The sequence below is a fragment of the Mustela erminea genome, chromosome 18 (assembly GCF_009829155.1).
Source record: "Mustela erminea isolate mMusErm1 chromosome 18, mMusErm1.Pri, whole genome shotgun sequence".
Taxonomy (NCBI): Eukaryota; Metazoa; Chordata; class Mammalia; order Carnivora; family Mustelidae; genus Mustela; species Mustela erminea.
Genome location: NC_045631.1, coordinates 36,441,121 through 36,509,068, shown reverse-complemented (window position 1 = coordinate 36,509,068; position 67,948 = coordinate 36,441,121). Strand labels below are relative to the sequence as shown.

The 67,948-nt window shown below is 55.0% G+C and overlaps 2 protein-coding genes and 1 long non-coding RNA gene across 6 annotated transcripts; 1 reads left to right on the top strand and 2 right to left on the bottom strand.

Annotated features, from left to right (window-relative positions):
• The first annotated feature begins 7,906 nt into the window (after positions 1-7,906).
• SGCA (sarcoglycan alpha) lies at positions 7,907-18,337 on the top strand. 2 transcript variants are annotated; one of them, XM_032321836.1, is made up of 10 exons: positions 7,907-8,307; positions 9,382-9,501; positions 9,603-9,757; positions 9,919-9,991; positions 10,350-10,548; positions 10,949-11,111; positions 12,222-12,430; positions 12,632-12,658; positions 17,691-17,883; positions 18,145-18,337. In XM_032321836.1, exons 1-9 carry the CDS (start codon positions 8,274-8,276, stop codon positions 17,869-17,871), a joined length of 1,161 nt encoding a protein of 386 aa, XP_032177727.1. In that variant the 5' UTR covers positions 7,907-8,273; the 3' UTR covers positions 17,872-17,883; positions 18,145-18,337. The 2 variants fall into 2 exon arrangements, with proteins under 2 accessions (XP_032177727.1, XP_032177728.1); XM_032321837.1 differs by lacking the exon at positions 9,603-9,757 and having other exon boundaries at positions 7,908-8,307.
• Positions 18,338-20,077: 1,740 nt separating this feature from the next.
• Positions 20,078-23,098, bottom strand: LOC116578009. Its single transcript, XR_004280693.1, has 3 exons — positions 22,757-23,098; positions 21,992-22,147; positions 20,078-21,859 (listed from the first exon to the last, which is right to left on the bottom strand). It is a non-coding gene; the product is annotated as an uncharacterized LOC116578009 (long non-coding RNA).
• A 3,515-nt stretch (positions 23,099-26,613) lies between these two features.
• COL1A1 (collagen type I alpha 1 chain) lies at positions 26,614-42,895 on the bottom strand. Of its 3 annotated transcripts, XM_032320704.1 has the most exons (51): positions 42,664-42,895; positions 40,942-41,136; positions 40,814-40,848; positions 40,671-40,706; positions 40,465-40,566; positions 39,351-39,422; positions 39,037-39,081; positions 38,818-38,871; positions 38,560-38,613; positions 37,996-38,049; positions 37,822-37,875; positions 37,517-37,570; positions 37,379-37,423; positions 37,207-37,260; positions 37,048-37,092; positions 36,827-36,880; positions 36,457-36,555; positions 36,323-36,367; positions 36,127-36,225; positions 35,941-35,994; positions 35,694-35,801; positions 35,561-35,614; positions 35,188-35,286; positions 34,966-35,019; positions 34,781-34,879; positions 34,118-34,171; positions 33,879-33,932; positions 33,721-33,774; positions 33,566-33,619; positions 33,088-33,132; positions 32,897-32,995; positions 32,511-32,618; positions 31,985-32,092; positions 31,743-31,796; positions 31,517-31,570; positions 31,177-31,284; positions 31,037-31,090; positions 30,855-30,908; positions 30,538-30,699; positions 30,344-30,451; positions 30,119-30,226; positions 29,958-30,011; positions 29,749-29,856; positions 29,331-29,384; positions 29,109-29,216; positions 28,747-28,800; positions 28,350-28,457; positions 27,972-28,254; positions 27,667-27,857; positions 27,120-27,362; positions 26,614-27,001 (listed from the first exon to the last, which is right to left on the bottom strand). In XM_032320704.1, exons 1-51 carry the CDS (start codon positions 42,752-42,754, stop codon positions 26,855-26,857), a joined length of 4,383 nt encoding a protein of 1,460 aa, XP_032176595.1. In that variant the 5' UTR covers positions 42,755-42,895; the 3' UTR covers positions 26,614-26,854. The 3 variants fall into 3 exon arrangements, with proteins under 3 accessions (XP_032176595.1, XP_032176596.1, XP_032176597.1); XM_032320705.1 differs by lacking the exons at positions 30,344-30,451; positions 30,538-30,699; XM_032320706.1 differs by lacking the exons at positions 35,561-35,614; positions 35,694-35,801; positions 35,941-35,994; ... (5 more) ...; positions 37,207-37,260; positions 37,379-37,423.
• Positions 42,896-67,948: the final 25,053 nt, after the last annotated feature.

Here is a 67,948-nt window from a genome sequence, read left to right as displayed (position 1 = left end):
GGTGCCCCAGGATGCACCTTTTATAGTCCATAATTTATTATTATTATTTAAAGATTGTATTTCTTATTTATGAGAGAGAGAGAGAGCACTTGCATGTGAGCAGGGGGAGGGGCAGAGGGACAAGCAGATTCCCCCCCTGAGCGGGGAGCCCCACAAAGTGAAGGCTTCTATCCCAGAACCCTGAGATCACGACCAGAGCTGAAATCAGACACTTAACTGACTGAGCCATCCGGGTGCCACCATTATTATTATTATTTTTAACTGTAAAATACGTAAAATAACACAAAATTTGCTCTTTTAACCATTTTCGGTGTCCAGTAGCGCAAAGTACATTCCCATTGCTGTGCCACCATCACCACCATCCATCTCCAGAACTTTCTCATCTTCCCAACTGAAACTCCATGCCCGTTAAACACCGACTCTCCACGTCTTCCTCCCCTCAGCCCCTGGCAACCTCCATCCTACTTCCTGCATCCATGAATATGACAACTCTTGGTACCTCATGCAAGGAGAATCACATAGCATTTGTTCCTTTGTGCCTGGCTTATTTCGCTTAGCATAATAACCTCAAGATTGATCCAAGTTCTAGCATCAGCATTCCCTTCCTTCATAAGTCTAGCCCATAATTTGATGTTTTCCCTATGCACTGAAATATTGCAAAACGAGCAGACAGTAATACTTTCTGTGTTTTTAATATGTACAAAACAACCACCTTACTTGCCTCGTTTTTTTTCCATTCAGTGTGTTTTTCCCAATAGAGTCACACTGGTGATACCTGTGACTTTGATTCCTTCACTTTAACTTGTGTTTGGTATTTCATTGTGGAGCTAAGCCACCGTTCATTTATCGGTTCCTCCACTGAAGGGCACTGGGCGTGTTGCTGCGTTCTGCCGTCATAAATGGGGCAGTGGTGAGCACCCTTGTACAGGCGTGAAGCCACTGGAGAACAGACACCTCAGAGCAGGGAGACAGGCTTGTGGGCAGGCACACTTTCTACTTGGCTAGCTCTGTCTGACCACTCTCTCCAGCGACAGCTCCCCTTTATGCTCTTGCTACCAGCCTTGTACAGGGCATCCTGTCTGGCCACATCCTTGCCCACATCTGCTCTTGTGAGACTATCTATCTATCTATCTTGATTGATAGTGAACCATCTATCGATCTATCTATCTTTCTTTCTATCTTTTAAAAATTTTATTTATTTATTTGATAGAGGCAGCGAGAGAGGGAACACAAGCAGGGTGGTGGGAGAGGGAGAAGCAGACTCCCCGCTGAGCAGGGAGCTGGATGCGGGACTCGATTCCAGGACCTTGGGACCATGACCCGAGCCCAAAGCAGATGCTTAACGACTGAGCTGAGCCACTCAGGCGCCCCTCTGGCTTGATACGAATTATAGAAACCCCAACTAGATGTGGTTTAAGCAAAAAAGGAATTTTATGATCTCACATAACAAGAAGTCTTAGGGTTGGTTAAATTCAGAATCTCAGCTCTGACCATCAAGAACCAGGTTCTTCCCATCTTTCCACAAAATCCTCCTCATTGTGTTGGCTTGCATATTAGACCAGTCCCCTCAATTGTCCACAGTGGTGGCCTCCCCTCAGTTTTCTTGTGCAGAAAATGTCCAGAGGTAGAAGAAAGGGGACATTTTCTTCCCAGTGTATCTTTCCCAGAGGCCCCAGAGCAGATCTCCCTTCTAGTCTCCGGTCTCCATATGTGTCCATACTTAAACCAATCACTGAGCAGAGGAACTGAATTATTGTACTATATTTAGACCAATCGCCATTCACCCAATGCAGCTAACCCAGCCTCCCCAAAAGCCTAGACTCTGGATTCCTGAATCAGACCAAGGTTCCATTATCATGGAAGAAGGAAAGGAATGCTATTTAGGGTGGCACGCAAAAGGTCTGGGCTTTCCTTGATTTGTAGGAGTTCTTTATATATCTTGGATACTAACCTTTTAGTTGTTTATCTTTAATTCTAATTTTTTTTTAGTACAGTTGCACACGCTACATTGTTTTCAGGTCCTTTTGTCTGTTTCACATGCGCTGACATGGTCACCCAGGCTGTTGCTTGTCTTGTAACTTTGTTTATAATTTCATACCAGAAAGCTTTTTCTTTTCTTTTCCCTTTTTATGTAATATAGTAAAATCAATCAACCTTTGGTGACTTGCGTCTTGTCTGAGAACTCTTTTCCTATCCTGAGATCGCCTACATTTTCTTCTAAGTATTTTGAAGTTTTGTTTCTTTCACTTTTAGGTCTTTAATCCATCTGGAATTAATATTTATGGATGGTGTGAGGATTTTTCATTCGAAAAGCCGACTGTCACAACACTTTTTATTAGTCTGTTCCCTCTCACTGAGTTGCAATGCAACTGACATCATAAATCACATTTCCCACATAAGCTTGGATCTGGTTCTGGGCACTCTATTCTATTGATCTCTTTGTCTAGCCCGGCACCAATACACATTGTTTTAATTACTATCGCTTCCAAATAGGTCTTGGTATGTGTTAGGGGCTTATTCTTTCTTAAATTGTCTAGCCTTTTCTTGGTCCTTGGCTCTTCTGTATGAATTTTAGAACCGGCTTGCCTAACTCTCTGAAAAATCCTACTGGGATATTCATTGAACTCGCATTGAATCAGAAGATTAATATGGAGAGAATTGTCTTCCTGACATTAAGAATCTCATCCCTAAATTGAATACATCTCTCCACTTACTCCTTTAAAAGCCTATGGTTTTTATAGTTTTACACCTATCGTTTTGCTTCATAAGTATCTGTGAGTTTTTTGGGGGTTCTGTACAATTTTAATTTTAGTGTTAATGATTTATTTTTTAAAAAGATTTTATTTATTTATTTAACAGAGAGAGAGATCACAAGTAGGCAGAGAGGCAGGCAGAGAGAGGAGGAAGCAGGCTCCCCGCTGAGCAGAGAGCCCCATGTGGGGCTCGATCCCAGAACCCTAGGACTCTGAGATCATGACCTGAGCTGAAGGCAGAGGCTTTAACCCACTGAGCCACCCAGGCGCCCCAGTGATTTATTTTTTAAAAGATATTACAGCTTCTACAAAATTCCTGTTAGTGTATAGAAACACTGTTGGAGTTTGTATTTTATTTATATTTGGATATTAACTTTCATCCAACAACCTTGCTGATCTCTCTTAAGAACCCTAATAACATGCCTGTAGAACCTCTTAGATTTTCTATATAAATATTTATACCATCCGCAAAAAATGTCAAAGATTTTTTGTTTCTTTTATTTTCCTAATCCTTCCATCGCTGAGCGGTGGTGGCTTTTAAATCTGACTTCTCCCAGCTCTCGGTCTGTGCGGGTGGCCTGGCCCTGGGCAGCTACAGTCTTGCGCCTTCAGTTCTAAATAAATAAAAGACCCCTTACTCTCTCCAGAGCTTTACAATTTACAAAGCACTTTCGCTTTCACTATCTCATTGATCCTTATTACCCCCACTTTACAGAGCAGGAGTGTCTCTCCTCCTTGTCCAGAGATCTAGCTGGGCAGAACACTGTGCTGTGAGCTCTTTGACAGTCCCTCCCTTTCTCTGTTTCTCCCCTAAGCTACAAAGTTTGGCTAGGGGTGGTGGTGTCTGGTATTCTCAGACTCAGGATTGATGGCTCTGGGCGGTCACAAGGCTCAAGGAACCTCTTTGAGGGCTGAAGGCCAAAGATTTAAAAAAAAAAAAAAAAAGGGAGGAGGAATCTGGGTACATTTAGGTCCTCAGACTCGTGCCCCCAAAGGTCGCGAAGAGTGGAGAAATAGGGACATGTCCTTGGAAGTCGGAGGGTTGATACAAATGATGGGGATGGTGGGAAAAAGGGCAGTGTCCAGTCCCCGCCCCCCCCCCCCCCCCCCCCCCGCAGCTAGGCGGATCGCCTCCCGGCTTGGGAAAACATCCTCTGGACCCGGAAGGGGAGGACGAAGTCAGGCTCCGGGCCGTGGGCTTCCTCCTGCGTCGCCCCCTCTAGCTGCAGTGCTCAGCAAACACTTCTGACGCGCAACCCCAACCCGGGGCGGAGCGCTCCCGCCCCTCAACCCGACTCCCGCCCAGTCCTCGCTCTGCCCCAGTATTGCGCAGGCGCAGGTCCAAGCTGCGGTCGCGAACGCGCCCTCTCGTGGCTAACTGACAGATCGCATCCTTTGTTGAGGCGCTGGGGGGCGGCGAAGAGGAGGGGGAGGAAGGTGGGGGTGGAGTCTGGGAGGCAGATGCGACAATCAGATCACAATGATGAGAATCCCTTTCCTTTGTCCCTCATGACAACATATAATCCCCCGTTGTAGATGCAGATGAAGAAAATATGGTCCTCAGAAATCAAGAGGTTCATAAAGACAGAAGTGGAAGGAGAGAGTTGGGGAGATGAGGCATTCATTCAATCATTCATTCATTCAGAAGATTTTCACTGAGATGGGGAGAGCCAGAGACAAAGGACCAGAGGAATTAAATCGGGACACTGACAAGCGGAGATCCGGCAGAGAGCTGGGGAAACAGGTGTGGAGAGGCATAGACCTGACCCACCTGTCCCCCCAGACGGATGCTCTGACAGGTGAGGGCCACCTCAGGAGCTCAAGAAGGGACAGTCCAAGGACCAGGAGGGGACTCTTGTCACAAAAGACTGAAGCAATCAAATATGCCTAAAGCCATAAATTCATAATTATGCTACTGTTTTTGAAAAGCTAACGGGCTAAGGTTTGAGGGATGCTGGAGAATCAATTCATTATTTCGAAATTGGCAAATATAGGAACAGAATCGAGTATTTGTCCTATCTTTTTCCATAGGAGCTACAACACTCAGTAACCAACTAGTAAGCGAGGCACAGTTTCTGTGTTGAGAATTATTCTAATAAAGGAAGGAGTGATTGGATGTGAGTATCACCATTTGCAGGGTGGGGGGCGGGGGACTGACGGATGAGGCACAGAGCATCACAGTTCCTGTACTTCTGGATGGAAGAAGCAATCCCACCATCTGTGAAGTGGCCTTGCCAAGGAAAATAGAACCTATACCTGATCAGGACTTTGAATCCAAATACAATTTACAGGAAAAAACAATGTGCAGGAAATACAATTTACAGGAAGTACAGAGGTCAGAGAGATGTGTTAAAGAACACCCTAGAGATGCAATCAGCAAAACCCAGACTGGAAAACAGCACAGCAAATGGCCTGGTTCTCTCAAGGAAAAAGAGAGAGAGAGAGAGAGGTTTGGATGGGGAACCTATGGACTTAAAGAGATTTAAAGGAGACACATCAGTCAGTTTCGGTGTGTGTGCTCTATTTGGATCATGATTCAAACAAATACACTGTTAAAAAGAAAAGACATTCATGACAAATTGGAAATCTGAACACTATAGGTCTGATATCAAGGAATTATCATTAACTTTAAGGTATACTAATATACGAAGTATAACAATTGTGATTGTTTAAAGAAGAGTCATTCTATTAAAATAATAAAAATAAAAGAGTCATCATCTTTCAAAAATACATGCTAAAATATTGACAGAGGAAATGAAACAGGAGGGAGAGTTGGGGGAGCACAGGTGACAGGAGATTGGCTATAAGTCGCTGACAGTTGAAGCTGGAGGGTAGATATATGGAGCTTTCATTCTTTTATTCTGTAGACTTTTTTAAAAAAAGATTTTATTTATTTATTTGACAGGCAGAGATCACAAGTAGGCAGAGAGGGAGGCAGAGAGAGAGAGAGGGGGAAACAGGCTCCCTGCCGAGCAGAGAGCCTGATGCGGGGCTTGATCCCAGAACCCTGAGATCATGACCGGAGCCAAAGGCAGAGGCTTTAACCCACTGAGCCACCCAGGCGCCCCTATTCTGTAGACTTTTGTTTAAAGTTTGCAAACTAAGGGGCACCACGATGGCTCAATCAGTTAAGTGTCTGACTCTCCATCTCAGCTCAGGTCTTGATCTCAGGGTCAAGAGTCCAAGGCCCCCACTGGGCTCCACACTCAGTGTAGAGCCTACTTAAAATAAAATAAAATAAAATTTGCAAACTAAGAAGTTTAAGGACCCTGTGACCCCTCTCTCTATGATCAGGCCCCAGGGAACAGAAACGCTGAGAATTCTAGCAGTAGCTTGCAATCCAGACAGCTCTGAGGTCCTCTGGTCGGCCACCGGGGACTTCTGGCTGGCTCCTGGCACAGTCCTTGGTTGGGAGAAGGCGAGAAGGATCCGTAAGGAAACTGACCTCTGGGGCCTGGTGGCACTGCATTCAGACACAGCTACTTCAGGACAGCTGAAGGTGTGAGTGGGGGGCTCCAGAAAAGAGCAGGCGAGGGGCCGCTGAGGGGCTGAGGACTGGGCAGCTGGCCAGACTCCCTCAGAGCCCTCTGTCTGCCTCCAGAACCTTTCTGCCTCATGCCCTCCGTCTCCATGTCTGAGAAGGCAGAGAGGCGCCACGGTGACTCTGGGACAAACCCTGCCCTGTCTGAGAGTCTGAGTGGATGCTGACTGTGGAATCTGGTGGCTCTCCAGGGATGGGTGGGATGGTCAGGCAGGAAGAGAGAAAAAGAGATGAGGACTAAGTAACCTGCACCCTAGTCATTCCAGTTGGCAGGCCAACGCCGTGGCCCTCAGTTCTGACCAGAACTGGTTCCAGGCGTCCCTGTGTGAGGCAATGGGTATGGTGGGGGGAGATGGAGATGCCCAGGAGGGAGACTCCTGCACACACCAGGAATTCTGGACCCAGGAGGCACCCCTGGGTCCCCACCTCCTCCTCAAGACATCTAGGGAGAGTACCCTCTGCTGGCTCTGAGTTCGAAGCCCCCAGAGAGAAGGGCATGCCATCCCCTTCACACCTGGACCCAGATCTTTGACTGAGGCAAGATGGAGGCGGACAGGGTGCCCCCCGCAGCCGGGGCACGAGCCTCAGCTGTTTGGTTGTACGGCCCTGGGGGGTGGGAGGTCATGAAGAGCTGGTGCCTCATTCTTCTTGTCTGAAAATGGGGATGAAAGCCCTCCTGGGAACGGCTGCGGGGATGGAAGGAGTTACAGTCCATCCGTGTATGTGTATCCGTGTATCCAAGCCTGGTGCAGGGCGGCAGGGGGGGGTTAGCCGGCAGTACCCATCCGCGTGCACACTCCCGTGGGGCACGTGTCTGTCCCCACCCCCACCCCAACCCCGTCCACCCCACCCCCGCCAATAGGGGCTGCTCTCTAAGCACGCACTGAGTTCATGAGGTTGTGGCTTCATCACAAGCACACCGAGAGGTGAGCACTGTCGTGCTAGGTTGTAGTTGTGGGAACAGAGCCTAGAGAGGGCAAATGAAGTTTTCCAAGGCCAGGTCTCCAGTGAGGGGTCAAGGTGAGGTTCATGTCCAGTTGGCAGGTCTCCAAGCCTGTGCCGCCTCCTCCACTCCCCCGGCTCTACCTGGCTAGTCCTGTCCAGGACTCTCTCTCTCTCTTCCCAGACTTGGGGTACGTGCTGGGGGTGTCTGCTCTGGGGGTCAGGGCTGGATGAATGGGCACCTTGCTGTTCGGCGTGCTGTCCCCCCCATACCTGCTCATTGCCAGGCCCCATGCCAGGTCCGGGCATACGGAGATAAAAAGATTCTAGTCTCCCCCACCCCCTGCAGTGCTGCACGGGGTGGGGGGGGGGCCCAGCGGGCACCCAGCTGGGCCTAGCAGAGGAAGGCAGCACAGAGTGCCTGCAGGGAGGAGAGGAGGCCTGTGTCGAGTCTTGCCAGGTGCGTGGCCGTTGGCTGGTCTGATGAGGGCAGGAAAGGAACTGCAAGCAGTGGGAACAGCTTGTGCAAAGGACTTAGTGATGGGGGTGGTGGAGGGGGCAGCAGCAGATTGATGCTGGGCAGAAGCCTGGGGTAGAGAGAGAGAGAGAGAGAGAGAGAGTGTGTGTGTGTGTGTGTGTGTGTGTGTGTGGTTGGCAGGGGTGAGAGGCGGGGATTCTGGACCGGATGGCCAGGCCCAGGCAGGGTCTAAAAGCCATCAAGAGCTGGGGCCTCAGGGCAAGGGGAGCCCTTAGTGTTTCCAGGGAGGACTAAGGTTTTCGGATTGGTGGTTTAGAGAATGTTCTCGGGCCACAGGGAGGGGATCCCTGGAGGGATAGTGTCCTAAGAGGAGAGTGTTCAACCTGGATTCAGTGCCTGCTTAGGTGGGGATGGGGAGGGACCCCCTGGCAGAAGCTGGGGCCCGCTGCTCTGGGACACCTCCCCCAGCGGCCCGCCCTCCCACTCTCCCTCCCTCCCTCTCGCCTCCTCCCCTGCTCCTGTCTCTGTCACTCACAGGGGCCGGCAGGCGGGGGCAGTCATGGCAGCCGCTCTAATCTGGATTCTTCTTGCAGGCAAGTTGGGGCGTTCTTCTGGGCGAGGCTCAGGACGAAGGGACGGGATGTCCGAGTGGAAAGAGGTGGAAAGACAGAGGTAGCTCAGGGGAGAGGGGTCTGGGGCCAGGGACCAGAAGGACCTTGGGGTGCTCATGCTGTGTCCAGCAGGAGGTCCAGGGAAGTGGGGCTGGGAGCAGGGCTCTGGGATGTGGGGGGCATGGAGAGCTTCAGAGAGCTCTGAAGGGTTGGGCGTCCTAGGCCGAGGTGGGCCTGACCGCACAGGTCCAGAGTGTAGTTGGCCCTTTAATGGGCTGGCTGGTTGGCCTTCTTTCTAGGCCCAGGCTAAATTTGGCCTTGGGAGGGTGTGGGGGCCCGCTGGGGCAGGTCCTTTCCCTGGGGCTTAAGATCCCTTTTGCTCAGCATTTATTGGCTTCTGCTGTGGGCGCCTTCCCCGCTGTGTGTTAGGGAAGTTGGGAGAGAGTACCAGAATGGCCACCCACCTCCTTCAAAAGTTCCTTCCCTCTCCCCCTCCCCTCCAGCCTTCCAGATGCTCTGCATTCTTTTTTAAAAATTCCTATTTATTTATTTATTTATTTTCTGAGAGCGAGAGCAGGGAGAGTGACAAAGCGCTTGTGGGGCAGTGGGGAGGAGTAGAGCGAGAGGAAGACAGAGCACCCTAAGCGGGCTCGATCTCAAGACCCTGAGACCTGAACTGAAATCAAGGGTCCAACGCTTAACTGACTGAGCCTCCCGAGCGCCCCTGGCACCCACATTCTTCGAGTTCCTTCACAAGTGCCCATAACCCGCATCTACCCCCCACACCCCCACACCCCTCTCAGCCGGACTGCAGCCCCTGCCCAGTGTGACCCCTCAAAGGGAGCCTAAAATGTGGACTGGGGGAGGGAATTCCCATGAACAGGAAGTGACAGAAATGTCTGGGACTTGTCACTGATCCCGGTGTGTGTGGCATAGCTAGGACCCCACCAACGTCCTTTCCTGGGAGCCCCCCGTCTCTTAGGGGCACTGGGAGCTTCTCCCCTGCCCAGGACTAAGGCTGATGTGTGTCTTTGGGGGGATATGGGGTCCCCACAGTTCTCCTGGCAGGGCTGGGGGATGCGGAGGCCCCGCAGACCACCCTGCAGCCTCTTGTGGGCCGCGTCTTCGTGCACACCCTGGACCAGGAAGCCGCCCTGCGTCATCCCGAGCACATGGGTGAGAGGGGCTTGGAGGGCATTGGTGGGCTGGAGAGGCCCGGCCAGGGGCCGGTGAAGGCTCCTGTCACTTCTCCCATCCCCTCTCCTCCCTTCCACCAGATGTCCCCCCCACCACCCCTGTCACCTACCACGCCCACCTCCAGGGACACCCAGACCTGCCCCGGTGGCTCCGCTACACCCAGCGCAGCCCCCGCCAGCCTGGCTTCCTCTACGGCACCCCCACCCCTGAAGATCGTGGGCGCCAGGTCATCGAGGTACCGGCAAGGACCCCAATGGCTGTGCCCCCTGTGGACATCTGTGCATGTTCATTTACATAATTTAGATGCTCTGATTTGAGGGTGTTTCAGTGCCCCCCACGCTTCCTCCCTCGCCCCCTCCCTCAGCCCTCTTTTCATCCTCCACCCCTCTACCCCAGGTCACAGCCTACAATCGGGATAGCTTTGACACCACCCGGCAGAGGCTGGTGCTGCTGATTGGGGATCCAGAAGGTACCGTCAGCCCTGCCGAACCCCTGCCCCACCTCCACCCCGCCAATGCCAGTCTTGCGGGGGGTTCCCTTGGAAGGAGGGATGGGGGTGCGGAGACACTTGGGAGCAGTAGGAGCAGGGGCTCCTGGAAGGGCTCCAGAGCTGTCTTCTCAGCCGTTCTGCCCATGGTCTGTGGGGCCTTGGGGAGTTGCTGAGGTTGTGGGAAGGGCATTTGAGGGCTGTGAAGGATGGGAAGTTAGGGAGGAAGGGAGGAGTCTGAGGGGGCATGACTGAGGAGGAGGGGCATGACGGAGGAGATTGAGTGGGGGAGGGCTGGGGAGGGTCTGTGTGGCTTCAAGTGCCAACCTGGTCTTTGCAGGCCCCCTGCTGCCATACCAAGCTGAGTTCCTCGTGTGCAGCCACGATGTGGAGGAGGTGCTGCCTTCAACGCCTGCCAGTCGCTTCCTCACAGCCTTGGGAGGGCTCTGGGAGCCCGGGGAGCTCCAGCTACTCAACATTACCTCCGCCTTGGACCGTGGGGGCCGCGTCCCCCTTCCTATTGAGGGTCGCAAGGAAGGGTAAGTTGCAACCCAGGAGGACTTCCTGGAGGAGGTAGCGACAGCTGGCCTTCCGGAGGGGTGGTCATGGAGCACCGTCTTGCACCTTCATATACCCGTGTGGATCTCCCAGTTTCACATCACCGTCAGCTTCCCTCCAGCCACACCCCTTCATCTTCTTGCCCTTCCTGGGCCCAAACCCTAATTACATTGAAGTCTAGACTCCCTGATAGCCCACGAGAACATAAAAGACTCAGCTATCAAAAGACATTCCTATGAGTATAAGGCTGCCCAGAAGAATAGGGTGCTCTGTGTGCTCTCGCCATAACCCAGGTCTCAAGGTGGTCCTGCATCCCCAAGTCTCCTGTGTCCAGCCCTCCCCCTGCCCCAAATGCTAACTGTGGCTTCTGTCCGGGCCCAGGGTTTACATCAAGGTGGGCTCTACCTCACCCTTCTCCACTTGCCTGAAGATGGTGGCATCTCCAGACAGCCACGCTCGCTGTGCCCAGGGTCAGCCTCCACTTCTGTCCTGCTATGACACCTTGGCGCCTCACTTCCGCGTTGACTGGTGCAATGTGTCCCTGGTGAGAAGGGACCCTGGGTCCGGAGGTGGGAATGGGGCATGATCCCCATCACAGTCTCCTCTCTAGCCCCGTTTCCACCACATCTCTCTGTTCCTGTTTCTTTCTGTGCTTGCGCGCGCGCGCTGAAGTTCCACCTCACCCCACAAGAGGGCGACAGAGTCCATAATCCAGAAAAGCGATCCTGGGGTCCAGAAGTCTCCTAGGCGCCCAACCCAACCGCTAGAACAATCACTCCAATGGGGCAGTTCCAAAAACCCTTTTCCCACTAGGGGACTCTTTGGGACATCTCTGTCTGCTTCCTTCTAAGGTGTCACCTAGTAAATCTGCCTGCAATAAGAAACAGATAGCTCTACCCCAAGTTTTTTTTTTTTTTTTTAAAGATTTTTATTTATTTATTTGACCGACAGAGATCACAAGTAGGTAGAGAGGCAGGCAGAGTGAGAGAGCGGGGAAGCAGGCTCCCTGCTGAGCAGAGAGCCAGATGTGGGACTTGATCCCAGGACCCTGAGATCATGCGCCGAGCTGAAGGCAGAGGCTTTAACCCAGAGCCACCCAGGCACACCTCTACCCCAAGTTCTAATCCAAAGATACTCACTACAGCTCTTGGGAATACTGAGCACAATTTCTTGGGGTCCGTAGAGACCCTGACTCCCCGGGCTGGGAGCCCCTGGAATACTCTGTTCCTGATAATTGACCCACAGTGAGGCAAGGACTGATCCTCAACAACGTTCCTGAGCACGTGCTGTGTGCTGGGCTCTAGCCAATCAACATGCTTTACACTTGCCTCCACCCCAGAGATAGGGGCCACCATCAGCATTCTGCCTTTCCACATGAGGGAAAGGAGGCACCTGGAGGAAAGTCACCCAGCACAGCCCTTGTCGGAATCAGGATTCAAACCCAGGCAGTCGGGCCCCAGAGATGTGCCTTAACCATTGTACAGACCTGCCTCTCCGCGCCCTTCTCTCCCGGTTCCTAGTCCAAAGCCTGTCCTTTGAGCTCACCCAAGCAGGGGGAGACAGGCAGGAGGAAACCCTGTGGTCGTGCCCCATCCCCCGGGGGTCTCTGTGTCCAGCCGATGGCTCCTCGGTGAGCCCTGGGCTCTCTGAACAGGTGGATAAGTCAGTGCCAGAGCCCGCCGATGAGGTGCCCACCCCAGGTGATGGGATTCTGGAGCATGACCCGTTCTTCTGTCCACCGACTGAGGCCACGGACCGAGACTTCCTCACCGACGCCCTGGTCACCCTCCTGGTGCCCCTGCTGGTGGCTTTGCTGCTCACTGCGTTGCTGGCTTACATCATGTGCTGCCGGCGGGAGGGACAGTGAGTGTGGAGGAGAGAGGGCAGGGAGGGCACTGTGGCTCATCCCCACAGGGCTCCTTGTGGCCGCTGTGCTGCCTGGGGAGCCCTCAGGGAGTGGGGTCCTCAGCCAGGAAGTGGATGGGGACCTCTTGCCTAGCCTGGCACCAGGAGGGGGGGGGTGTTATGGGTAATAGCTAATCCCCCTCCCTTGGCTTTCCACAGGCTGAAGAGAGACCTGGCCACCTCGGAGTGAGTAGGGGAAAGCTGGGGGGCTGGGTGGGAGCACCCCCCTAGACTGCCAAGCTAGACCCCACCCCCAAACCTCCATGAGCAGCACACATTACTCTGGGCTGATGGGGGCCGCACCTGGCCTCTGAGCTCCAGGTCTCGGCTGGCTGGTTGCTGGGCCTGACCTCTCCTGGCCCGGCCTTCTTATTTTCTGGGTTTCCGTGGAGGACTGTAACCTGGGATGGAGCACAGGAGGGGATCCCTGCCAAGTGTGCAGACCTGTGGCCACCCTGGGGGAAAGGGTTCGAGAAGCCACTGAAGAGGCTGTGTTCACACACGCACACACACACGCGCGCACACACATGCACACACGTGCACTTCCCCGAGTCACACAGTAGGTGTGGTTCCAGGCTGGTTTCTGCCACACCATCCGCGTGAGGCTCTTGGGCCCCGGGTTCCTCCACCTGCCAGATGACGGGGTCATTGAACTAGTTAATGTCTGTGGTGCTCCCAATTCCTCCAGCCCTGACCCCAAATCCATCCCACTCTTCGTTCGCACCCCCCGACGGCCTTACCCCCTCCTCTGTCCCCAGCCTCCTTCCACTCTCACTCCCTTGAGCCCCAAAGATTCCAGGAGGCAGGTGTGAAATAAGTTAGGCTCCTTTTATTTCCACTGCACTGAGCCTGTGGCGGGCCTGGCACCCCTGCCTTCTTGCCTCGCCTGCGTCATTAATTGCGGCGGCCTCTGGCCACCCTGCGGCCCTCCTTGTGTAGCCGCTTGTGCCCTCTTTGGGAGCCCATTAGCAACTGGCGCTGCCCAGGCCTGCGCTGCCCAGATCGGCGCTGTCTCTGGCCCCTGAGCTTGAACTTGGAGGCAAACTTCTTGCCCATGCGGAAGGAGCCCGAGGCCCCCTTGCCGGTCACCTGCTTGAGAATGCCCTTGTCCACCAGCCCCTTGAGCACTCGCTTGAAGCGCCAGGCGTTCCGGGTCATGTCGTAGCCCATGGTGGTGACCGCCTTCTTCAGGGTGGCTAGACTCACGCGGTTGTGCATGCCCTTGTCCGCCACCACCCCCAGGATCACCTTGGATATGCTGAGCTTCCGTCGGGTTTTGGGGCTGGCGCGGCGCCCAGTCACATTCTTGCTGGGGGCCCCGGAGGCGCTGGCCTGCCGGCCTACGCCCTGTGGTGGGTTCGAGGCCGCCAAGGGTGCAGATGGGGGTGGCGCCGAAGTGTCTTTCTGCATCTCTCCCTGGGGCGGGTGAAAGGAGCTAGGTGCGAGGGCCTCCAGGGTGACGGCTGGACGTCTCCGCTGGGTTGCTCTTCGGTGGATGAGGCGAGTCTCTGGTCCTGGTTCCCTCAGAGGCTCCTGTGGAGGGCTCCAGCCCCAGCCTCCTCCTGGGTGGCCAGAAGTAAGACCAAGGATGATCACCCACGGCTGGCCTCCGCAGATTTGTGCCTCAGGTGCAGGGGGTGGCAAGGGTTACCTTGGTGGTGACCTCAGGGGGACATTGTGAGGTCACCAGAATCCTGTGAGGGTCACAGTGGTCCCATTGTTCTTTCCTGGGAGGTGCCCAGATAGTGTGGGCATCTGACAAGCCAGGTACCTTGGGAAGGAGGGCGGAGGCCAGGTGGGTGGACGGCGGGGTCACGTGGTGTGTCAAGCACGGGTGCGAGTGTTTAGAAATGTATGCATCAGAACCAGCAGATTTCAGGATGCTCAGAGACCCCAGGTGTTTTTTTTTTTTTAAGATTTTTTTTTTTTTTTTTTTTAATTGAGAGAGAGACTGAGAGTAAGCGGTGGCGGGGAGGGAGGAAGAGAAAAGGACAAGCTGACTCTGCCCTGAGCAGGTAGCTTGACGTGGGGCTCTTTCTCAGGACCCCAAAATCATGACCTGAGCTGAAATCGAGGGTTGGACCCTTAACTGACTGAGGCACCCAGGCGCCCCATGAAACCTCATTTTTAAACCCACCATTTTGATGCCACCATGTCAACCCAGTAGGTTGAGGAGTACGAACATTTTTAGCATCAGAATTATACACACATTTCTGAATCGTTAAGGGAAAATACTTTCCAGAGTGAGCAAACTGTCATGCCTTGCTCTACCCAGGTCAGTTTGATTCCTTGGTCAATTTGATCACAAAGCCATGGAAAAACTCTGCTTTTTTTTTTTTTCTTCCTATTTTCATTTTTATTTGATAGAATTTTTTTCCCATTTGGAATGAGTGATTTTCCATGTCCGTTTTTCAAGGAACATTTTATTCCTCAATTTTTTTGGCCCATGCCAAATTTGATCAATTATACCTTCTGCTATTGTGGAAATTCTCTTCTGACCGGTGATTTCGAGCACGGCCTGTTCTACTGGCTGATTTCTGGAGCTCGGAAGCGCTCAGGAAAATCTGTTTCCTCCATCAATGTTGAATCAATCAGCAGGCTTACCGTGTGCCCTATCAGCCCTTGTTGGTTTGGATTTTGAGTTGATTTATTTCTACAAATTCCTTTTTTTTTTTTTTTTTGCTTGTTCAATGTCTACCATTTTTCAAATTATCCACAACTGTGGCCTGTATCAGAGTTTGCTGGCCAGAAAGTCCCCCTGCCTGACCCTCTTCTGTGGTCTGTGTGTCAAGAGACGGGGCTCCAGAGCTGTGTGTGTTGGAGGTGGCAAGTGTGTGTGTGTGTGTGTGTGTGTGTGTGTGTGTGTGTAGGAATGCCTGCCTATTTGTTCGTCTGCCCAAGTGCTGATGTGGAAGGGCTGTGGGGGAAGGCCGCAGTGGGGCTGGCTTCGGCTCCTGCTCTGGAAAAACATCCCCAGAGCATTTTCCACCTGCGTATGTCGCCAGAGTAATGAGACCCAGATGCTGGGCCCAGGGCGGGGAGGGGGCCCCCTAACTAAGGCCCTTCCCTGGCCAGGGCATTACCTGCCTGGCTGTCTCTGGCCCGAAGCAGCCCCATGCTTCTAGCTTCCTTTCTCCCTCAGCCTCCCCTTGCCTGGGAATGGAAAATTGCGTTTTGGACAACTCTGCTTGCCAAATTCCAGACTCAAGAGCTCATCTTGATCCTCCCCTGGCCTTAGAGGGGGACTCCACCTCCTCCCCGCAACCAGACAGGACTTGGTCCTGCCCCCCTCCCTCCCTACCCCGAGGAGCAGAGCAGGGGCCCATTCAGTCTGAAACTCGAAAGTCTGACCCGGCGTCTAATCTCCCATCCCAAGCTCGACCTGGTGTTGGTGTCCGTTAACTGAGACTCGGACAGGGGTGGGGATCATTGCCCCTCCCTCATTTGATCAGTAAGCCAGAGGCAAGTACGGTAGCTTCCCTCTGCCTGGGGTCCCCACTCCTTTAAGGAAACTTAATTCTTTTTTTTTTTTTTCTAAGACTTTATTTATTTGAGAGAGAGAACACAAGTAGCAGGGGGCAGAGGGAGAAGCAGGCTCCCCGCAGAGCAAGGAGCCCCATGTGGGGGTCCAGCCCAGGTTTGATAGATCATGACTTGAGCCGAAGTCAGACACTTAACTGACTGAGCCACCCAGGCTCCCTTTTTTTTTAGACGTTATTTTGAGAGTTGGTGGGGGTAGGGGCAGAGGGAGAGAAGCAGACTCCTGGCTGAGTGTGGAGCCCCACTCAGGGTTCAATCTCAGGACCTTCAGATCATGAACTTGGTCAAAATCGGTCGAAATCAAGAGTCGGATGCTCAACTGACTGAGCCACGCAGGCGTCCCAAGGAGACTAATTCTTATTGTTTGTAATGAAGAGTCCCTGCTGTTGGTCTCACCTGGGAAAGTATGTCCCAGTTGGACGAGTGTGGGTGGGCTCATGTAAAGGGGCTTGGAAGAACATCCCTTTACTGGAGGCCAAGTACATTAGTGCGCTTCCTATAATAAAACAACACTGATGATAAGGATGGCGGCATCACGTTCCCTGTAAACTTAGCTATCTCTGTGATGCTGACCAAAAGACATCGAAGTGTGTTTCCTGTATTAACTCATTCAGTCTGTACCTGAACTTCATTACAATGGAGGAAACAGTGGCACGAAGTTAAGTGACTTGCATAAGTTCACATAGGCAGTGAGTAGCAGAACTCACACTCAGACCCAAAGCAAATCCCTGTGCTTGGTTTCACTGGGCTACCGTCCTTCTCAGAATGAACGGAAGCTTGCCCCCGGACAGCAGAAAGCAAGCTGTGAGGATCTCAAATGAGAATGCGGCTGAGCTTTCTGAGAAGAAAGAAGAAAGTCTTCTAGAAAGACTAGGGCTCAGGAAGGACTTCCAGACTGCCCTGGGGATTTCAGGCCCACAGAGGGCAGAGCCCAGGGATGGCCTCAGGGAGCTGTGGTCTGGGAGAAAGCAGAGAGCAGATAGTCAGTGTCCCAGAGCCGGTCCTGGGGCCGGGTGGGAGAGGTCCAGGTACAAAGGCCAGGGATGCTACAAGGGAAGAGCCGGAAGAGGAGATCGTGGGGGTCTGGCCAGAAATAGCAGGAGCCGAAGTGGGAGGTGGGAAGAGATGGAGGCGGGACGTTTGCCAGACTCTGAGGGGGATGAGACAGGGAAGACTGGATGGTCAATGGCAGGAGAGAGTATTAGTGGAGGAAACTGCTAGAAGGGACCTAGAGGGTCATGGGAATGAATGTCCAGCAAATGGTGACCTCCTCAAATATGGATCCACTGTGGGTATCATGTCGAGCATCTCGGGAGCTCTTCGCATGCACCAGGTGCTTTTCTAAACATTTCTCTCAATTCCCACCACAGTGCTAGGAAGTAGGTTCTAGTATTATGCCCATTTTACGGTTGAGGACACTGAGGCACAGCGTGGTTCAGCACCTTGCCAGGGACACACAGCTTTGAATCCAGGCTGTCTGCTCCCACAGCCTATGCCTCGGTCACTGGACCCTGAGCCAGCACCAAAGACCCGCCTGTTTGTCCTCCCCCTACGCATGCCAGCAGGTGGAGGGCTACAGCGTGTCTCAGATGCAGGGGCACAGGGAGCCTGCGGGGCGGGGTGGGGGGTATGTGGTTGACACCCAGAGCTGATGACTCTGCCGGCCCTGTGCCCCCAGCATCCAGATGGTCCACCACTGCACCATCCGCGGGAACACAGAGGAGCTGCGGCAGATGGCATCCAGTCGGGAGGTGCCCCGGCCACTGTCCACGCTGCCCATGTTCAACGTGCGCACCGGCGAGCGGCTGCCTCCGCAAGTGGACAGCGCCCAGGTGCCCCTCATCCTGGACCAGCACTGAGGGCGTAGCCAGGTGGGCCCGGTGGGGCCACGCCAGCCTCATTTCTGGGGACAAGGTGGCTTCTGACTCGCGGCTGGGGTAGATAGTGGTGGGCAGGGAAGTCAAGGGACGGGGCACACAGCCTTGCCTGCTCCTCTGAAGGAGCTGGGGGTGTGGGGGTTGCTCAGCAGGTCCAGGGCTATGCCCCCCAGGGCCCAGCACTTGGGGTTGGAGGGCTGGCTGGGGAGGCAGGAGCCCCATCACAGTCCCTCAGCCCTCCCTCTGCTGTTCCAGTTCCAGACCCAGCCTCCTCCTCCTCCTCTCCCCACATGCATGGAGCCGCGGACCCACAGCCACATCCTTCCTGGGGATTCCGGCTCCTGGCCTGAGGGCCCCCCAGGCTTGGAACAAGCAGAGAAATGGCGGCGGGGGAGATGAGGGTGTCTGGGGTCAGGATCCCCCGAATAAATAGTTGCTGCTCTCCTCACCTGTGGCTGCCGGCTCCTCCTCCTCAGCAGCCTCCCACCAGCCCTTGCTTCCTCAGTTTCCCTTTCTGCTCCGGGAGCTCTCAGAGTCAGCTAGGGGCTACCAGCCTGCCCTTCAGACTCTTGGCATTTTGCTGTTTTCTCATCTTCTCTGGAAGAAAGACGGAAGGATCTGATCTGTGGCCCAGGTCTTAGTCCTTGGACAGAACCTGATTGCGGGTATTACTGGGTCATCAGCCCCACTTTACAGAGGAGGAAACCAAGGCCCAGGGAGAGAAGGCAACTTACCCAAGGTCACCGAGCAAGCAAGGGGCAGAGTTTGGATTAGAATTTAGTATGTCCACCTCCGCGCTGCCTTCTGGAGGGCTGAAGGGTTCTGGAAGCAAGAGGTCCAGGTTCTTATCTGTCTGGACCCCCTAGAGGAAGAGTCCCTTTGTAACTCATGCTGCAAGGAAGCCTATCCTGTATATGGAGAGAGCGGTTGGGATACGGGACCCTGAATGCTTGAGCTCAATGACCCAGTGGGCTTCTCCAGGGTCTGGGCAGAAGTCACGGGACATGGCGTGACCTGGCGCCCTTGTTGAGCGGAGTGTCACCAGCCTGGCCCTGGAGAGCTCAGTTGGCGAGGACGAACCCCCAGCTGCTTTCTCCCAGATGGCTGGGCCCCCGCCCACTGCCGCCCTGAACCACACCTGGTCTCATGTCTGACCACTGCCTTGGGAGGCCAAGCCAGAGATCAGGCCCAAGAGGGGACCCAGATAAAGGAAGGGTGGCAGAGGAGCAGGGACTTATGGCTTCCGTCTCAGGCCCCTGGATCTGGGTGGCAGCTCCCAAGAAAATCCAAACATCCTCCATGGTGACCTTGAAATCCCTTTTTGAGTTTGACCCACTAGGCCTGGGATCCACCCACTGCCCTGGGATATGGGTGGATCCCTCTCCCTTCCCCCAGGGGGCAGTGGGTGTTGGGGGTGCCGTGCATGGCCCCAGGCTTGGGGCTGATGAGGAGGGCCAACACCATGGTGGTGCCTCCAGGGCCAAGGTCCCCTGAGGATGGCTAAGTTTCTGAATACTGTGTCCAGGTGTTCCAAAAGGTACTGGCAAGGGGGTGGTGAGTGCCTCCTGGGACCCCTCCCCTTTCTCTCATTCCCCCGAATCCCCACCTTCCAGTATGTCCGGAATCCATCCACTTCTCATGGCTTCCACTCGGATCCTGGTGCAGCCCCAGGATCTCGCCTCTGGGCCCCTGCAACAGCCTCCCTGTGGAGCCCCGTCCCTTCTGCCCCTTCAGCCTCAACTCCAGCAGGAGCCAGGCCCACCCTTTCAGAAGAAAGATCAGGGCATCACATCCCCCAGCTTTTGATTCTCCAACGCCTTCTGGTCACACTGAGAGTAAGATCCGTGCTCTTGACCGGGCGTGCTGGCTCTGCCCAACCCTCTGAGCTCATGTCTACCCTTCACACGGCACTGCAGACATTCTGCCTCATAGCCCACTCCTGCTTCTGGGCCTTTGCCCCTGCCCTTCCCTCTGCTGGGATCCCCCACCCTCTCCCCGGTCATCCACACAACTCCCCCCTCACTGCCGTTTTGGTCTCTGTCCAAGAGGCAGCTCTCAGCGAGCCCACACCAGCCCCCTCCTTCCAGGGCCCCTGCACCCTCTTCATGCCCTGTTCCAGCCTGGCTTCCTACCCTAGATAGAAGCTCCAAAAGGGCAGGGTTCTAGAGACCCCTCTGTGGAGGGGTGCTCAGGAAAGATGTCCTGAAGGGGTGCCCAGGTCTGGGTGTGCTCAGAACTCTTAAGGAAGCTGTTCCTCTTCTCTGGGCCATGGGCGTAGGCAAGGCCAATGCTAGTGCTTCTACCATTACATTCACATTGCCCTGCCTGCTGGGCATCCCATACCCCCTAGTTAGTTAGTTAGTTAGTTGTCCCATAAGCATCTGTGGAGGCGGGCAGAGGCTCAGTGCTGGCACAGGGCAGGTGCTCGGTAGACGTTTTGGACTGAGTGCCTGTTGGGGTGGCCACCCCCCACCCACATGGGGCCTCTAACGGGACTGTGTCTCTGTTTCTTCATTTCCTCTTTTGCCTCGAGGCCCCTCATCTGGCCGAAACCTGGAGACCTGGAGTTGCACGGAGTCGGCCTGTGCTGGAGGCTCTGAGCCACCAGCCTGCTCTCCAGGGTGCCCCTCCTCCATCCTTGCCCCCTCCAGGAAGGGTCTGCCCTCTCCAGGTCTCTGCGCTCCTGCTCCTGCCCGGGAGCAGCCAGAGCTGGGAGTCTTCCCGGCCCCTTGCTTCCCTCTGCTGCCCATCTTTGCCTTGAGATCTTGGCTCTGAGGAGCACACGGGAGCCTGGCCGCCAGCCTGGGAGGAAGTGGCCCAGACAGTAGCTGGAAGGATGGCGTGACTGCAGAGGACGCCGAGCCGTGCCTGGGCACACGCGCACGCGTGCACCCGAGGGCCCCTGGCAGCACGTGAGAAAGGCACGGCTGTACTCAGCACCTCTGTCCTCCCCGAAGGGCGGGCTCCTCCTGCAGTCACACCCAACCCTCCACAGTCACGGAAGACCAGCTACCGTGGCCCCCCAGCCCCCACCACCCTGAGATGTGGCCCCATGCCCTGCTTTTCACCCTCAGCTCCTCCGGTCCCACGGCCACCACTGCTCCGGGACCCAGTGCGTGGGGCCTCTGCCGTCACCCTCAACAGGGCCTCATCGTGGCCTGACTGTAGACATCCCCTCAGTCCGGGAGGAGGATGTCTGCCGGAGGGGAACACAGGGCCCTACCTACAGCTGGCCTTAGTCCTCACAGGGCCTGTGTCTCCCCAGTTCTGCACACACACACACACACACACACAGCATTTACAGCGTGGGTTTGGGCTCAGAGCGAGCAGAACTCGAATCGTGGCTCTGACAGTTCGTTTGCTCATAAGACATTAATCGTAATTGCCTAGGGCTGTTGGGAGAATTTGTGAACCCCAGGCAAATGCCCGGCATCTGGCCGCTCCCCAAAAAGGAGACATTATTACCCATGAAGCCTCCTGTGAGCGCAGCCAAACCAGAGAGGCCCGTGAGGTCCCCTCACCCCCCTCCCCCAGGTCCAGCTTAAATAAGCTCCATTTACATTCTGTGCCCTGTGAAGGGTTCATGCTCCGCCTCTAGGTTGGGGGGTGGAGGCTGAAATGCCCATGCTTCCCGGTGTCGGTCAGCTGGCCAGTGAAATGATATTTTGGGGTATACTGGGTTAAATAAAACATATTAAAATTAACTTCGCTTGTTTCTTTTTATTGCCTTAATATGGCTGAAATGTAAAATTACATCTGTGGCGAACATACTGTTTTTCCTGGGCAGTGCTGGGTTCACGGCTCTTCCTTTATCTCCACTCCAGATCAACCCAAACCCAGAACCCGGCCCCTTTCCTCGCTTTCTCCAGAAAACCTGTTTGCAACAGACCTCTGTGCAGGCTTGAGTTTCCCAAAGCCTGAAGGAATTGTTGGGGGTGGCGGGAGGTCTGCCCCACAGCAGTGAAGTCACCTAGAATGTGAATATGTGGCCTCCTTGTTCTAAAATGTGCTTTGGTCCCCATCCCACCCCATCCTCCTCTTCCTCCCATGGTCTTAGGGAGAGAAAGCCCCAGTCTCCCGCATCGGCGTGCATGAAACTCACCTCCCTCCGAGACTTTCTGCGCGTGCACGTGCTGGGCGAAGTCTTCGACGTCTCCATGTGCAGAAGGGTCTGATTACCCTGCTAGACCAGGGCCATCCTTCTTCCCAGGACTTGCCCCCTGGCCCGTGGACATCTCTCAGCTCTACTTGGTACCCTCTGGAGCACATACCAGGAAGGGGACAGAGACACGTGCTCACCAGCACTTGGCCTCTGTGGATCCTGACACTTTAGGTCTGTGGTCTCTCCCCACACCCAGCCTCTCCGGGTTTTTCCCCAACTCTTCCCTGATCAGCCACCCCTGTTCACCCGCAGGCCTACCTATGCCCTCTGTCGCCCCTATGCAGACACAGGTCCTTACTGCTAGACCCTTTCCATCTCCTCCTCTGTCAGGTGTGTGGGGGAGTGGTCCTCACACCCACAGACCACCCCCTCCCCACCAATCAACCCCAGCACACTCACACGTGTGTGGGGTCCTTTGAACACAGCCCCGTTTGTTTATGGGTGGACGGGCCGCAGAAAGTGGGACACGTTCTCCTCCACACAGGGATGTGTGGGCAACACCCACCTCCTCACCCACTCACACAGCCTCCCACACTCACAGCCCCGAGCAACGTTCCTCTGGGGGTCCCGGTTTTGAGAGCAGCCCCACATTTCTTCTCCTGCTCACCGCACAACCCCCATGTGCCCCCCCTTGCCTGAGGCTCCCACACTCCAGCTAGGCAGACTCCCTGCCACCCCAACCACCTCTCCCCTCCTCAACCTCACCCATGTCCATCCAGGAAAGTCTTGGAGGCACCAGGGCAGCTGAGGGGTAAAGAGCTGACCCCAGAGAGGAGGGAAAATCTGCCACATTTCAGTCAGGAAAAAAATCCTGCCAGGAGATGGGCTCATATCACAGAAGGGACCCAGGATGCTGAGAAAGCTGCAAAAAATATAAAATCCAAATGAAACCTCCTTCTTTTCTAGAATGTTCCATCTGAAGTTGACTGAGAAATCAACCTTAGGAATGTGGCTCCTCACAGAAAAGACAAAGGAAAAGTCCCTGGAGCGGCGACGGGAGCGGCCGGCCCTATGCCATGACGCGGGGGACAGCCGGGGTCTGGGGGAGCGGGTCCCGGCAGCTCTATTTAGGGCAGCTGTGATGTCAGCGGAGAGGAGGGCTTGAGTCGGGAGTGTGGCACAAAGGCTCCTTTGTCCCCTTCCCCTCCTGTCCTGCACACACACTGAAACCACATTCTGGCCTCGCAACCACAGGATCCGAGCTGCCCGGCACAGCCCTGCCACATGGTGTTACCTCGCATGCCCTCAGACGCATGCACTCGCGTCCCCGTGTGTAGATTGTGCCCACCTAGTGAGGGGCATAGTCCCTTGTTTGTCTGGAGATGCCCGACGTGGTGGCCACTAGCCGCTTACAGCTTTAAAATTAATCACTGTTAAATACAACGTAAAGTTGAGTTCTGCAGGGGCACCACCCACGTGTCAAGTGCCTCCGAGTCACGTGAGGCTAGCGGCCACGCTATTGAGACCACCGGAGAGAGTGAGCTTTGAGGGTGCAGAAGGCGCTGGCCTTGGGCCTTCCGAGGCTGCCTGCTCCCCCCCGGGGGCTGGTTTTCATTGCTCTTCCTCTCGCTCCTGTCCACAGCGGCCTAGAAAGCTCCCCCTTGCCACCTCACCCCCTTTCTCACTTTAATCTCCCCAATCTCTAAGCCTGGCCTCTGGCCTTAGTCCGACTGCCGGGCCTGAAGAGCATAACCGGCAGTGGGGGGGAGACGGCGGGGGGATGAGGGTACACGTGGCCGGGAGTTGGGGGGCACTGAGCTGGCAGAGATAAGGGCTGTCAGTTCAGGCAGAGGAAGACGTGTAAAGAAAGGTCTGGATGTGGAAAGTGTGGTACATACGTGGGAGCTGTGGTCATGGTCACGCTTTCTGGCTGGTGTCATAGGTGTGGCAAGAGAGGGACAGGGAGATGGGACAGGTGGGTAACAGCCAGGTAGAGCCTTGGTTGCCCCCGGATTGGGGCGGGGGGAGGATGCTGGAGGCCAGGGTAGCCGGGGGTGACCAAGGCATCACCCATCCATCACCACGCAGGTTGGGTCGGGTAAGCTGCCTAGGAAGAAAACCTCATTTACGTGTCATAATTTCTTAACCGCTCAAGACTAATTCCCTTTCTACACTGTCCAGATTGGGGTAGAAGTGCTAACAATGAATTATTGAAAGGCACAATTAGTCGTCATGACCACCTAATGACAGCAATGGCATTAGCATGGCTGCCAGTGGCCTCTTAGACTCTGTCTCTCTGAGACCTGAGGGAAGCAAGGGGTGGGGGAGCTTTCCTTCCCTGGAGGGTTTAGGTGCCCCGAGACCTTGGGTGGGTGGGTGGGGGGCAATGCTTCAGCTTCTCCCTGTCTCCAGGTCTCTGGGTACCTGATCTGCTCCAGAATTCTGAAGACCTCTGTGCCCCAGTGACGGCTCAGGGCTGTTCCTCTTCCCTGGGATTGGGGATCTGACCAGTCACCTTCCCTCTAGGGGCCACAGGTTCTTAGGCAGGCAGGGGGAAGGGGCAGGCAGACGGAGATGGAGAAGGAGGCAGAGGAAGCAAGAATTTTTTTAAAAGGATCAGGCATGGGCAGGAGGCAGAGGCTGGGCTAAAGGACCTGCCAGGCCACCCCGATCCCAGGTGTGATGGGGACTTAGGAGGCCAAGAGGGACCTGATAGCTCCCAGTGGGGTCAGGGCCTGTCATCAGCAGGACAGCACCCTGTCTGTGCCTTGACTGCAGCTCTCTGAGGGTCCTAGGGAGGTTCCCTCCCTCCTTCCCTGGGTCGGGAGAGCCAGAGTCCTTCCTCTCCTCTGGGCCCTCAGGGACCCTTCTCTTGACCTGTCCTGCTTGTTGCTCCCTTGGGGGAACTCCAAGTGAGCGAGGAGGGAGGAGAAGCCAGACAACCAACCGTCCATGTTTCCTCGAGGCAGAGGCCTTGAGGAAGGGGTTCCCAGAGAGTCCTCACCAGTGCCCCCCTCCCCACCCCCCCGCAGTGCTTCCCACAGTGCTCCCCAAACCTCTGCACCCCCAGCCCTGCAGGGTGCCCCCACCCGCGGAGAGCGGAGTTGATGGTGTTGATGCCGAGGTTTGGGCAGCCCAGGAGCTGAAGCGAGGCATGTGCGCTCTTGCGTCTTGCTAAGGGTTGCTAGGGTGCGTGTGGCACCCTAAGGAATTAGGACATTTGGGAGACAGTCTGGGAGGACTACTAGAGCGAGGAGGAAAGCGTTTAGGCATAGGAAAGGCAAGAGGAAGCGGGAAGCCACTGCGGAGGGTGCTAGATAAAGAGGAGGAGGGAAGGCGCAAAAACAGGAGAGCTCCGCAGCCCCCCACCCCTGCCAAAGCACAACCCCCACCCCCGCCCCGCCCCAGCAGGCTCCCCTCCCCCAACCCTAGACTCCAAGGCAGGAAATCAGGAGGCCACTGCAGGTATGTTTGGGTCATTTCCACATGCTTTATTCCAGCAATCAAAATAATTAAAAACATCTCAAATTATTATACACATACAAAATAGGTACAGAGTCTTGCTTCCTCCCACCCCTTGGGGGAAAAACTGCTTTGTGCTTTGGGAAGTTGTGCTCTGAAACCCAGAGAGAGGACACAGGACAGAGAGGCCGAGAGGATGGGGAGCCGCTGAGGAGCGGGGTTTCAGAGAGAGAGAGAGGTGGAGAGAGAGGCGGCCAGGGGGGCGGAGAGGTGGGGGAAGGGAGCACCGAGCTGAGCTGCGACACTCTCTCCCCCCAAGTTAAGTAGCACCTTTAGAAAATTCACGAGTCCCCATCCGCAAGGAAAAAAAAAAAAAAACAACCAAAGAATAAAAAAAAGACTTTGAACAAAAAAGGAACATTTGCTGGCCTGGGGGTGGGGGTCCTTGACTTCCCTAGCACCAGTGAATCCTTTCCCCGCCCCACCCCGTCACAGAGATGTAGCACCTTTGATATAAAATGGGGAGCCCCTTCCGTCCCGCCCCCACTCCCGCCCCCACGCAGTTGTCCCGGTGACACACGGAGACAAGAAGAGGTAGTCCTTCAGCAACACAATTACACAAGGAACAGAGCAGTCTCTCCCACCCAGCCCTGTCGCACGGGGGATTGACACGTGTCCCTGAATGATTCCGCTGTTTCCTTCCGCTTTGTCGTGGCCCCTCCTGACTTTCCTCCAAACCCGGCAGGCAGCGAGGGGCCCGTGGGTCCCCCAGCACGCCCCCTCGAACACGAAGAGTGGATTGTTGCAGGAGCCACGGGGAGGCCGGATGGTGAGGCTTCTTTGGCAGTCTGAGAACCTCAGGTCCCCCAAGGGTTTGGGGGTGCTGGGTGAGGGGAGTGGGCTGGGAGTGTGGGGGTCACTTGGGTGTTTTAGCATTGCCTTTGGTTGCTGGGCAGACAATGCATTGTTTCCTGTGCCTTTCGGGGAGACTTAGACTTGGGGAGCAGTGAAGGGGAGGCCCCAAGGAGGGTTGGAGAAAGGAGCAGAAAGGGCAGTGTTGGGGTATGATAAGCCCAACGGGCAGAAAAGGACTTACCCCCATATGGGTCTTCAAGCAAGTGGACCAAGCTTCCTTTTTTTAAAAAGTTATTTATTTATTCTTTTTTTTTTTTTTTGGTTAAGGTTGAATGTGCTTTTGGTTTTTGGTCATGTTCAGTTGGTCAAAGATAAAAACTAAGTTTGAGAGATGAATGCAAAGGAAAAAAATATTTTCCAAAGTCCATGTGAAATTGTCTCCCGTTTTTTGGCTTTTTGGGGGGTTCAGTTTGGGTTGTTTGTCTGTTTCCAGGGTCAGGGGTGAGTGGGTTGGGTGGGAGGGAGCCAGGTTGAGTGGGAGCGAGTTTACAGGAAGCAGACAGGGCCAATATCCATGCCGAATTCCTGGTCTGGGGCGCCAACGTCCAATGGTGCCACATCGATGATGGGCAAGCGGGAGGTCTTGGTGGTTTTGTATTCGATCACTGTCTTGCCCCAGGCTCCGGTGTGACTCTGGGGTGAAGGGGAGACAATGGGAGAGGGGCGTCACCGGGTGGGAGCAGTGGGGTGAGGGCCAGTACGGCCTGCCAGGAAAGCCGGAGCCCAGACAGGGGCCCGGCCTGGGACTCACCGTGCAACCGTCGTAGGTGACGCTGTAGGTGAAGCGGCTGTTGCCCTCGGCCCGGATCTCGATCTCGTTGGAGCCCTGGAGGAGCAGGGCCTTCTTGAGGTTGCCGGTCTGCTGGTCCATGTAGGCCACGCTGTTCTTGCAGTGGTAGGTGATGTTCTGGGAAGCCTCGGTGGACATCAGGCGCAGGAACGTCAGCTGGATGGCCACATCGGCAGGATCGGAGCCCTGGCCACCATACTCGAACTGGGGGGAAGAGGGGTAGCGGGGAGAAGAAAGTGAGTGACCACGCTGGAGCCTCTAGTCCTGGCCTCCCTCCCTCCCTGGAGTCCTCTGAGAGCATCCCGGAGCACCCTTCTCCCGTCCAGAAGTAGCAACCCTTGCCCCATGTCTGAGCCAGGATCAAGGGCCCAGGACTCCTGCCTCGCAGCCCAGCAATGTCCGTCCCCCTTATCAGGAGTCTAGTCCACCCAGGACCTCCCCTCCTGACCCTTCTGAGCCCTGGGCCAGCCCCATCTTGGGAGGGCGGCTCCAGGACCAGCGGACGCACCTGGAATCCGTCGGTCATGCTCTCGCCGTACCAGACGTGCCTCTTTTCCTTGGGGTTCTTGCTGATGTACCAGTTCTTCTGGGCCACCTGGGGCTGAGTGGGGTACACGCAGGTCTCACCTGTCTCCATGTTGCAGAAGACCTTGATGGCATCGAGGTTGCATCCTTGGTTGGGGTCAATCCAGTATTCTCCTGCGGTGGGACAGAGCAAGACAGAGTCAGGGGAGGTACTGGAGGCGGGGCACCCGTGGTCATCCAGGTCCCTTGGGGATCCACGCGGTCACGGCGGGAGGAGGCGGCCCTCACCGCTCTTCCAGTCAGAGTGGCACATCTTGAGGTCACGGCAGGTGCGGGCTGGGTTCTTGCGGCTTCCTTCAGGGCTCCGGATGTTTTCGATCTGCTGGCTCAGGCTCTTGAGGGTGGTGTCCACCTCGAGGTCACGGTCCCGGACCACATTGGCGTCATCGGCCCGGTAGTAGCGGCCGCCATCGTGAGCCTTCTCTTGAGGTGGCTGGGGCAGGAAGCTGAAGTCGAAACCGCCGCTGGGAGGACCAGGGGGACCAGGAGGTCCAGGAGGGCCGGGGGGACCCTGCACAGAGAGGGAGGAGAGCCGGGATTACCACAGTCCAAGCGCCCTTGGGGCTGAGGGCCACGGGGGCTGAGGGGGTTGGGGAGGCTACGTACAACAGGACCAGCATCACCAGTGCGACCGCGAGGACCAGGGGGGCCGATGGGGCCTGGGAGACCGTTGAGTCCGTCTTTGCCAGGAGAGCCGGCAGAGCCAGGGGGACCCTGGGAAGAGGAAGATGGTTGGAGGAATTCTGCTCAAAAGCACAGGACCACCAGCCCAGCTCTGCAGAGAAGCCCACTGCCCTCCCGGCCCGGCTCTGCCTCCACAGCCTCCTTCTCGTTCATTCTTGCAGTCAGAAGAGATCGTCCGGGATTCTTCTTCCCTCCTCCCAACCCCTGCCTCCAGACCCTTCTACAGAGAGAGAAGGACACCTGTGTCCCAGACAGGGGACCCCGAAGTGAGCCTGGACTTGGGCCCCAGCAAGGGAAGGTAGATAGAGGCACGACTTACTCGGGGACCAGCAGGACCAGAAGCTCCAGAAGGACCTTGTTCACCAGGAGAGCCCTGAAGGACAGAGGCAAAGGCAGTAAGACCCCATGTAGGTCAAACGTGGCCAGCAACCTGCCCCCTGCCCCATTATTCTGGACATCTAGTCCCAAGGTGTCCACAGGCTAAGACCCCCTCTACCCCCTCTTTGTGTCCCTCACCCTCCCAGAAGCCCCTTGGCAATGTCCACAAATCTTTACACCCCGGTCCCTGCTAGGGAGGAATGAGAATGATTATCCAGAGGGGAAACTGAGGCAACCCCACCCCCCCATTGTATAACAGGGCTCAATGGCAGCTAGGGGCTGCGGGGTGCTAAGTATACTCACGGGAGGACCAGGAGGACCCTGGAGACCAGAGAAGCCACGGTGACCCTTTATGCCTCTGTCACCCTGTTCGCCTGTCTCACCCTTGTCACCACGGGGACCTTGGGGTCCCTAGAAGAGAAGAGGGAACAGGCTGTCAGGTGGAAGGTTCATTAGCACCGAGTGGGATGTAGGCCACCTCTGGGCCAGGTACCCAGGACACGAGGGCCGGAGTCAGGCACTTACAGTGGGACCACGAGCTCCAACAGGGCCGATGGGACCAGCAGGACCAGCAGGACCCTGGAGAGAGCAGAGAGTACATCAGATCCTACTACAGCCTGAGCTGCGGGGTGAAACTACCCCGTGGCCATGTCCGTCCCTTCTGAGTCCCAGATGAACCTTCAGGGGAATTCAGCTTCGCGTGACATGGGGCAAGCTCCTGGGGCCAAACCCCCTTCCCCAGGGGCGGCGACAGTCTATCTGGGAGAGGGGCGCCTCGAGGCTGAGCCACAGCTCGGGTTTTCAGGACGGCTAGGGGCCCCGACATTTGTAAGACCCCCTGTCCTCCCCCAGCCTCGGGGAAGTCAGATGTGCATCTGCAGGCCCGCAGGCCGGCCCAGAGAGTCCCTGGCCCAAGACGACAGGCTAGAGTCCAGCTACTTACAGTCTCACCACGGTCGCCGCTCTTGCCAGCAGGGCCGACGGGGCCGGGGGCACCAGGAGCACCGGGAGCACCGGGGGGTCCAGCAGGGCCGGTCTCACCACGGTCACCCTGAGAGCGGCAGAGGAGGGGACAGGGAGTCAGTCCCAGCTAACAGGCTGGGGCGGGGGCGCGGCAGGTGGGGCCATGGCCCTGGGGCGCAGGCATCTTACCTTGGGGCCGGGAGAACCATCTCGTCCAGGGGAGCCTTCAGCACCAGGAGATCCCTGCCGAGAGAGAGGGAGGTATGAGCACCAGCAGGGGGAAGGGAGGCGCAGGCCAAGGCCAAAGTGTGCTCGCAGAGGGCACTGCCACGGGGCCGGCAATGGCTCACCTCGCGTCCAGACTCGCCAGGGGGTCCAGCCAATCCAGGGGGGCCCATGGGACCAGGGGGGCCACGCTCACCACTGGCTCCAGAAGGACCTTGTTTGCCAGGTTCACCCTGGGGGAGAAGACAGAGTCAGCCCAGAGACGGGGTAGAGGCAGGGCCCTCGGCCTCCAAGGCTGCAGCCCCAGGGATGGTTCTTCTCGGGGTGCCCCGAGGGGAGGGGGCACTCACAGAGGGTCCGGGGAGACCAGGGAAGCCTCTCTCTCCTCGCTGACCGGGCAGGCCGACCACACCACGTTGTCCAGCGATGCCTTGAGGTCCGGGAGTGCCGGGAGCACCCTGGGTGCAGGGAGACGAAGGTGAGGTGCCTTGCCAGGGCCGGGGAGTACATCCCCGCTCAGGACCCCTCGGGAGAGCTCACTTACAGCTGGTCCGTCGGCACCAGGGGATCCTTTCTCGCCAGCGGGGCCGGGGGGACCGGGGGGTCCGACTTCACCGGGACGTCCAGCGGGGCCAGTCTCACCACGGGGACCTTTGCCGCCTTCTTTGCCAGCGGGGCCGGGAGGGCCAGGGGGTCCAGCATTTCCCTGGTCAGGGAGAAGAGGGGCTGTCAGGTTCCAGTGGATTCTGGAGCCCCGCGGAGGCCTCAGAGGGGTCCAGCACCCTCTCCTCCCCTGTGCCCCTTACCACCACCACCCCCCGCCAACCTGCAGAGCGTTGGAGTCTTCACCACAGTACTTACAGAGGGGCCGGGGGGACCGACTCGGCCAGCAGCACCAGGGAAACCGGTAGCACCCTGGCAGAGGAGGACAGAGAGGTCAGAGGGAGAACACCCCCACCCCTGCCCCAGGCTGGCCTGGCCGCCCCTCCCCCCGCACACAGGTCAGCAGGAGCCCCAGCAGAGAAGCAAAGTGAGGTACTCACAGGGGGACCAGCACTGCCGCGAGCACCTTTGGGTCCAGGAGCACCAACGTTACCCTGGAGGACAGCACAGAGCCATTAAGACCGGGCCCGTCCCAGCCCCAGGTCCACCTGCGGCTCAGGGCCGAGAGGGTGATACTCACAATGGGGCCGGGGGGGCCAGTGGGGCCAGCGGGGCCTGGGGGACCTGCGTCGCCTTTAGCACCAGCATCACCGGGTTCGCCTTTAGCACCGGGTTGGCCATCAGCACCCTGGGGAAGGAGGGAGGGCGGTGAGTGGAGGAGCGGGGTACGGCAGCAGCAGCCCTCGCCCATCAGGGGCCCCCATGGGGCTGGGGAAGGGCAGCCACTCCAGGAAGAACGGGACAAGAATCCCTCCCCGCCCTCCTTCCCCGACTCGGGCCCACGCCTCTGTCCTTATGCAGACTCCCAAGGTCCCGTGTCCCAGTGGGAGATGGAGAATGGTGGGGGTCTTGGTACTCACAGGGGGGCCAGCGAAGCCAGCAGGGCCAGGGGGACCAGGCTCACCGCGGTCTCCCTAGAAGAAAAGGAGGCAGATTGGAGTGGGGTCCTGGGCTGGGGTGGGGCAGAGCTGGAGGGGAAGATGGCCGGAGGAGCATTCCCCAGGGGCCAGAGCCGGTGAGAGAGAAGGAGGAGGAGGAGGCAGGAAGCACAAAGCCTGGGGCAGAGTGTGGGTCTTCTATACTTACGGGGGCGCCACGAGCTCCAGTGGGACCAGCAGGGCCGCTAGGACCTGCTTCACCCTGAGAGGGAGGGACAAGAGGCTCAGGTCAGAGAAGTAAGTGCCCCAACAGATGACCCCAGGAGAGCCTCCCCTGTCTTCTGGTTCTCCCACGTTCAGGTGACCAGCTCAGAATGGCAGGACCTGCCTCTCCCTGGGAGCAGTGCCCAGGCTTGCTGGGGAACCTGTGTGTTGTGGGGGCCACCTCACCTTGTCGCCAGGAGCACCAGCGGGGCCAGGAGGACCAATGGGGCCAGTCAGACCACGGACACCATCTTTGCCGGGAGAACCGTCAGCACCTTTGGGACCAGCATCACCCTAAAGACAGAGGAAAGCCTGAGACTTGCGGTGGAGGCGGACAGGGAGGTGACCTGGAGTGTCCTCCTGGTGTCTGGGACCCCTCCCCAGCTCTGCCCTACCCCGGCCTGTGCTTGGGACTCAAGATCTTTCAGAGCAAAAGGTGCGTGCTTGGGGGCTGTGGTGGAACTTGGGGCAAGAGGCCCATGCCTTGTGTAGAGGGACCCTTCCTCCCGTTACCATGGTGATTCGTGGGGCTGGAAGAACCTGGATAGGCTGGTAGAGGGTTTATCAGCAACAAGGCCAGAGGGGAAGAAGAGAGGATTAAGGAGATGAGGGAAAGAGCCCAGGGAGGGTAGAGAGAGAGGCTGGAGTGTCCCAAGCAGAGGGAGACAGAGATGGGAGCCCCGCACGGCTCAGGGGAGGGGGCTTAACTTACTCTGTCACCCTTAGGACCAGGAAGACCAGCTGCACCTCGTTCACCAGGCATTCCCTGAAGGCCAGGAGCGCCCTGGCTACCTGGGGCTCCAGGGGCACCAGCATCACCCTAGGGGACAAACAAGAGGACTGGTATGAGGCAGGGGTCCCAGGAGTGGGTCACAGCCCTGTGCCCCCTTCTTAATACCTCCTGGTCTCGGTGCCCAGGATAAAGATAAGCACCAGCTAAGAGGAAAGGCTCCCAGACCAGAACTTCGGGCTGCCCACGGATCCCACTCCGTCCTGTCCCCCTGCCACCCCTCCCTCATATCTAGCGGCCTTTGGCCACAACCAGGCACCCGCTCCTGCCTCAGAAGGGGCTGGACCTGGTCCCTCTGCTGCCCTCACCTTAGCACCGTCATTGCCAGGGGCACCATTGGCTCCCCGGGGACCTGCGGGGCCGGGGGGTCCTTGCACTCCGCGTTCACCGGGGAAACCTCTCTCGCCCTGGAAGAGAAGGATGGGGCGCATGATGGCTGCTCCTGAGACAGGGCCAAGAGCAGGGCATTCAGGCAGGAACAGCCAGGAGCTCTACTTACTCTTGCTCCAGAGGGGCCGGGGGCACCAAGGTCGCCAGGAACACCCTGAGGGGGAGGGAGGACAGAGAGTGAGCCAACCCCACCTCAGACCTCCCCACTGGAGAGCGTTCTTGATGTCCTGGGGGATGGCCCCTGGGGTCTGTCATTGGAGACCAACCCCTTCTTTGCACTGAACTGGGCTTAGCCCTCACATCCTCCTGGGGTGGTGTCAGAGACAGCCCCCTCCCCAAACTCTGGGCTGAGGGAAAAGTCAGAGTGAGCCCCACAGCTCAAAAAAAAAAAAACATTTGGACCAGCAACCATGTAGTCCCATCCAGATCTTATCAGGCAGGTGTTCCGTGCCCTGCTTCCGGGAAGTCCTGCAGGGTGTCTAGCCTGGATCCCTCTAGCTGCTGGTTAACTGTGCAGGGAGGTGGGCTGGCCTCTTCCTCTAAACGCCCTGTGTTCCCCACCTCTCTGGCTGCCCGCTACCTCTCACCTGTTCGCCGGGTTTGCCAGCTTCACCAGGAGGACCAGCGGGGCCAGGGAGACCCTGTAGATGGGAAATGAGGGGGGCAGGAGGTGGGTAGGATTAGAATCTGAAAAAGAACAAGGGGGACCCCAGACCTTCACCCCCTGCCAGGCAGGCCTCACCTGGAATCCGGGGGAGCCAGCGGGACCTTGTTCACCTCTCTCGCCAGCGGGGCCCTGTCACAGAAAGAACGCTGTGGTCCCTGGAACGGCCCAGTGAAAAGGGGGGCGGGGTGTCTCCACAGCACCCCCTCCCCAGGCTGCCTGCCCGGGACACTTACGGCAGGGCCAGGGGCTCCCTGAGCTCCAGCTTCTCCATCTTTGCCAGCAGGACCCTGTGGGGAGAGAACAAAGGACTCAGGGTTGGGGAGGAGGCAGGGGGACAAGGACAGAGCAGACCCCCACGGGGGGCCCCTGCTGCCCTGGTGAGAGGCTGTGGCCTTCTGTACCCCTTCTGCAGGGAGGGGATGTGTCACAAGCAGGGGCAGTGAGGGGACAGAAACCACGGGGAGCTACTTACAACAGCACCGGGGGGACCAGGCACGCCTCGCTCTCCAGCCTTGCCGGGCTCTCCCTGCAGGGAAACAGAGTCAGAGTCAGCGGGGCTTAGGTGGGAAACCAGTCCTCTTGTGTCCTTTTGGTTTACCCTGAGGGACATTTTTTTAAGGGGTTTTCTTTTCTCCCAGCTCTGGTCCTGGGGAAACGCTTTGGGGGATGTTATTGCTGGTTCCTTCCTATCTCCCTGAGCCCTCTCTCCCCAGACCACCTGTCCCTGCAGGCGGCTGCCCTCACCCTCTCCCTTCCTTCTTGCCACCATATGCCTATGGTGACCCAAGCTGCAAAGGGCTTTCATCTCCTCTGGTACCTCCTATTCAACCTCAAAGAGCCCACCCAGATTTAGGGGTGACTATCATTAAAAAGGCCCATTCTTCCCCTGTGTGTGTGTGGGGGGGCGGGCTGCTCCAACAATACTTTTTCCCAAGGAGAGAGCAATGGGAGTAGAGTTGAGAGAGGTCTCATCATTTGGATAATGAGCTCTGAGCTCCAGAGAGGGGCAGTGAGTGGCCTAAGGCCACACAGCAAGTCAGTGGCAAAGCTGGGACTGGTGTCCAGGACTCCAGGACTCCAGGACATCCAGGAGCGCCTGTCCCTGTCTCTGGAACGTTCCTCAGTGAATACTCACAGCAGCACCTTTAGGCCCAGGGAAGCCCATCACGCCAGCCTGACCACGGGCACCAGGGGGGCCTGGGGGTCCGGGGCGACCATCTTGACCAGCAGGACCCTAAGGACAGAAGGCACAGAACCAGAAGTGAAGTCGGAGGGTGGGGGGGGGGGAGGGGGAGGGGCCCTGGGGGGAGCAATACTCACAGGGGGGCCGGTTTTGCCGTCGGGACCGGGGCTGCCAGGACTTCCAGTCAGACCCTAGGGGGCAGCAGACAGGTGTGAGCCAGGTGGGGAGAAGGGGGACAGAGGAGGGGAGGGGCACCTCAGGAGGCAGACCCGTGGTCCGGCTCCAGGGCGCCTCATTTCAGACCCGACACGGGTCCAGCAGGGTCCTGGGACAAGTCCAACACAGGGGTCAGAACTCACCTTGGCACCGGGCAGACCAGCTTCACCAGGGCGACCAGCTTCACCAGGAGAACCTTTGGGGCCAGCGGGGCCGGGGGAACCACGTTCACCAGCAGGACCCTGGTTGGGGGAGTCATAGGGACAATCAGGGTCTTAGGTCTGGGCTTCTTTACCGTGGCCCAGCGTCTTACTCCTCCCGGTGGGGCAGGGTGGGGTTGCTCTGAGGGGCACTGGGGGCAGGGGGAAGGTCAGGGTGAAGTCCGGCACGGAGAGCCTGCAGCCGCAGTCTGGAGCAGTAATGACCGGGGCTGGAGGCGGGAGGCGACTACACGGGGGAGAGGAAGGTGATGCCCGCGGCGCAGCAGGGCGCACCCCAGCCGTGAAGGGACGTTACCTTGGGACCAGCAACACCATCTGCACCGGGGAAACCGCGGCTACCAGGTCCACCCTGCAGGAGGAGAAGAGGCCGGTGAGCTCCGACATGGGGGCACCAGGCTGGCGCTGGGGCCAAAGAGGGGGGCACTTACACGCTCGCCAGGGGGTCCAGGCAGGCCAGTGGGTCCGGGTTCACCTCGGGCTCCTCGCTTTCCTTCTTCCCCAGCGGGGCCAGGGGGTCCTTGAATACCAGTGGGTCCCTGGAGAGGGCAGAGACCAGGGGGTGGCCAGCAGTGAGGGGCCGACCGGGTGCCATCTCGCCCCTGGGTTCCCATCCCCTCGCAGGGTCTCCCTCCAGGGCTCCCCAGGGCAGACAGGCCGACGTGCGGGGACACTTACGGGCTCTCCCTTGGCGCCAGTGTCTCCTTTGTTGCCGGGAGCACCAGGTTCACCCTGCACAAGGGAGGAGAAGGGGATGAGGCAAGATTCTGGGGTTCACAACTGGCCTGGATCCTTCTGCTCCCGCAAGGAGGGCCACATCGGAGCCAGCGCATGGGACGGACTCACTGGCAGAGGGATACTTACGCTGTTACCCTTGGGACCAGGAGGACCGCTGGGGCCCTGGGGTCCAGAGGGCCCTCGGGCGCCGGGGAAGCCGGGAGCACCAGCAATGCCAGGAGCGCCCTGTGGGAGGCAGAAGAGGTTGAGCTCAGGAGCGCAGGGCAGGGGGTCTGGAGGAGGGGCGCCATGGGGGTGGCTCTGAGACCCCTGGGGCACTTACGTTAGCACCTTTAGCACCAGGCTGTCCGTCAGCACCAGGGTTTCCCTGTGGCACAGAGAGAGAAGCGGGTGAGGGACAGGCCAAGACCGGGAACTGGGGGGGAGGCCCCAGGGCGCTGAGGAGGCGACACTCACAGCAGGACCAGCAGCACCAGCAGGCCCAGGGGGGCCGGGCTCACCACGCACACCCTGGGGACCCTCAGAGCCTCGGGCTCCTTGGGGACCAGCTTCACCCTGGATGGGACAAAAAGGACATGTCAGGAGCCAACCTGGAAGCCCAGCTCCCCTTTGGATGTCTCCGTTTGTGTGTGTGTGTGTGTGTGTGTGTGTGTGTGTGTGTACGGCAGGGACAGGAAGACCAAGAATCAGGACTCCCATATCAGAGAAGGAGATCCCAGCACAAAGGGGATAGGCTTCTCTGGTCCCTTTGGTTTGGAGAGCGGGGAGACACCCCCCCCCACCTTGGCCTGTGGCAACCGTGCTCAGAGGAAGGCAGGGGGCTCACCTTAGCACCAACAGCACCAGGGAAGCCAGGAGGACCAGCGGGGCCGGTGGGACCCTGTGAACGAAATGGAAATGTCAGCAAGAAGGAAGGTGGTAGCTGCAAATCACAGCCGGGAATAGCAGAGGTCCTGGGATTCTGAGCCCCATGCCGCCATCCCCCCAAGAGCTGACACCAAGAGCCCTCCCCACTCCCAGGCACCGAGGTCCAGAGGTCACACTCACGGGGGGTCCAGCAGCCCCAGTAGCACCATCATTTCCACGAGCACCCTGCCGGAGAGAGGGGAGCCCCAGTTACCGGCGCTGAGCACAGGCCAGACCCTGTAACTGGTCAGGAACCCCTGCCAGGGCCCAGCTGTCCCCAAGGGGGCCAGGAGTACTTACAGCAGGGCCGGGGGCTCCGGGGCGGCCTCTCTCACCAGGCAGACCACGGGGGCCCTGACGACAAAAGCCAGAAAAGCCACGTGAGACGGGAGACGCACCCTTCCCCCGCCAAGCCTCATCTTGGCCCCTATATCCTGCACCCTCTCTTCCTTCTAGAACTGGGCACACTTACCATCTGACCAGGAGCTCCATTTTCACCAGGACTACCAGGCTCGCCCTAGAGAACAGAGAATAAAGTTAGGAATTTGTTCACACGGTGTGAGCTGGTGGGGGGTTGGGGGAGGCCCACGACATTTGGGCATCTTCTTACCTTGGGACCAGCAGGACCAGCATCTCCCTTGGCACCATCTAAACCACTGAAACCCTAAGATAGGAAGAAAGGCCAAGGTGAGTACCGATGGAAGGGAACCTTGGTCCCAACTCTGACCTGAGAAGGTGCCTTAGGGGTTCCCCACGGGCTCTGTCTCTGCACTAGACTAAACCCCAAATGGGCCAAGAGCTCACCCAATCTCTTCATTGAGATCTCTTTCCCAGTGGAGGGGAGTTCTTTGGGAATCCTACTCCTATCCCTTAGGATTTCTGTAGCTGCCACCCAGTGGCTCAAAGGAGACTTACTCTGTGTCCCTTCATTCCAGGAAGGCCAGCTGTTCCAGGCAATCCCCGAGCACCCTGGAGAGAAGAGAAAAGGAAGAGAGAGGTAGGGACATTAGAAGATGACACTGAGGACCCAGCTCCCAAGGGAAGCCCACTTGTAGAGAAGCCCATGGCCAGCCACGCATTCCAGCTCACCTGAGGTCCAGGAGGGCCACGCTCACCAGGTCGACCAGGCTTTCCAGCTTCACCCTGAAAGGGAGAGAAAAGACCATCGTGCGCATGCACCCATGGGCCAGGAAAGTGTGGGAGGTCTGAGTTTTCTTGGTATTGTTGAAGGTCAGGTTGAGGAGCCTATAATCTTATCTTTGAATTTGGAGCTCAGCTTACATCTACTGTAAAATCCTTATTTGGTGAATTTTGAGTCCCTCCAAAGGTATTTCTGTTTATTTCTATATATGGAGGGCAAATCTAAGATAATTAAGCCTAAGGAAGTCATTCACCCCGAGGGGTGCGGATGGGGAATGCTTTTAAGGTGGTTGGAGGGTCCGGAGGGCCAGTCCTCCACTGGGAAGATGGGGAAACATCCCACAAGGGCTGAAGGTCATTTTTCAAGGGCAGTCCCATGCATCAGGGAGAACTTGGCTTCCATTCTTTGAGCATCACCCCCAAAGGTGGTGCGGCACTGGGGTGGAGATTACAGGGACCTAACCCATGGAGGTGTTGGGGACTACTTGGGATCTCCTCGCCTGGAATACTTACATCATCTCCGTTCTTGCCAGGGGGACCAGGGGGACCGCGGGGACCCATGGGACCCTAGAGGAAACAGGAAGAAAGGTGATTAGAATAGCCAGGATAAGGGGGAAAATTAAAAAAAAAAAAATGGGAAGGCAGGGATTGGAAGGAGGAAGTAGGAAAGAGCCCAGACGACAGCGGTGGAGGGGTCCTTCAATGGGAGAATCCACATATTTGTAGAGGGAGTGTGGGTTTGTATAGTGTGCAAGTTGGGGGGGTACTTACTGAGGCTCCAGGCTCGCCAGGCTCACCAGGGGGGCCTTGGAAACCTTGGGGACCCTAGAGAAGAAGGAAAGAGGGATTCAGTTAGAAGGACAGGCCCCTACCAGTCTTTCCCCAGATCACTAATCGATCTCTCAGAGTACCTTTTGCTACCCTCATCCCAATCCTCCCTTCTAAAGACTGAAGCCCAGGATGGCACATGATGACATCCTGGATACTCACAGGTGCGCCAGGGGGGCCAGGGAGACCACGGGGACCAGAAGGACCCTACAGAAGGAAAAACAAAAAGAGAGAGAGAGAGGTCATAATGATATCTCTGTAGGGAAGAGCAATGTGGGTGTGGTCTTGCCATCCCCCAGTGGTTCCTGTTGGGACCACCCAGCTGTCTTGCATCCTCTTCTGGACTTCAGGTTCCAATGGTCGTCTTGATGTCCTAAGTTATCTATGCCACCCCCATAAGCCACCACTGGCCCATCCCCTCTGGATCCCCACGGACTCCTCTTCTGTCATCTCTGCCCCCCCCCCCAGTGGCTCACCATGGGGCCAGGCACGGAGATTCCTCCAGTTGATTTCTCATCATAGCCATAAGACATCTGGGGAGCAAAGTTCTAGGAAAAAAAAAAAAAACGAGAGAGTGTATGAGAAATCAGTGAGTTGGAAGGTGGAAGATGTCACTGAGAACAGAATATTGACATGTGCCTCCTGATGTGATGCACTAAGAAGGAAAACAACATCTCTTGTGAGACAGTCCTGCCAAAAATGCAGGTCCCAGGGGCGTCTGAGTGGCTCAGTCATTAAGTGTCTGCCTTCAACTCAGGTCATGATCCCAGGGTCTTGGGTTCGAGCTCCGCATCGGGCTCCCTGCTCAGTGGGAAGCCTGCTGCTCCCTCCCCCACTCCCCCTGCTTGTGTTCCCTCTCTCACTGTGTCTCTCTCTGTCAAATAAATAAATAAAAATCTTTTTTTTTTTTTTAAAATACAGAGTCCCACTCTAATTATGAGGATACATCTGGCCAACGCAAATTGAGGGACAGTCATAAAAACAGTTGGCCTCTACCAAGCAACTGGCTTCTTAAAAAAATTTCAGGGTCGTGCAAGACAAAGAAAGTCCAAGGAATGTTCCAGAGTAAAGGAAACTGAAGACACGCGACAGTTAAGTGCAATTCATGATCCTGGATCAGGGGGAAAGCTGCAATAAAGGGCATTATTGGGATGTTGTTGAAATTTGGACAAGGGCCATAGGTTAGATAATAGTTCTGTACCAATGTTAGAATTTTGGAATGTAATCATTGTGCAATGGTCGCGTAAGAGAAAGTCCTTGTCCTCAGGAAAGACACACTAAAGTATTTAGGAGCAAAAGGACATGACATCCGCCAACTCAAGCACAAATGGTTCAGAAGGAAAAATAGCGACAGTTATATGTATACATAGAGACTGATAAAGCAAATGTGACAAACTGTGAAGTGTATGTGAGAATTCTTGGCATTAGTCTTGAAACTTTTCTCTAAGTTTGAAATCATTTCAAAATATAGTGTGCCATCTGCCAAAAAACCCACAAAAAAAAAAAAAAAAGAAAAGAAAGAAAAGAAAAAGAACAGGAGATGAGGGGAGCACACAGGGCCTGCTCGGACTGTCTTGAGTCTTCACTTACTCCTCCGAGGCCAGGGGGCCCGGGGGGTCCGGGAGGTCCGGGGGGTCCGGGAAGTCCAGGCTGTCCGGGGATGCCATCTCGGCCAGGGGGGCCGGCAGGTCCCTGCAGCAGGAGAGGAGCGGGGAGAGGGCGGGAGGCGGTGAGCGCCGGCCTGGAGCCACGCCCACTTGCACCCCTACAGCCAAGCGAAAACCACGCTTACTTACCCTTGGACCTCGGGGGCCAGTGTCTCCCTTGGGTCCCTATGGGGGTGGGGGTGGGGAGAGAAGAAACAAAAGAAGCCGGGTTAGAGACGGGAGGCGCTTGAGGACACTCGGGCGGGTGGCAAAAGTGGAGGGCAGAGGATTACCTCGACTCCTGCGGTTTCTTGGTCGGTAGGTGACGCTAGGGGAGAAGAGACGCGGGTGAGCGGCGGGGTCTGCACCGGGTGCTCCCGGCGGCCCCGCCCTCCCCCATCCCCAGGCCCCCGAGCCGTACCCTCGCCATCGGGGCAGACGGGGCAGCACTCGCCCGGGGGGACTTGGGCGCCGGGGCAGTTCTTGGTTTCGTCGCAGATCACGTCATCGCACAACACGTTGCCGTTGTCGCAGACACAGATCCGGCAGGCCTCGGGTTTCCATACGTCTCGGTCGTAGTACCTGAGGCCGTTCTGTACGCAGGTGACTGGTGGGACTGGGGCAAGAGGGGAAAGGAGGGGCTGTCAGCGGCGCTCGAGGCCCCCCACCTCGGGGCTCCAGGGACCCCAGCTCTACCCGTAGCCTCTCCCGTCGGTCGTAAGGACACTTTTAGATTTTCCATTTCCCGCCTCCTCCTCCTCCCCGACCCCCTCCTTTCCCCAAATCCTTAAAAGCTCATCTGCTCCTCATCAGGGCCAGTGACAGGGCCGAGGCGCCTGGCCAAGGCGGCTATAACTCTTTCCAGTTCTCAGGAATTTAAACAAAGCTTTAGGCCGGAGTTGCTTCCAACTCCAACCCCAGACCATCGGCGCTGAAGCCAAGTGAAATAAAAAAGCCATTGGGAGGGGGTGGGGGGGTGGGGAGGTGGGGGAGTGGGGAGGAGAGAGACCAGGAGGGGCCCCATCCAGCGGGGGCGTGGTATGTGTGGAGACTGGGGGTGGGGTGGGGTCGGAGGAACCGGTAGGAGGAGAGAAGAGAGGTCCAGCCCCCATTCCGCCCCATCCCAGGGCAGGTGGGATAGCCTGGGCGGGGCTAGGGGGATGGGGCGGGGCCTATTGGCCTGAGGTCCCGCCCAGGGTCTTGTATGGTACCCCCAAAGTAGGATATACCCTAACCTCCAGCACCCAGACATCTCAAAAGCGCTCTCTCGGGACAACTCCTCTTTCCTAAAGCTAACCAGGGTCTCTGGGTCACGCCTTAGCGAAAGAACCAAAAAGTCCGCAAAGAGTTAAAGAAAGTAGCTAACCACGCCCACCGCGCGAGCGTCTACTCAGACCGCCACTAGGTGGCGGGCAACACTAAGCAATTCCCTGGGACGGGCCACTTTGAGAGACTGAGGCTACCCAGTCCCCAGCTTTATTTTCTAGGACTAGAGGTGGGGTCCACAACCGGCAATAACGCCCGTCCGCTCAATGCAGTTCCTTCGCGGGGAAGCGCTGGACGGGGAGGCGCGGGGCTCAGTGTGGATCAGCAGAGGGCGCAAGGACCCCGCCCTGCCAAGTCCGTGCCAAAGTTTCTCATCCTCCAACCCGCCCACTCTCCGCGCCCCCTCCCCCCTCAGCCCAGCACCCCCGCGGCCCCAGGAACACTGTCTAGCCTGCAGAGAGGGCAAACAATCTTTCCTTATGAATCATCCCACAGCCTTCCCGATCGCTTTCACATCTTGGGTTCCAAACTCCCAGCAAAGCGCCCCCGTCCCATCTTCGACGTGCTTTCCCCTTACCCGGCGCCCAGACCCCACATTTCCCCTGTGGTACTCCACAGTGCTCGCTCAGGACTCCCTCCTGTGTCAACTCCCGCGGCGCTCCATCCTTCCCTCTCACCACCCGCGGGCGTTCATCTACAGCCCCCACCCAGGGTGCACTGCCTTCTCTCCCACAGCGCGCAGGAAGAGCCCTCCCCATCTTCCTGCCCTCCGAGTCTCCGGAGCATCCCGAGTCTCAGTTTAAGTCGCAGACCGCCGGGACCCAGCGCAGGGCATGATACCAAGTACCCTTGGACTCCCCCAAAGTTTGGGACTTACTGTCTTCTTCTTGGCCCTCCTCTTGGCCGTGCGTCAGGAGGGCGGTGGCCGCTAAGAGGAGCAGGAGCCGGAGGTCCACAAAGCTGAACATGTCTAGACCCTAGACATGTAGACTCTTTGCGGCTGGGGTGGGGGTTAGCGTCCGCTCATGCGTGGCCTCACACTCTGCGTGCCTCCTGCTCCGACCCCGAGGAGAAACTCCCGTCTGCTCCGACGACTGGCCCGGGCCCCTTTTATACCATCCTGATGGAGAGCAGGGAGGAACTCTGCCCCTGGGAGAGGGGGAGCCGGCGGCCCGTCCCCCAGCCAATCAGAGCTGCCTGGCCCGGCCCCCAGTTTGGGAGTTGGAAGGGAGAGGGGGAGGAGAAGGGAAGGGAAGGGAGTCCACCGCACATCTCCCCCCCTCGAAACTCTGCCTCCCCAGCCCCCAGCCCAGCCTGGGCCAGAGATGCTGCTGCTGAGGTGCTGCTAGGTCCCCATTATAGGTTGGGCTAGAGAGTGGGTAGTGGTGCCCCTTGGGCTTTCTTCCTGGGGCTCCCCCATCGGGAGGAACTGGACCTGGGGAGCTGGAAGGGGAAGCTTCCAGTGGTCTGGAGAGGGTAGTCTTGGCCATGTCTCTCTCATTCACCCTACCGACATCCTTGGCCAGAACTAAGGGATGGGCATGAAGGGGCCGGGTTCTCCTCTAAAACAGAGAAGAACCTGAGAATTTAAAAGATGTTCCTGTTTAGAGGTGTCTTCTGGTGTGGCGGGGAGCTTAGATATGTTTCGAGAAGAAGTTACAGTTTCCTTTGCAGACATTAGGAATGAGATACTTGGGTGGGGGGTGTTGGCAAGAGGGGATTTATTTTGAGGACATCGATTCTGCCTTGCTTGAGGATCTAAGATGGACTCAGATGCTCTCCCCCAAACCCAAGGTGGGACCGAGAGAGATGGGGTAGGGAGGTTGAGACTGTGTGAGAAATGCAACTGTGTGATCTCTCCAGAAGGAAGCTTGGGGGGTAAGTGATAGGGCAGCAGAGTGGTGATGGGAAGCTGCTGGGACCCTTCCCCCTGCCCCAGGCCAGTGAGGTTGCACAGGAGCACTGTAGTCACCAGTGACCTAGAAAAGGGTCTTGTGTGAGGGTAGGCCCCGGGCGGTGGCTAGGGCCTGTCTGAGACCCTGGTATCCCGCAGAGTCTCCTTCTGAGAGCTGCAGCGAGCAGCTGGTTGTACCTGGACTCAAGGTTGGGGCATATGGGGGAATTTGGGTGTCAGGGGGTTTGGGATGGAATTGCAGGGAAGGTTCAGTGACCTAATTTTAGAAGATGTTCCCTGCTGCCCCACCTCTTTCTTGAAAATCCAGGGCATTGCTCTCTGCCCCTGGAAACCCCTGAAGGGGGATGGAGACCCCAAGAACAACAGGCTATATTTGGGGGGATGCCCCCAGAAGCCAGTGTCCTCCCTTCCCCTGGTCCCAATCTCCCAATAGCACTCTACTGTTGGCCCTACTGAAATCTGTGGGCCCAAGAGAAGGCAATTGGGGTCCCCTTGCCATGTCCATCAACTCCAGTCCCTCCTGCCTGGGTTCCCCCACCCCCATCACTCCAGAGCTGCAAACGTGGAAGCGGGGAGTCCCGCCTCCCCCAAACCATCCAAAATTCCATTGCCTCCCCCCCCCTCCGCCCCTCTCCACGCCCTCCCCCAGCTGGTTTTGTGCAACGAAGGCAAAGGAAAAAAAAAAAGACCAAGGGAACAGAAGGGGAGGGAGCCACGTAGGCCGTGGGCAGCCAGGATGAGCGGTGCGGGTGGGGCGGCGGAGGGAGAGAGCAGGGGCTATAATTAAAGGGAAAATATAGAGTTTCCAGAGAGCAGACAGCAATGGAGGGACGGGCCTTCATCAATTATCCCCACCATGTGGCAGCAACTTGTGGCCCAAGATCTGCCCCCGCCTAGTGCCAGCGACTACAGGCAGGACAGCGCTGGGTTGCTGAGATGGCAGTTCCTGCCCCCACCACTCCACGTCCTGGGGGTCAGGGACAAGGGGGATGAGGGGGACAAGGGGGACAAGGATCCTGTCCCTCTGCAGTGGCTGTCTGGGGCGGAGTGTCACAGGCTAAGGATGAGGGTTGCTGTGACCTGCCCACCTCTCCGGCTGAGTTCTGGAAGCCAGGACAGGACTCCAGCCTCCAGTCCCCTCCCCTGGTGCTCCTGGTCCAGGTATCCCAGGCCTGTCTTAAAGAAGAGAGTGAGCCTCTCAGATGACAAGGAGGAGGTTCTAAAGGATGTTCAGGGACCCCTGGGGTTGGGGGGGGGGTGCTTGTGTGTGGTGTGTAACAGCCACGGGCCCATCATCCAGTTTCAGCCCTCTGTCCCAGGAATTGCGGGCGGAGGCTTTCCAAGCATTCTTTACACGTGGCATAGAGCTGAGGCTCCAGCCTCCTCTGCCACTTTCGACTTGAAACGCTTGGCGGGCGCCCAGCCCGAAGATGTGTCTTTAATTTCTGCAGCATGACAGTGAGAGGAAGAATGTGCTTGGGGTCTCCTCCCAGCCTGGCTGGGCCTCCTTGGGCTTGAGACTTGGTGGGGGGGGCGGGTAGGGGAAGGGAGGAGGGGCGAGGGAGAAGGGAGGGAGCTGGGAGAGAGCTGGGAGAGGGGAGGAGACGCCACCTCATCTTGAGGAAACTCTGAAGCTCTGGCTTCTTGTGAAATGTTAGACTTCGTGGGGCATTTGGAGTTTGGGGGGAACGAAAGCCAAAATCTCCCCCCCCAACACACACCCCCAAGCAATGGTAAAGTCATCAGCACTTAGGGAAAAAAATTCCTCAAGAAGAAAAACAGAAAGAGGAAAATGCTGAGCTCTGAGTTCTCTCCCTCTCCAAATTTCTCCAAGTGCCCTCCCTCCATGAGAGAGGGGGAAGGCCTGTGACCCCCAGCGCCTCCCTCCCTCGGAAGCCCCCCAAGCCCCCAGTCTGGACTCTGTGGTTTGGGACTAGGGAGAAGTAGGGCACCCAGTGGGGGTGAGGGGAGATCAGCCCTTTCCAGCTGCTCTGAAGTTCTCCTGCCTTCCCTCCCCAGTCTTGGCCTTCCAGAATGCTCCTCTCCCCTGTCCCTGCCCCCAACCCTGGGAGAGGGTTGAGGAGAGAGAAGGGGAGGGGTCTGAGAGTGTGGCTGCGGTTCACAGCGTGGTCTCCGTGGGTCCCCATCACAGAGCCCTGCTCTGGTTCTGTTGAGGGTCCCTGAGACCAGACCCCAAGTGTGTGGGGTCCTTTCTCCCTCCTTTTGCTCAGGGCCAGGCCCTGGGGTCCTCAGCTAAGTTGCTTAAATTCCAGGCACAGCTCTCATCTTTCCCAGCCTCAACTTCAACCCAAGTCCCTCAGCCTTCAGAGATGTCCCTCTGTCTCTTCATCTTTTCCAGGTTTAGAGGAAAGAAGAGGAATGAAGTTTGTCCACGTGTGTGCCTATGAGACATCCAGTTAGAAAGGTCGGGGCAACCCTTGGGTGTCTGGGTCTGGAGCTCAGAGGAAAGACAAACATGGGCCCCCCCAAGACGATGGTGTAGAAGGAGTTGTCTCCGGACCCAGCATGGAGGACTGATGAAGGGCTGGAACCTTGGAGGCTGAAGGGGTGGGAAGTGGAGGAGGAGCCCCTCTGCACAGGAGACAGGACAAGAGTGGGAATAGAAGGGCCAGAAGGAGAGGGAGGTGCGTGTCACGTAGGCAAGGGAAGATTGTTCTAGAAGGAGGGAGAATTAGATGCTGCAGAGAGAATTAGCATGGTAAGGGGCAAAATCTTTCCTGGGTTTGGCAGGACGGTGGTGACTGATTAGTGTCCTGTAAGTTTTGGTGGAGTGACGGGTGAGGAAGCCATTGAAGGGAGACGGAGGAGCAGGTGGGAGCCCAGGAAATGGGGTCAGAGTGCACAGAGCTTGGAGGAGGAGTTTAGTGCTGAGGGGAGGAGAATGAGTAGATGCCCCATCTCCCCTCCTGTCAGTCTTTCTTTCCCTGCTCTCCCCCACTCCCACTGCTGTCTGTCTGTCTGTCTGTCCCCCGCCTCCCTCCTCTTTCTCTCCCATGGGACTCTGGTTCTTTCTCCACCCTGGCCTCTCCTGAGCTCTTTCTCTGGGTCCCTTGTGCTTTGGGCTCTCCCTCCTCTCAGATACCCACATCCAGGCCCAGCCAGCACCTCATTCTTTTCTAAAGTGTGCCCTCCATCCAGGCTTTTAAAGAGAAGTCTTGATTTCTAGTCCTGGCAGGGTCTGCCCCGTTCTTGGGGATAGGGGTCCAGTCCAAGAAGGGGAATGTGGAGGCAGAGGAGCCAGGAAAGGAGCTGGGCTGACCTGGGGGAGAGGGGCTGGAGTGTGATCCATCAGTGACATTAGGACTCCCCAGGCCCATTCCAGCCACCTCGCTGGGTCCCCAACGGGTCCCAACTGAGAATAAGGTGCTGGGTGGGCTCTCGCTTCTGCTCCGTGAGGAGTCAACGCCCATCTTTCCTGCTGGAGCGTGAGCGCCCAGGCCCGGGACCTGGCCAGGGCTGGATCGCATCTCTGGCCCTCACCTGGTCTGGGGGTGCAGCAGGTTTTATTGAATTGCTATTTACCTCTTTCGGATATGGTTCTGTTCTGTACTTGCTTTAGCCCCGTTGTCTTTCCCCACTTCCATCCTCTCTCTTATTCTTTTATTCCCCCATCCTACTCCCATTTCTCCTGTTCATGTATTTTCCTTCCTCTTCTTAGATCTTTTTCTCCCCTGTATTTCTCTCCTCTGCGTCATCCGTCCCATTGTCCTGACCCCTCCACCCACACTCTCCGCTGCCCTCCTTCTCTTTCTCTCATATTCTCTTCCGGTATCTCTGGCTCCTCCGTCTCTTCCTGGGGCTGTCTTCTGAGGCTTCGATGCTGCAGTGATGTTGCCGGGCGCAAGCTTCCACCCAGGGCAAGCTGCCAGCCTAGGGGGCGGGGCCGAGGGCTCCCGGAGGCTCACATCACCGCCAGAGGTCTGGTCCAAGTGCCTGGGGGGGGGGGGGGGGGCAAAGGTTTCTTTGAAGTTTGGATTTGAAAAGAAAACGAGCAAGGGTTAGGGGGAGCCTCTGTGAGATAGAGGCTCCTGTCCAGAGCCCAGCTGCTTCCTTCACCCCTGTCCCCCTGCCCCCATCCGACAAAGAAGCCTTGGCCACAGGTGTCTGGTGCCTTCCTCTTCTACCTCGGCCACCAGTTTCTCCTGGTAAACCTGGGATCTTGGAGTTTCTGGGGGTGAGGTTCCGTAGGGGATGGGGGGGGTCCCAGTCTTCTCACTGGTACAAGTCCCGGGCAGAGCACACCTTTAGACAGAATGCGGCTTGGACTGAGAAAGGATCCAGATTGGTCACTCAACCATGTTTTTCTTTCAGGCACTTTGCACTGGCACCTGGGCAGTAAGTGCCTGTGGAGCTTCTGTCTGGTAGGGATAGACATGAATGACATCGCATAAATAAAAATGTCCTTGCAGCTGTAAAGGTCATGAAGGAAAGGAACACGGAGCTCTCAGTGGGATGCCTCCCAGGGAGTCTGGACCTGAGGGCCCAGTAAGGCTTCCCTGAAGAGGTTGGCAGATGAGCTAGGGACCCCTTAGGTAAGGGATAGGTGGCAGTGTGGGGGTTTACCGTGGAATACATGCGCAGAGGGGAGCACGGCAAGTTCTAGATGCCTACGGAATCCAGAGACAGCCAGAGTGACTGGAGCACAGGAACCGAAGGCTGGAAAACAATGAAGGCATAGCAGACGGTTCAGTCAGGTCCTTAAAGCTCTGGACCCCAGTAGAGGGTCTGAAGCAGGGAGGGATAAAGTCAGGTCTGTGTTTGTAGAAGATGGCCATCGTCACTCCGGAGGGCTCTGGTAGAAGTTAGCCGCTGCAGGGCTGAGAGATGCTGGGAGCCTGGACCAGGTTGAAGGGGATGGACATAAAGAAGAGAATGGAATCAGGAGCACTTTGAGAGGTGGAGTTTAGAGACCCTGGGGTGGGTGGATGTGGGAGTGTGGCGGTGCGGAGCAGGGATGATTCCTGGTCTTCTGAGAGACTGGCTGCTGTGGTACCCTGGAAGGGGGAAGATTGGGTAAGACCCTGTGTAGGGAAGAACATCCTGAGTTTGGTGTCTGTTGCGAACACTCTGGTCAATTCTATTCAGTGGATGGTTACTGAGGATGTCCTGGGGCCAGCCCTGTGCTGAGGAGTGCTTTGGGGACAACAGTTCCGGTCCTCAGGAAATGGGGAGTCCAGATGGGGAATAAAGAAAAGACAGAAGTATCCCTCACCCAGGGCAGCGCTGGCTCTGTGATTTTGTGTAAGTTTCTCCATCTCTCTGATCCTCATTTCCCCAATCTGTGGAATGGGGTAGTAGTGAGACCACCTTGCCAGCTTGGGTCATGCTTGGTAAATGGAAGCCTCAAAGGAGAGGCAAAGGTGATGAGAGAATGCCAACAGGAGATAAGTCAGATTTTAGGAGGAGCCGCTTTCGAGCTGAGCCTTGGAGGTGAGTGACAGGTTTTGAAGGCAGGGTTGGCATGGGAGGGAGGGCACCTACCAAACCTGAGAAACCTCCCCCTGACCCCAACAGAGACAGAGGTGGTGGAGAGAAGAACTTGGGCAGAGGAAACATGGAAGGTTAGTCTGGAAAGTTAGGCTGGGGCCAACTTCTAGAAGCCTGGAATTTGAGTCACTGACCACTTTTTTTTTTTTTTTTTTAAATAAATCCATTCACCTCTAGAGAGCCTATGGATTTTTTTTTTTTTTAAGATTTTATTTATTTATTTGACAGAGATCACAAGTAGGCAGAGAAACAGGTAGAGAGAGGAGGAAGCAGGCTCCCTGTTGAGCAGAGAGCCCAATTCGGGGCTCAATCCCAGGACCCTGGGATCATGATCTGAGCTGAAGACTGAGGCTTTAACCCACTGAGCCACCCAGGCACCCCTCAGTGACCACTTTTGAGCAGGGTATGGTTGGAAGCCTTTTGCCAAGGACTTGCTCAGAAAACCTCTACCTCGGTGGCAGCAGAGCCCACCAGACTTAAGAAGGCTGAAGTCCTTGGCGGTGGGGGGGGGGGGGGGAGATGCAAGGAAAGTGGGTGGGCTCTGTGGGTCTCAAACCGTCAAGAAAACTTGGCTTGGGAGCCAGCAAAGAGGTAGACCAGATGACCCCTCCAAAGTTGGCATTCTATGGTTGCTAGACTTGGGGACTTCACACTCTTTCAAAGTGGAAATATGATACAACAGATGTTCAGGTAGAATGAAACTTTGAGCTCACTCTGCCCTGCTCTGCCCCCCTCCCCGCACAGATGAGAAAACTAAAGCTCAGAGTAGGGAATTGACCTGCTTGCGGTCTCACAGCTGAGATGGAGGGGTCCGAGGCAAGATCCCTGCTACACTTTAAGATCCTGAGTGGGGGGCGGCTGCTGGAGAGCTGGAGGGGCCAGGAAAGGAACTGGGGATGGAGGGGGAGGGGTCGACCTGTACAGGGATCCCACATGATACCAGTCCAGGCCTGGGGAGGACAGGGCAAGAGAGTTGTTCCCCAACTCCCAGCTGAGCCATGTGGCCGGAGGGGGAAGGGAGCCTGCTGGGCAGGGTGGAACTGCCACATGGAAGAGGCTTGATGGGAACCATCTGGCCTGGCTGGAGTGTGGGCTGCAGGGAGGGGAGGAGCAGGAGCCGGGAGACAGGCCATGGTGGGCGGGTGGATGGCGGGTTGGGGCTGGGAGTGGCCGGCCGGGAGGCCCCTACCTTCCAGACTGCTGCAGCCCAGATGCCTTCACAGCCACAGCCTGGCCCATCCAACCCGCTGACCTCATTCCCAGCTCCCCTCCCTTGCAGGCCCCCCTCTGTCTGCCACGTAGACTAAAGACTTTACTGCCTCTTCTGCTGGGGGTGGGGTGGGGAGAAGGGACTGGACACAGGCACCCTGAGCCCAGAGCTCTGCCAGGTCAGGCAGACCTGGGAGGGAGCAGCTGTATGCCCTGTACCTCCAAACTGCTCTGGGCCTCAGTTTCCCCTCCCCAGAGAGGCAGTGAGGGAAGTTGGAGTGGGTAAGAACAAAGTAGGGGGGCTCCATGGTGATCATCAAAGCCGTCCCCCTGCGTCCTTAGGGAAGGAAGGTGTGATTTTCAGTCCCAGGAAGGGGTAGGGGCAGAACATTTTCCTCCTCTCAAGCCATTATCCAGGAAGGGAGTTCCCTGAAGGTCCGGGAAGGGGGGTGTCTCTGGTAGCAACCAGCCTTCACTGTGCCTGCAGCAGTGGAAACAGCCTGGGGCTAGGATGGAAGTGGGGAGGCCCATGGTCGCTCTTCCCTAAGACACCTCTCAGTGACCTTCCCTGAGCCTCTCCAGGGCTCTGCTTCTTGACCTTCTGCCTTCCCCTCATCTCCCTGCACCCCCCCCCCCACCCTTCGGGGCCTGGGTCTTCTCTGGCTGCCCCAGCTGAGCAGAGGGCTGTCCTGCCCCTTCTCAAGGCGTTCCCGGCCCGTGAGTCATCGGGAATGTCTGCTCTGGTTGCAGCTTCCCTTCCTTGGCTATGGACCCTCTTTGCCCTCCTCCCCCAAACTCAGAACAGAGGGTGCTCCTCCCCAGGCAGGGGGCTCTGAACGCGGAGCAGAGAGGCCATAGGCAAGAGCCAGGGAGGGCCTGCTTAGAGAACTCCCCCCCATTCCCCTTCACCTCTCGCAGATAGAATGTCCTGTCCTTTCTCCCATTGCCCAGGTGGGGAAACTGAGGAGGGACAGGTAGGAGAAGGCCAGAACTCGGGGGGGGGGCGCGGGGGGGGCTCAGGCTCCTCCCCACTCCCTGTTAGGGCTCAGCTTTGCCAAACTGGGAATGGGCCCAAACCTCTTCCTGAAGGGCCCTCCCCACGTTCGAGGCCGGGTCCGTAGGAAAGCTGGAGAGGCTGCAGCTTCTGCCACGGGCTCCAAGGATGACACGTCCCGGCTGGCTGGGGTGGGGAGTCCACGTCTGCAGGAAAGGGGGAGGCCCAATGCTGGACCCTTCCCTCAGGGGCCCTGCACCCTTCAAGGTTGTTTCCTGCCCCTCCTCCTCTCCCGTCTTCTGGGGCAACGCTGTCCTGCCTCCCCCCACTCCAGCTGGGGGCTGGAGGGGAGACCAAGGGCTAGGGCACCCCCCACCCACCCCCCAGCCCTGGAGTAGTTGTCTAGAGAGCAAAGGTCTCTAGCCCAGGGACTGGACATTTCATTCCGGAGCCTGCTTCCCCATCTGCCGAACAGCAGTCTGGTCAGAGAAAGTCCCTGCCGGTGGTGTGGGTCTGTGATCTGTCTCCTCCTGGTCAGACAGACAGAAGCTCAGGCACACACACACACACACACACACACTCGCTCACACTCCGGCAAGCATTCTTTCACACATACATCTACGTGTACCCCGGACCCTCAGTCTACTTTAGTCTGCAGACACCCCCCACATCTATTTTCCTCTCTCTGAGGGCTCCCCATTTCTTCTCTCATTCCTATCTCACCCCCACTCCCCACCAGCACCCCTGTCCATTTTCCCAGTCCTGGTTCTCCTCCTCCCAAAGTCACCGGCCGGGTAAGGGCAAAGCGGGAGCAGTGGGAAGGGAGATCTGACCCTGCCAAAGCCCATTCCCGCCGCCCCCTCAGGTCACTGGCCTCCTTGTGAGGTTCTGGGTGGGACGGGGTCTGAGAGGGGGAGGCATCACAAAAGCTTGCTCTCGCCCAGCCAGCTGGGGACCTGCAGAAGCATGTCCCCTGCCTCTCTTTCCTGAAACTCCCTAACATTCACTTTCAAAAACATCGGTCCCACCAACATCCTGGACCTCCTGTAAATGTGATTATTTTAGCTGCTTGTGCTGGCTGCTGTGCCTCCGGCTGCACCCTTCGAGGAACTTCTGCCTAAGGGAAACTGGTCAGAGCTCAGAAAGGACGGTTCCAGGGGATGAGCTATCTGTTGGCCAGGAAAGTCGTGCGAATTGGGCAGCAGAGCGCACCCCTCCGACCTAGTCCAACTCGGGAATAACCACAAACATCTGTACCAGGCTGTGCCGTAAGCACTTTACACATTTGAACTGAGTCCTCCTCACAAAGCTCTCCAAGGAGGGGTGATATTAGTGTCTCCAATTTCAGAGGAGGAAAGAGAAGCACAGAGAGGGTAAGTCAGTTGCCTGGAGTCACAAAGCTGGCAAGTGGCTGAGCTGGGATTCACACCCAAGCAGCTGGGCTCCAGAGCCCCACAATCTCCACCACCACTGGACAGGTCCAAAAAACCCAGGGTGGATGCCAAGGGATGCCCTCCTGCCTTGCTCGAAAAAGTGGCTGTTTGCACCAACACGCACGTTCCCTTTGTGCGCATGCGTGGGAAGCATCACGGTGTCGGGTGGTTGGAAACTAGCCGCGCCCCCCACCGGCCCCACTCGGCAGCTGAAAAGCTCTTGAGAAGTTCTGTTTGCTGGCAGCAGCTCACACACCATCTCATCTGATCCTTCTGACAGTTCTGGGAGGTTGGTCTTAACACCTCTCTCGTCCATATGAAGAACCCGAGACCCAGAAGGATGGAGGCATTGCCTTGCGACACACTTCTTAGAGCTGGGAGAGAACCCACGTGCCCCGACCGCCAGATCAGGCTTCTTTCCATTGCCTCATGTCTCTCGTGTTTGCAAATCCATGCAACCACCAGACACGCAGAGCCACGTCCCACAGACCACGTACAACATGGGAACAAGGTCGGCCCTTGGTTGTGCTTGTGGTGCTTGGCTCCTCATCGCCGACAATCCCCCGAGGAAGGTCTTATGCTCATTCTGTAGGTGAAGGGAAGCCCCTGGCTGGGGATGCCCCCAGCCAGGACCTGGTGAGGCTGTGACCAGAACTCAAGTCTGCCTGGCCCGGCCAGGAAGCCAGCACTCTTACCTCCTGCTCCCCACCCACCCCTGTCCAGAAGCATCCCTTGCCCACACCACGTCCACCCTGAACATACACGCAGGGAACAGGTGCAGGAAAATCACAGCCATGTTGCACCCACGTGCCACAGGCTGAGTTATCTGGTGTTTTCTGCATGCAGGACACTGTCCTAAGGGCTGATACATGTGAGCTCACTGAATCGCCACAGCAATCCTATGATACAGTGTTTTTATTTTTTTTTTTTAAAGATTTTATTTATTTAATTTGACAGAGAGAAAGACAGTGAGAGAGGGAACACAAGCAGGGGGAGTGGAAGGGACAGAAGCAGTCTTCCCGCTAAGCAGGGAGCCTGATGTAGGGCTAGATCCCAGGACCCTGGGATCATGACCTGAGCTGAAGGCAGACACGTAAGGACTGAGCCACCCAGGCGCCCCTACAGGTTTTGTTAATATCCTTATCCTCATTTTATGGATGAAGAGACAGGCTCAGAGAGGTTAAGTAACCTGCTCAAGGTCACACAGCTAGGAAGTTGTGAAGCTGAGATTTGAACCCAGGCTCTCGCCACCATGCCTTAGGCCTTTCTCCAAGGTGGGCCAGGTACAACTCGTTCAGCCAGTCAGGAACCACTGCGGACTGCCCCGTTGTGCCCAGTGCTGTGCCAGGCCCTGGGCACACCAAGGTGAACTGGTCCTCCCCGCCTCCTCCACCTGCCCCTGCCCGGCACCACAGAGTGGACAAGGGCCTGTGCCGGCTCTCACTCTCCTTCCTTCCCAGGGAGCCTCCTCCCAGCCAGCTAGGACATGTGGATTTTGGCTCTAGTTTGCATTTGACACCTAGTGAGGGAAAACACTGGGGCAGTGCCAAAGCCTGAATGAGAGCAGAGAGGCAGGGAGATGAGAATGGGGTAGGCCAGCTGGGGGCCAGGGCTGGGTCAGCTGGGGGCCAGGGCTGGGGTGGGGCGGGCAGGGGCAGGGGTGGGCGGGACAGAGGCTCTCTGCTTCTGCCTTTTTTTTTTTTTTTTTTTGGCATTATGCTCACATCTCTTCTGTATCTCTCCATCTCAGTTCCTCTCTTGGCATCTCTGGAAGATTCTCTCCCTAGCTGCCTCTCTGTGTGTATCTATCTCTTCTCCCTCACCTGCTCTTCCCTGTCCCCTCACTGCTTATCAGCTGCTCCTCAGTCCTCATGAGCACAATGAATCAGAGGCTTGCCTACCCACCGTAGACTGGATATCCATATCTGAGCAGGGCCCACCTCCAAGGGACCCATCCCCTCGGTCCCAGGACCTTTCCTACTGGTTTCTTTCTACAAAGGGCATAGTCCTCTCCTCTTCAAGCCCGAATACCAATATCTGAAAGTCAGCCTAGGCATCATGAGTTGGCACGTCTAGAAGGTGTCCTGCCTCCCCCTTCAGCCTGTGTCCTTCCCATCAGACAGGAGGCTCCCAAAGGTAGGAACTATGTCTCCTCATTTAGACTGAAGGCTCCCCGAGGGCAGGCTTTGTGTTTCCCCACCACACTGGGGTTCCTTGAGTTCATAACATGGGTTTCCTCCATCAGACTGGGGGCAGGACCTTTGTCTCCTCCTTCTGGCTTCTCCTGGGCTTAGCTTGGGCTCTCTGCTTTGGAGAATATTTAGCTGTAATGGAGGGACTGAAGCACAAACCAACCTCTCGATCTCCCTTCGAAGTCTATTTAAACTTTAATGTTTCAATAGTCCAGTCTACTCAGGTGAGCCCAACTTCTATTCCCTCCTTCCCAGATGGGTCCTTACTTTCCTGGAGGAGCTGGAGATAAGGACAGGAACATATGCAACATTCCACATAGAAATCTGAGGGCAAGAATCCTACCCAATCACCAACATTCTGACACCCCAACCCCTCCTAATATCCATGCTCCGCCTCTTCCTGGGAGCCTTCCTGCATCAGCAAAGCCCATCCTTGTTCTCATTTTTGGAAATATTTAGAACTCATCTGTCTGATGGGATTTTTTTTTTTAGATTTTTATTTATTTATTTGACAGACAGACAGAGATCGCAAGGTAGGCAGAGCAGCAGGCAGAGAGAGAAGGGGAAGAAGGCTCCCTGCTGAGTAGAGAGCCATATGCGGGGCTCGATCCCAGGACCCTGAGATCAGGACCCGAGCTGAAGGCAGAGGCCTAAACCACAGAGCCACCCAGGTGCCCCTGTCTGATGGGATCTTAATGCAATTTTTAAAAAATAACCTTTTTTTTTTTTTTTAATCTGGGAACAATTTCAGATTTACAGCAGAGTTGCAAATGAAACATAGAGATTTTTCCATACACCCCTCATCCAGTTCCTCCCCGGGTTCATAGTCTACAGCACCATAGTCCATTTGAAGAAGCCAACGTTGGTACATCACTAATAACTGAACTCCAGACTTTATTGGGATTTCACTAGTTTTTCTACTAATGTCCTTTTTCTGTCCCAGGATCCCATCCAGGATGTCACACCATATTTGGTCTCCTCTGGCTTATGACCGTTTCTTTGTATTTTTTCCCCACCTTGATAGCTTTGAGGAGTCCTGATCAGGTAGGTATTCTGTAGAGCTCCCTAGTGTTATTTTTTAGCAGCATAAAACCCTTTCTGCAAACCAAACCTTGTGCAGAGCCCTAGCAGGTTGAGAGGGGAGCTGTTCTGGCCACAGCGATGAAGGGAAAGGGCTTGGATGAACCTGAAGACGAATCGCCATGCACCCCCCAAGAACTCTAAGAAACCCTTAAGGTGTCATGAAACCCCATTTGAAAACCATTCGTTGAAGCCAAGCTCTGCTTGGTCCATGGTTTTGTTCTGTAAAGCCCTGGACAGGTCATTATAGACTCAGGCTCACATACTTTCAGTGACGGGGCCATCACTACCTTTCAAAGAAGCTCTGATGGCTGGAGAGGACTTTGAAGTCTGCCTTGCCCCGCCTCTGCCATAGACACCTCCCGGGGTGTGCTGCCCAGACAACTGCTGCAGGACTAAGACACCCAGCCACCCCCCCTCCATGGTTAGCAACATGGGAGGCTGCTGGCTCCCCAGCCCTCTCCAGGAATCACCGTCAGCCAAAGCGATGTACTTCGCCAGAGGTCATGCTCCCTCTGCAGAGGCAGTCGACCCATGACTGGTTGATGTGAAGAGACAAAAGCTCCAACCCCTTGTCTCAAGGGGGCCAACTTGAAGGGCCGCCTCAGCTCCAGAGCTCTTGGTGGGATCGGCCAATGCTTCTATTTGGAATGTGTTGCAGTTAACGACCTCCCTCTGTTAAGTCCTGGTTCATTCACTCCCCAACAGATTCCTGCACATAAAACTCCATTTCAGAGTCCGTTTCCCAGATACCTGTCCTAAAACGGATCTTAAGTACCAGGAGTGGTCCAAGAGAGCAGACTTTATCTTTTTAAGATTTTATTTATTTATTTATTTATTTATTTATTTAGATACTCTCTAACACCCAACGTGGGGTTTGAACTCACACCCCCGAGATCAAGAGACATGTGTTCTACTGACCGAGCCGGCCAGGTGCCCCAGGAAGCAGTTTCTGCAATAGGACTTAGGACCTGGATCAACTGTGGGTCAGTTTCATGCTAAGTGAAAGCCGGAGCAGATAGACAGGGTTTGAAAGGCACAGGGAAGTGTGCATGCTGGAATGGATATGTCCTATAAAACCAGAAAGTCACCAGGGAGCTGCTGGAGGACCACAGTGGACACTACCAAGTAACCCCATTTCAACTGCTGGGCCAGGTAGGATAGCTTTAGTAAAACTAAGGAGCTCACCTTGGGTGCATGGTGTGTGGCCACTGGTCCAACAAATGCATTCTTTTCCCTTCCAGTCAAGAACAGCAGAAACAATTTGCATTCACTTGGAAGGGATGGCGGTACACATTTGAGATCTTGTCCCAGGGTGTATTATCCTCCTACTCTCTGTGACAACATAGTCTGAAGGGACCTGAATCATCAGGACATTCTACAGAATATCAGATTGATCTAATTTGACAATTTACAACTGACATCATGTTAAGTGGACCAGAAGAGCAAGCGGTGGGAACTTTCATAAGACATGTGCATTCCAGGAGATGGGAAGAAAAAAAAAAAGTTACCAAAGTTTAGAAGCTCTTAACATTGGTGAAGCCTTTTAGGGGTTTAGAGGTCTGGGGCATGTGTGGACATCCTTCCAAAGACAGGGAGAAATAATTGCTTCTTGTACTTCTCACAGCGAATAAGAAAGCGCATCCTTAGGGCTTTGCTAGTGCTGGAGAAAACATATTCTGCATTTGGGAATACGGCTCTGACCCATTTACAGGTGGCATGAAAGGCTGCCAAATTTGAATGAGACCCAAAGGAGGATAAAGCTCTTACAGTTCTGGGCATGGCCACTGGTACCATTGGACCCGCAGACCCTACAGTGTTAGAGGTATTTGTGACATCAAAAAAGACTTTGACACCCCAATATGAGAATCACAGTGTAGACCCCTAGGGTTTTGGGGAAAGGCCATCTGCATGGGAGGATTATATGCTGTTTGAAAAACAGCTTCTGTATGCCACAGGGCTCTGGTCGAGGCAGAGTACCTAAGTAAGGACATCAGGGAATGACGTGACTGGAGTTGCCCATCACGAGCTGGGTTCTGACAGACCCTTCTTGTTTCCACGAGTCTCCTTCAAACGGAGATGCCCAGGTTTCTGGTCATTACATTGCCCTAGATCTCTCTTGGATGTCCGCTGATGTGTCGATCACTGTTCCTCCCACGAACCATGTCACTCAGCCAAAAACACTCACTTCCAGCTGGAGGTGGCCAGAGACCAGTGTAACAGGACACCCCTTACCCTCATCTCATGACTCAGACAGTAGGCTTGCTGGCTATAGAAATTTTCCTAAAGTGTGGTCCATGGACCTTTGCTGGGGATAGGGGGGCTCCCTCGAGGTCTACAAGTGGTCCGCAGGTGGTGGAGATCTCCAGGAAAAAAAAAAAGGCTGGAATGATTTTACTCATAGCATTCAAGCGCAAAAACTGATGAAGATTTTCACAACAATCCCATTATGTCCTTAATAACTGTCACATTTTTCAACATTGTGCCATGAGCTGCAAGGTTTGCCTTTGGTCGATCCTTCTTGGCAGTTTGTCGCAGGCGATATATTTTCATGTCATTTATGGGTTTTGGTTATTAGTTTTGTAATGTGTAATATCCTCAACTCAAATAAGTCAACGGCTCAAAAGTGGCTCATTAAAGCTCGAGAAGAGTGATGAAAATAGTAATCCAAATACTACAAGTGAGCACAGTGTTATAAAAGTAAATAGCGAGCAAGAATCTAGTTCGAAAAAAATGTAAATCTCTAAGAACTGGAGCACATGTGATGATTTCACACAAGCAAATGAGAAAGGAAAGTGTAAATACTGAGCTTGATGTTGAAAACCCAACACTGAACTTCACCGGACCAGCTAACCAGCCCATCTTAATCCCCAGTGTGTTATGTGTTATGAAACTTTGTCAAATAGTGGCATAAAGCCATCAAGATTTTAACATCATTTTTAAACAAAGCGCAGTGACCTTTCTGGTAAACCATTAGTGCTTTCTTCTTTTTTTTCCCTTCCAGAACAAGAGTAAAATAAGCTTTCCAGGACAAAATTGATGGATTTTTTCCCCCCACTAAAGGCAAGAAGAAAAACAAAATGACGCAGGCAGCATTGAAAATCGCACTCCTCTTAGTCAAACAGGGATACAAGTAATGTTATCTGAGAAGCTTGTGGAAGAACTGTTTATTCACGACACATTTTTCCCAGAAAGAAAGCAGAACCAGCTTTTGGCAAACGTCCTTTATAGAATGACAGTGTTGGACATCACATAGTAGCAGATGCATACATTATAAGAAAATAATTCGGTTTTAATAAACTAGCCATCTCACCCTCCTTGTTAAAAATTGAACATTACTGCTCCTCTAAGGTTAGGTTCGGACTATCACAGATGAACATACCGCCATCTGAGCAAGCTGTTAAAGATCTTAGAACTTGTCTCAAGTGGCATGATCGGTGATTTTATTTTATTTTATTTTAAGATTTTATTTATTTATTTGACAGACAGGATCGCAAGTAGGCAGAGATCCCGGGACCATGACCTGAGCCGAAGGCAGAGGCTTCAACCCACTGAGCCACCCAGACGCCCCATGATCGGTGATTTTAAGAAAGGGTTTCAACTCATCTCTTTTTTCAAACCTTCCTATAGGCCCATGTGTGTGACATGGGTTTAAATTAATGACATGCAGGGGTGCCTGGCTGGCTCAGTTGGAAGAGCATGCAGATCCTGATCTTGGGGTCACAAGTTTGAGCAACACGTTAAGTATAGAGATTACTTAAGTAAATAAACTTAGGGGGAAAAAATCCCATTTAAAATCAATAATGTGCAGAGTCTAACCATACTTAGGATGTGTGTGGTTCGTGTATCTGAGAAAAGCATTTGATAACTTTTAGTTTTATCACTAAAAATGCCTGCTTCAGGAAAAAGATTCTTTGCTTACATGAATTATTTCATGAATCATGATATGGATTGAAAAGATGGTTTAAGGTTGCCTAGATGGCTCAGTTGGTTAAGTGTCTGCCTTCAGCTCAGGACGTGATCCCAGGGTCTTGGGATCAAGTCCCATGTGGGGCTCCTTGCCCAGTGGGAACTCTGCTTCTCCTACTACCCCTCTCCCCTGCTCATGATCTCTCTTTCTCTCTTATGTTGTCTCTCTCTCTCTCTCTCTCAAAAAAGTAGATAAAATCTTAAAAAAAAAAAAAAACTAGAAGAAAGAAAAGATGGTTTGGCAATCACTGCTGAGAGAGCACCAGCAAGGGTCCCCTCTAAGGAAGAAAGAGGCTGTGCCTGAAAGCCAGTTTCTATCTGTTTCCCGACCCCCCCCCCATTTTGGCAACATCAGCGATTGTCCCCCGATATCCCTTGTCCCCTTCTCTCTCAATTTTTACCAGGATGCATCACCACTCAGAATTAAAACTACATTTCCCATCATCCCTTTCAGCTAATTGTGGTCATGTGACAGTGTCCTGGCCAATGGGATGTGAGCTGAAGTATGACTTGCAGGTCTTCATAGGGAGTGGGCATGCCTTTCCACTCCACTTTCCTTCAATTCCTGCTTGGAATCTCTCGTGTCATGGTGAACCACCTTGAAGCATGCCAGTGAGGGCAAGACCTAAGGGTAGCCGAACAGTAAGATAGGAGAAGCCTGTATCTCTGGACAAACTAATCGAGGGAAGAACCATCTTTTACACCTAGACCACCTATCTCAGGAATACCATCCAGAAGAGAAATTGATTTCTTTCTGGTTTAAGCCACTATTATTTTGGATCTCTGTAATGAACAGCCAATAGTGGCACTTAAGACCCATTCTAAGATCTTAACATGGCATTCTGCTCAATGGCTGTATTGCCCAGACATAACCAGACTATTACAGACTGTTGGGGATCAACTTAGCCAAATTACTTAAAACCAAACTGCGTTGCGACTGCTCCATTATGTCTCAACACTGGATGATTTCTGTTTCTGCACAGAATGGAATCAATGCCATATTATTAAGATTAATATAAAACCACATCCAAATATTACATCAGAACTTAAAGAATTCTTTCTAGAGTCAAATTCAACCAAGGAAAGGATTACAACTGCGTCTGCCACTCTCTCTCTCTCTAAGTGAAATAATCTTCCAACTTTTAGAAGGTTTGTCACTATTGACCTAGTGTCCGGAAGAGTGGAAAAGAGTCTGCAGGGAGAAACAGCGCCGTGATTTCTGGGTTCTTCTTTGGTCCGAATCCACAACCATCTGACAGCGACCAAACATTTGCTGCCATTTCTAATGACCTGTAATTGTGGTTTAGGATTTTCTAATTTAGTACAAATAAGGAGTAAGAAAAGAACTGACAGGATGTGAAAACCCTTATGGCCTCTTGTCTCAGGGCATAGACACCGGGGCGGAGATTTTCAGAAAGTACTATCCTTCTCAGGATACAAAACAGTTATCTTTCATATTACTTGTACAAAGCTGCATTTTTTTTTTTTTTTACTATTTTAGAAACACCATGTTCTTTTAAAATTTGCTTAAATGTGGTGCTTGGTGTGTGAGCTCAATGCCTATTAGGGGATTGCTGATGTAAGAGTGTGAGAAATATTCTTCCAAGTTGCCTAAGATTGCCGGCACATTCCAGGGTAGATAAAGAAATCCCTAAAGCAAAGGCAGGGAGGCTCCTAAGACCTGGCATCCCGGCTTATCCAGAGCAGACCCACGGGCCAGCTGGACTGACCATCCTGGCCTCTCCCGCTGGGTCACGAGCTCCCGCTCACACAATGTCCCATCTGCTCCACTCCAAGTCCAATGTGGGAGGTATCAGTGCTCCCATTTTACAGAGGAGAACCCAGAAGCCCTGGGGAGCTTCCCCCGCAAAGCCACCCAGCTTGTGAGGGAGGAGTGAGGACAAGAACCTATGACTTGTCACGCTCCCCAAAAGGTTCTTCCTTGCAAAAGCACCTAACTAAATCCCAAACGTGGCTATGGTTTACTTGGGACTTACTGAGTACCAGGCCCCTTTGCTTATGTCGCTCCAATCTTTACAGCAGCTCTGTAAGATAGAGAGATCCTTAGCTCCACTTTACAAACAAAGAAACTGAGGCTCAGAGAGGTTAGGTAACTTGCCCTGGGTTGCATTGCTAGGGAGTGGTAACACTGGTTTCAGTGTTTGACAGCTTTTAACACCCCACCCCCAGACCTACATCTCTTGGGTTCCGGGTTCTTCTACCCCTAAAATCTGGATTCATGAGCTCGGATCCGCGCAGCGCTCTCCTTGATCCTGGCCAGCCACCTCTACCTCTATGAATCCTCCTCCTCGAAACCTCGAATCCTGAAATCCTCTCAAATCCTCGAGTGCTCCAGCAGCCTCCTACTCCTCTCCCTGCTCCCGCCCTTCTCCAAAAGGCCTGGGTGGTCTTCTGGGCGCATGCCTGCTCTTTCCTCCCCGCTCTGCGCTCCCCCCCTCCACACACACGCCGTCCGACCCTGCCCCCTGCCCCCGCAGTGACCCCCTTCGCCTGGACAAGGCCTTAGTCCTCGCTTCCCCTGGGGCCCAGCCTCCCTGGCTCCCGCGCCTACAGCTCCGGGCTCCAAACGTGCGGGCCCTTGGGCGTTGCCCCTCCTACACCGCATCCCTCCAGCTCGCGTCCCATCCCCTCCCCCCAACCCGCCCCCGCCCCCGCCCCCGCCCGGATTCCCTCTGCCTGCGTCCTGTCCAGCTGGATTCCCCACCCAACTCCCGCCTGGATCCTGCCGCCAGGATCTCCAGCGCCCCACCCCCATCTGGCCCACCTAGATCTCCCTCAACTCCCCGCGGTCCCTTCCTGGGCCCCGAGGGCCCGAGGGGCGGCGAATGAGCTCACCTGGACCCCGGCATCCCTGGGGTCCTGGCCCCCTCCAGGTGAGCTCACCCTGGCCCCACCGGGCCCAGTTTTCCTTGGTTTGAATCTTGTGCCTAGAGGGCTACCTTGGCTCATTATAAACACACACACACACACACACACACACAGAGACACACACACGTACGTTTCCATCACCCACCCTGCTCTGGCCAGTCACTGTGTCCAGTCACTCATTTTCTTCCATGTCTCTACAATCCGGGGGCCGTCCTGCCTGTCTTCGCTGTGTCCCGCTTGCATTTCGGAAATGGGCCCCCACCCCACCCCCCGCCCCCAGGAGGGCTCTCAGGCAGCGTGCCCAGGGCCCCTCAGTGCACAGGGCTCCCCTCGCGGCCAGGTCCAGGAACCTTGCACCGCGGGAGCCCCGTGACCTTGCACACCCTCCGGGGTTTCAGGGGCGATTTGAAGCCTTCCTGCCTCCTGCCCCTCCTCTGCCTGGAGCATTCTCCTCTCCACCTACTGGCCTCCTTTCTCATCCCTCAGAGACTCACCCTGGCTACCAGCTCTGCAGAAAGCCGGCTCTGACCCGACAGCCCGCATCAGGCTTCCACAGGACCTACACTTCCCCTAGATAGCCCAGGCTCTGCCTGGCGGTTTGCCCTCCCCCATCCCACCCTCCCGCTCCGAGCAGCTCTGGGAGGATCAGGGCTGTCTGTCTGTCTGTCGTGTCCATCCTGGCTCTGCCAGCAGTCCAGAGCCTGGGATGCAGTAGATGCTCAGTGAATCTGGTAGGAGCTGAACCGAGGTGCTCTAGAGTGCTTGGGCTCAGACTTCCAGTCCCAACCCTAGCCCCTCCTTTAACAGCCCTGTGACTCAGTCTCCTCATTCCTGAAATGGGGATAATAATAGATCTTTCTCATAGGGTTGCTGTGAGAAGTTAAAGCACTTAGAACAGAAGCTGGCATAAGGAAGCCTGTGTCATACATTAGGTAATATGTAATTACTATGAATCTCCTTTGTGTTTTCGGTTTACTGTCCCTTGTACATATCTCTTCCACTAACAGATAAACCTGGCAGTCTTCTTCCTTGTGGGGTCCAACCTAATCTTTTCTCAATTCCTGACTCCTCAGGGCCCTGCCCAACACATGGCATGGGGCATCCTGCCCCTGGAATTGAGTATTCTGTGAAGTTCGCCTACCCAGCCCCAGTCAGCACCCTAACCCCTGAGACTGTTCCCACTTGATTCCTCTCTCCTGAAAGTTCATGTGCCCCTGAAAGCCAGACCCCAGTCCCCAATCACTCAAGGGCAGTTGCAAAATCCAACGGGAGAGTCTCTGTCTTCTGTCACACCTTGCATCCCAGGGTAGAGCTGCCAGCCCTCAGCCCAAGCTCAGAAATTCCAAAGTTCCGAGAGCTCTAGAAAGAGCTGGACTTGGAGAGAGGAGCCCTGTCTCCTTGTCCTGGCTCTGCCACTGAACGGTTGTGTGACTTTGGGCAGGTTGCTTTAGCTCTCTGAGACTTACTCTCTAAGCCTGTAAAGTGGGAATCATCGGCCCCCGCTGCCCTCATAGAGTTGTCTCAACGTTGAATTGCACAAACCAGAAAAAAGGCACATTGTAAATGGAGGTTGAGTGAAGAAAGGCAAAGCAAAGTCACCATGAGGTTGGAAGTGGGGAGCGGGACCAAGTCTGCAAATGGCTCTAGTCAGGGCTGTGCCAAGGGTGTGGCCACTGGGCTGCGGGCTGGGCAGCTCCTTTGAGGTGGGGTTGATTGGGGATAAAGTCTTAAGCCTCCGAGCTTTGCCCAGAGTCACTCAAGGACTTCTGTTTGGCAATTGTCTCCCTGCCACCTGCTCACCATTTCTCCCAAACTACCTTCAAGTGCGCCTGAAGGCCCCACACTCCCACTGAATGCCGATGCCCAGAGGCCCTGTCATGTCTGGCTGGCAACTCCAGCTCTCTCTCCCTTCCTCCCCCTGAACTCCAGCCCAGCTGAATGAGGAATTCCTAACATTAGTCATGATTCTTTTAGTGGTAAGTGCCAAGAGCCTAACTCAAAGTGGCTTAAGCAGAAAATTAAGGATGTTTGGCTTACTGAACCCAGAAGTCCAAGTACAGCTGGGTCTATGGGCTAAATGATATCAAGAGAACTCAGTTTCTCTGTCTCTCCTTTTTCCTTTCCTCTAAAATGGCTTCCTGTGCCCTGAGACTGTCCGGCTCCATGGGGTGGTCTCAAGCAACCCCAGGTTTATTTTCCAAAAGTTAGGCAACCCCAGGAGAAAAACAGTTTCTTTCACAATAGTTTCAGAAAAAAAAAAAAAAAATCCCAGTGTTGACCTATATTGGGCTGACTTGAGCCCTTCCCAAACCAATGACGGTGGCCAGGCAAAAGAAATTAGATGACCTGGGCACATGCCCACACCAGCAACACATGGACCAAGTGTGGGGGAGGGGCAGCTCCCCCAAATAAAATCTGGACGCTATTTCTGGAGGAAAGAGGAATGAATGCAAGGGAAGGCAGAAGCCATAGATGTTGAAAATATCCTACCCCTTGGCTGCTAGCATATATACACACACATACTTTTTCCATACACATAATTTTTATAAGCTTTTTTGTCACCATGTTTTTTTCTTCTTGTTTGGAAATAATTTCAAATTTACACAGAAGTTCCAAGAATAGCACAGACATTTTTTCCCCCTAAAGCGTCTGAGAACAAATTTTCAACATGATGTCCCATCGCCCTGGAATAGGATAAATCCTGGGAACAGTGACGTTCTCCTAAATAACCACGAGGCAACCACAGAAATTAGAGATGCATTATTGTAATTTATTCACATCTCACCATTTGTCCCAATATTGTTGTCTGTGGCCAAAAGATCCAATCCAGCATCACAATTTAGATTCAAGTTGTGCATTTGCAGGCAGGAGCGTCACAGAAGTGATGCTGTGGTCTCACGGCTCCTTATCGGGTGATGCATGATTTCCCTTTCTCCCATTACTGACGATGCTCACTTTGATGGCTTAAGAGGTTGTCTGCCAGGTTTATCTATTGTAAGGTTATCCCTTTCCCTAGTTTAATGTTTTCTCATGGGGAGGTACTTTGTAAAGTACTATGCAAACTCCCATTTGTCATCCAACTTGGATATTAATTTTAGTAGCCCTTGCTCTCTCTTGGCTGAAATATTGTTATTATGATAGTTGCCAAATAGTGACTATCTAGTTCCACCATCCCTTCTGTTTGTCTACTCAATGGAAATCTTCATCTTTTCTTCATTTATTTCTTCATTTATTTATATCAGTGTTAATATTATTTCTTTTGATGTCCAAATTGTCCAGATTCTGTCCAGATTCAGAACCTCTTCAAGCTGACATCTGTGTCTTTTGGATTTGTCCCAGTTATGGACTGAATTATGTTCCCCCAAAGTTCTTGTTGAAGCCCTAACCCTCCATGTGACTGCATTTGGAGATGGGGCCTGTAAGGAGATCATTAGGTTAAATGGGGTCAAAAGGGTGGGCCCCTAAACCAATAGGACTGGCGTTCTTATAGGAGGTGAAAGAGACACCAAGATGGCCAGAGGAAAGGACATGTGAGGACACAACCAGAAGGCTGTCATCTGAAAGCTGGGAGAAAGGCCTTAGGAGAAACCAAACCTGCCAGCACCTTGATCTTGGACTTCTAGCTTCCAGAACAGTGAGAAAATAGATTTTTCTTGTTCTAGCCCCCTAACCTGCAGTATTTTGTTCTGGCAAACTAATATAGTCCCTATTGTTCTTTGAACAATTCCTTCCTTTGTGGTACAAGATGCCCCAGGCTCATTTTGTATTTTCCCTGTCCTGGGCCTGGAGCCAGACATTTCTTCAAAGACTTCTGGTTCCTTTTAGTGGAAAGGGGTACTTAGAAGCCAAGATGTAGGTGCTAAGTGCTCATTGCTTTTAGAATGTCACTGCTTCTAACCCTTCTCAAAGGACAGAACTAGGGAATACATACACCTAGACATATTCCCATCTACATGTATTTATTTGTTTATTTTTATACATCGAAAACTATAGATTGATTCAGATACCCTCCAATTCTAATCCAAAACCACAGGGTTCATTCTAGCTTTCTCCTTTTGCTTACATGTAATGTCCTCCAACAAGAAACCTGACTTCCATTGTCTTTAGTATATTTACTTCTTTGATCTAGTCCCCTGTTTGTAACAAATCCCCATTTCTGCTGCCACTTCGTCCTCATGTGGATCCTATCCACTCTCTGCACTGGGCTCTGTTATCTCATTCCAGGCAACTCTCTGCAGAACTGCCTTTCCCATGCCACTCAGGCTGACTCCTCACACTTGGTTACCCCCCTCTGTGGATGCCCTCCTTACTTTTCTTAGTCTGACACCCCCACATAGCCACCCCATATACAAGGAATACTTCTTAAACATACCATGGTATGTTTATGACCATGTCATAACATGCTTATGAACATGGTATGTTTATGACCACATACATGGTTATGTCATGACTGTGGCTTCCCAATGCCAGGTCATCCCCACACAGGGATGCCCTCCTCACCCAGGCTCTAATAAATTGGATGGAACCATTCCAATGCATGGACCCTTATCACCCTTTTCAGACTGACTCTCCGTGCCAGCCACCCCCTCCCTGAGGTGGTTGCTCTCATCTCCCTCCTCTGGCTCTGATACCTTCCTCTGGACCACTGTGGCTTCCACTACTACAACCACTGGCACCTACTTTGCTCTGTACTACTTAATGATTTTAGGGTTAAATTGTTCATGTAGAGAAGGGAAAGCAAAGGAAAGGAAGGAAGTGAAAGGAAAATAAGGGAAAGATGCAAGGGGAAAGAGACAGGAAGAGGAATTTTAAAAACTGAGGTATAGCATACTTACGTTAAAGTGCAGAAATCTGGGCACCTGGTGGCTTAGTTGGTTAAGTGTCTGTTTCTTGCTCAGGTCATGATCCTGGGGTCCTGGGATGGAGCCCCATGTCAGGCTCTCTGCTCAGCAGGGAGTCTACTTCTCTCTCTC

Coding starts and splice junctions, on each gene's coding strand:
- SGCA (XM_032321836.1), top strand. CDS start 8,274: ATGGCAGCCGCTCTAATCTGGATTCTTCTTGCAG. Junction 9,992..10,349: donor GCTGATTGGGGATCCAGAAG/GTACCGTCAGCC, acceptor TGGTCTTTGCAG/GCCCCCTGCTGCCATACCAA. Junction 11,112..12,221: donor ACTGGTGCAATGTGTCCCTG/GTGAGAAGGGAC, acceptor CTCTCTGAACAG/GTGGATAAGTCAGTGCCAGA.
- COL1A1 (XM_032320704.1), bottom strand. CDS start 42,754: ATGTTCAGCTTTGTGGACCTCCGGCTCCTGCTCCTCTTAGCGGCCACC. Junction 35,802..35,940: donor CTGGCGCCAAGGGAGAGCCC/GTAAGTGTCCCC, acceptor TGCCCTCTCCAG/GGACCCACTGGTATTCAAGG. Junction 33,933..34,117: donor CTGGTCCCCCCGGTGCTGTT/GTAAGTAGCTCC, acceptor CTCTCCCCACAG/GGTCCTGCTGGCAAAGATGG.